Here is a 64,341-nt window from a genome sequence, read left to right as displayed (position 1 = left end):
TTCGTTGTTGCATGCGGGCTTTCTCTAGCTGCAGTGAGCGGGGGCTACTCTTTGTTGTGGTGCACAGGCTTCTCATTGCGGTGGCTTCTCTTGTTGTGGAGCACGGGCTGTAGGCGCGTGGGATTCAGTAGTTGTGGCACGCGGGCTCAGTAGTTGTGGCTCACGGGCACTAGAGCACAGGCTCAGTAGTTGCGGTGCACAGACTTAGTTGCTCCACGGCATGTGGGATCTTCCCGGACCAGGGCTCAAACCCGTGTCCCCTGCGTTGGCAGACGGATTCTTAACCACTGTGCCACCAGGGAAGTCCCTTGATGTTTTCTTGAGAGCATCCACCCGCCAGAATCAGGCTAAGAACCTGAGTATGGTCAGGCTCAGTACACATAGGACTTGGGGAAAGTTGTGGTAGCCCCTTGGGCCCTCCTTTCTCCTGGAAACATCTGGTGGGCAGCGATGCAACATAGAGTGTAGGTGTTGGCCACTGAGAGCCTCAGTCTGGAATATACCTCATTAACTTTTCAAGTAGCATCATGGTGGAGAAAAAGGACCCACAAAAGCCACCTTGTGGGCAGGGCCCCCCCCCCCAACATACTCAGCTCAAATGATCGTTTCCTCAAGATCCATCAGGTCCAGTTATCTCCAGATGGGGCTTCAGTTTAGCGCTACAGAGAACTATTAAGGTGTGGGCATGGCCAGATTAGGCAGGTGGGATCCAAGCAGAAGTGAAGGGGGTACCAGGCAGTCAGTTAGCAATTCCTTTAGCAAGTCTAAAAGTGAGCAGAACCCCAGTGGGTAGCTCACCAAGCCGCCACATCTCTGTTCCTTTGAGGTCCACATACACTGGGCCTGGCATCATCTGGAACTTCTGACTGGAGAAGACATGGCCCAGAACTCCAGTTCTGCAAACAGATGTTTCCTCAGAGAGGCTGCACTGCTGGGAAAGCCTGCTTCTTCCCCTCCCCTGTCTGCCTGCTGCCCAAATAAATCAGGCAGTTTTACCCAGGAAGCCTTCTTAATATTATGAAATATTACATAATATAGAAAAGCACAAAAAAAGAAATGTTCTGTACAATAATAATAAAGCAGTTTTTTACTTAGTAACTTTGAGTTACCTGTGGGATCTAGTTGGAAATTCTGTTCCAGGAGTTCCTTGGCGGTCCAGTGGTTAGGATTCTTTCACTGCTGTGGGCCTGGGTTCAATCCCTGGTTGGGGAACTAAGATCCTGCAAGCCATGAGACCAAAATTTAAAAAAAAATAAATTCTGTTCTGGAACATAGTTAACAGGCCTAGGATTATATTAAATAAGCATTTGCAGGTTGCAGGTCACAGAAACCCAACCCAAACTATGAAGCACAAAGGGAAATGTATTATAAGGACACATGAGCCAAGGACAAGACTATAGCTGGGCATCTGGAGGGAAATGGAACCAGAGACTCAAACAACATCAGAAATCTCTCTCTTTCTCTCCAGTGCTCCTCTCTCTGGTCCGCGTGATGGGAGAGGGAGCACTGAGAGTTCCCAACCCTCACATCTAACAGATTCAGTCACCCAGAGACATTCAGTCTCAGTTCCAAAATTCCAAGGGAAAGAACTCATTGGTCCAGCCTACCTGAGGCATTCAATCAACTCACGGTTAAGTGTGTGTGTGTGGTGGGGGTGACATTATAGGAATGTGACGGCTCTTACTGTAACCATTCAGAAAAGACACTTCCTCAAATAGTGGCGTCAGTCTAACAATCCAACAGGTGTCCACTGCAGGGCAGAAGCTTTTGGACCCCCAGAGGTTGTAGACCATAGCAGTGGGTCTCAACCTTGGCCGCCCATTGAAATCACCTGGAAAACCTTGAAGACTGTTGCCTGGGTCCCTCCCCAGACGTTCTGATTTACTTGGTCTGAGGTGTGGCTTCAGCCTCAGGCTTTTTTTTTTTTTTTGGCTGCGCCGCACAGCACGCAGGATCTTAGTTCCCTGACCAGGGATCGAACCTGTGCACCCGGCAGTGGAAGTGTGAAGTCTTAACCACTGGACCGCCAGGGAAGTCCAAGCCTCAATCTTTTTAAAAAGCTCCCGGGGTGCTTCTAACATACGGCCAAGGTTGAGAACTGGCTAGTGCCGTGCTTTTCAGACACTCATGCGCCCACACGTCACTTGGGTATCCTGATAAGATACAGCTTCTGATCCAGTAGGTCTGGGCGGGGCCTGAGAGTGTGCATTCTGATGCTCTCTCTGGGTGCTGCTGACCGTCTGGGAAGCCAGGTTCTAAAGCAGCACTGCCCAATAGTGCTTTCTGTGATGGCAGGAATGTTCTGTAGCTGCACTGTCCGTACAGTGGCCACTAGCTGCAATGTAATTAGTGGATTAATTAAATGAAATGTAATTAGTGAGACTGAAGAGCTGAATGTTTTACTTGACTGAATTTGAATTTGAAGAACCACACCTAGCTAATGGCTACCGTATTGGACAGAGCAGGTCTAGCGGATTTCATCCACAGGGAGGGCGTATCTGAATCACCTGTGGGATTTCTTAACCAACTCAGTGCTCTCGTGGCTACCATGTTCCTCCTCACCCTCCCCAATTCAGGCCCTAAAACAGTGTAATAGAATGGGCGGGGGTGGGGGGAAGAATAGGGATAAAGAGTGAACCCTGGAGAAGGCCCCACAGGTTATTCTGAAGTACTGTCCTTACTCACTTGGTGAGAAACACTGATGTAGAATGTTCCAGATTATCTATTTCTCTGCTACAAACCTACCCTCGAACTTGGTAGCCTAAGACAGCAATATTTTTTTTTTCTCATGAATCTGCTTTTTGGCCAGGGCTGAGTGGGGATAACTCGGCGTCCGCTGACGTGGCTGGAAGCCTGGGACTGGAGTCATCTGGAAAGGAGCTTGCTTACGGGTCAGAGAGTTGACGTTGGCTGTCAGTTGGGACCCTTGCTGGGACTTTAACCAGGGCACCTACTTGTGTCTTAGGTTTCCTCACACATGGTGACTGGGTTTCAAGGATGAGTAGAGAGTGGGAATGAGCCAAGCCACATGGGAACAGCACTCTCCCTATTTTTTAACCTAGCCGTGGCAGCCATACTGTCACTTCTGCTGAATTCTAGTCATTAGAAGTGAGTCATGGGACTTCCCTGGTGGCGCAGTGGTTAAGAATCTGCCTGCCAATGCAAGGGACATGTGTTCAATCCCTGGTCTGGGAAGATCCCACATGCTGTGGAGCAACTAAGCCCGTGTGCCACAACTAGAGTCTGCGAGCCACAACTATTGAAGCCCTCGTGCCTAGAGCCGGTGCTCCACAACAAGAGAAGCCACCGCAGTGAGAAGCCCGTGCACCGCAATGATGACCCAATGCAGCCAAAAAATAAATACATAAAATTTAAAAAAAAAGAAAAAAGAAGTGAGTCACAACGGCCAGCCCATATTTACGAGGCAGGGGATGAGATTCTACCTCTGACAGGAGGAGTGGAAAGGAATTTGGAGACATGTTTTAAAACCACCACATAAGGACTTCCCTGGTGGTCCAGTGGGTAAGATCCTGCGCTCCCAATGCAGGGGCCCGGGTTCAATCCCTGGTCAGGGAACTAGATCTCAAATGCCGCAACTAAGACCCGGCGCAGCCTAAATAAATAAATAAATATTAAAAAAACCACCACATACGCTTAGGAGTGACGAGCACCAAGGGCAGAGCTCTGCACACAGCAGCCCATGGGCCAGCTGCACAGTGTATGAGAAATAGAGTTTTACAACACAACATTGTAAAACAACTGTATTTCAATTAAAAAATAAAAATAAGACTTCCCTGGCGGTCCAATGGTTAAGACTCCGTGCTGCCACTGCAGGGGGAACGGGTTTGATTCCTGGTTGGGGAACTAAAGATCCCACATGTCGCATGAGGTGGGCCAAAAAAGAAAATAAAGGGTGGGGGGGAAATAAAATGCATATGGAGTTCAAAGAAAATCCTAAAGGAGATTAAAGTGGAAGAGCTTTAAGGAAAAAAAAAAAAAGTTTAACTGGTTCCAAGCACAGCCAGGCTCATCCCAGAACACTTGGATCCAGGAGCACCCTGTCAACCAGAAGACTCCTGCACAAAGGCCTGTTTTCCAGACTCCTGACCAGAGACTTCCCTTTTACACACACTCCTTGAGTAACTTCCTGATTCCTTTTTTCAGAAATTCTTGCATGGTGGAGGGGGAGGAAGCTAGGGGTCAGAATACCTGGGTTTTGCTCCCTACCCTGCAGAAGCCTGTAAAAAAAATGCAGGTTTACTTGGGAGTGAGGAAATTGTAAGGAATCATTTTCCTCTTTATGTTTCAATTTTTTATACTATGATTTAAAGTTTTCATGGTGGTAAAATATATATACCATAAAATTTACCATTTTAACAATTTTTATTTTATTATCTATTTATTTTTTTAATTTTTTGGCCATACTGCGTGGCTTATGGGATCTTAGTTCCCCGATCAGGAATTGAACCTGTGCCGCCTGCAGTGGAAGCACTGAGTCCTAACCACTGGACCCCCGGGGAATTCCCCCATTTTAACAATGTTTAAGTGCACAGTGCAGTAACATTAAGTGCATTCACATTGTTGTGCAACCGTCACCATCTTCCATCTCCAGAACTTTTTCATCTCATCAAACTGAAATTATGTGTGTATATATATACATATATGTTGGCAGTACCATGCGGCAAGCAGGATCTTAGTTCCCCGAACAGGGATTGAACCCGTGCCCCATGCATTGGGAGCGAGGAGCCTTAACTTCTGGGCCGCCAGGGAAGTCCTCAAACTGAAATTCTAGACCCATTAAACACCAGCTCCTGGCAACCACCATTCTACTTTCTGTTTCTTGGAGCCTGACCACTCCAGGGACCTCATATGAGTGGAATCCTACAGTATTTGTCCTTTTGTGTCTGCCTTATTTCACTTGGCATAACGTTTTCAAGGTTCATCCATGTTGTAGCATGTTTCAGAAGTTCCTTCCTTTTTAGGCCTGAATAATATGTATGATATAAATAATATTTTATATATAATATAAACATTTTGTTTATCCATTCATCCATCAATGGACATTTGAGTTCATTTGAGTTCTTTCCACCTTTTGGCTTTTGTGAATAACTCTGCTATAAACATTAGTGTGAAAATATCTGTTTGTGTCTCTGCTTTCAATTCTTTTGCACATATGTAGACATATAATTGCTGGACATATGGTAATTCTATGTTTAATTTCTTGAGGAACCAGTTAGAATTTTTTAAGCCTTTTTGTAAGTGATGAAAAACAGTTAAGAATCAAAACAGCCAGTTTGATACCTTAGGAACAACAACAACAAAAAATCATACCTGGTCTTTCTGGTTTGTTTGTTTGTTTTTTAGTTTATTTAATTTATTTATTTTTGGCTGCATTTGGTCTTTGTTGCTATGTGCAGGCTTCCTCTAGTTGTGGCAAGCGGGGCCTTCTCTTTGTCATTGCGGTGGCTTGTTGCGGAGCACAGGCTCTAGGTGCGCGGGCTCAGTAGCTGTGGCCCGCGGGCTCAGTAGTTGTGGCTCGCGGGCTCTAGAGCGCAGGCTCAGTAGTTGTGGCACACGGGCTTCGTTGCTCCGCGGCATGTGAGATCTTCCCGGACCAGGGCTGGAACCCGTGTCCCCTGCATTGGCAGGTGGATTCTTAACCACTGTGCCACCAGGGAAGCCCTGTGGTTCTGAATAATGTTTACTGTTCTAGAGCTTTAATTTTTTTTTAAAGAAAGACTAATTACAAGAGAACATACATAACAATTTTCAGGTTTTATTTATTTGGAATTTCTTTTAAAAGAAAACTTTTTATCGTCATGAATACATATCACACAAAAATTACCATCTTAACCACTTGTACATATCCAGTTCAGTGGTATTAAGCCCAGGTTTTATTTTAAGGCTTATAATCTCATCAAATTCTAATCTCGGTGGGTGATGCATATTAAGGCCAGAGCCTTGGGACTCTCCTTTCCACCTACTCCTACCCCTGCCACACTTTGTACTCCTTCTGGCCCTTCCCTCCAAACCGCAAGGACAGAGCAATCTGAGTCAGGCTGCCTTTGTGACCTTCTTTGGTAAGACGCTAACATTTCAACATATTTTTTGTAGCCTTTCACATTAAATGGCTGTCATTTTGCAAAACAAAATCTGAGTACGTAGGAAGAGTTCTGTTGTGTACACGTTGTTTGGCAGAGAAGGAATTTATATCTATGCTTCCCCCATCCTCCTATATACATGAGGTGTGTGACTTAGAACACAACACCTCCCTTATTTAGGGCTTACCTGCCATCTGTCAGTGAGTGAGTCGATTCTAGACAGTCTCTGAAAGGCTCCCAGTCCAGGAGCTGATGATTCTCTCAACACCAAGCACCAGGAGAAAGGAGCCGAGATGACAAATGTTCGTGGTCTTGGAGAGAGGCCTCAGAATACTTTCTAGCCTTGGATCCTTCCCAGAGGCCTGACATTTTTGCTACCTGAGCCTCACCTCACAGAGTTTCCAACCAAAATTGGAGCTAAATGGTCTGAGGACAAGAAGATATATGTTTGTGAAGTGCATGGAGAAGGTGGGCAAGCAAGAAGGTGTGTGGGGACAGATAGCAGGAGTGGGTACGGCGGGGCCCAGTGGGCAGGGCAGGGACACAGCAGCCACCTGCGAGCAGGTAGAGCAAGCCACCTTGGTGGTCTGGATGGGCTCTGTCTCTCTCTCTTGGCTTCCAGGTAATTGTTCTAGGGCCTGGGGCCTGACTGTGGGGTGACACTGAGTTCAACAGAACCACTGCCCATTCCGGCCCCACCTCTCACCAGGAAACGCCTCCCCACCGCAGTGACCACATCCCCCCAGGTTGCCTTGGAAACACTCTGTGGGGGCTGGGAGATCCAGGGCACAGTTGCCCAGCAACAGGTGGTGCCCTCCCTTCCGCCCTCATCTGAGGCAGCTGCCCTGCACCCTTGGCTCGCACAGGGAAGAGCGGCTCTGAGGGCGAGCCAGGAGCCCAGAGACTGACTGAGGTGAGGTGAGGAATGCAGGAGGCCCCTGCAGGTGGGGGACCTGGGGGACAGCCAGAGGCAGACAGAGACTGGGCAAAGCCAGAGAGGCGGGGACAGGTACAGAGGTGGCACCTGAGACCTGGCACAACGGCAAACTCAGGGGAGCCTGCAGAGAACAAGACCAACTCCAAGGAGAGTTGTGAGGGCAAAGGAGCAGCCAGGGCGCCGCCAAGGTGGCCGGGAGCGGGGCCCACACGCAGGGGCAGCGCTGGGACGGAGGCTCTCGTTTCCTCACGCAGCACTTCTTCTAAGCAAGGCATGAGCGGGCTGAGGCAGGAGGAAAGAAGCCCTTGGGTTCTTTGAGTTTGAGTTCAGTTTTGTCTGAGTCACCCTGGAGTCTGGGAGGAAAATGCAGCTTCCAGAAGGGGCCTGGGGATTCTGAACAGGAGGGCCTGGCTGCAGACCGAGGTGGGCCCCATCTCTCTGGCCATCTGGCTCCTTCCCGCTGTTTCTCGGTCCTCCGGGCTCCTCTGTCTGCCTGGGTCTGTTTCTCCAGCCAGATGTTGCTGAGCCTGCTCCCCTGGCCCCTCTCTCTCCTGATCGTGCCAACCCTGTCTCATGTGCTTCCTCTCCTGACCCCATCTCTCCAGATGCCTCCGACCCCAGAGCAGCCCTCTGGGCACATGGAGGGGCCCCCTGCATCAGAGGCCTCCTCATGGCCCCCGCTGCCCTGCGGGCCCTGTGTCCCCATCATGCTGGCCCTGGCCGCCCTGGCTGCTGTCTTCCTCCTGACCACGGCCGTGTTGGCCGAACGCCTGTTCCGCCGCTCCCTCCGCCCAGACCCCAGCATCTGCGCACCCACCCTGGTCTGGCGCCCGGGAGGAGAACTATGGATTGAGCCCACGGGCACCCCCCGAGAGCGCTCCGAGGATTGGTATGGCTCCGCGGTCCCCCTGCTGATGGACCGGGCCCCAGACCCACCCACCCAGGGGGGCGCCTTGGAGGCACGAGTGACAGCCCCACCTGCCCCTTCAGCCCCATACTCCCCTCCCAGCTCCTTGGTCCCCCAGACCCCACCAAACGCCCCAACCCGTAGCACCTTCTGGAGGCCCCAGGTCTGGGAGGAGAGGCCCCACACCCCAGGCCTGGTGAGCTGGGCTGAGCCTGAACAGAGGCCAGAGGCCAGTGCGTATCCAGGGAGCCCCCAGGCCCGGAGGCTGCGGCCAGGAAGCCCCAAGCCTGAGTGGGGCCTCCAGCCTCGGGTCACCCTGGAGCAGATCTCAGCTTTCTGGAGGCGTGAAGCCCGGACCAGCGTGAGTTTCTGAATCCCCAGGGCCTGGAGGACTGGCCTCCCAGAGACCCCTGGGGGAGGCCCAACCTCAGAGGGATCCTAAGACCCTGAGGCTCCTGAGAACCTGAGCTGACAGCTGAGGCCCCGGGAAAGAATGCCCCTCCCAGCCCTTTAACTTCTGGGTTTCGGTTCCCCTGGATCTGGGCCTGGGCAACCTGGGTGTGGACAGAGCCTGCGCTGCGCTGCGGGGCAAGCTCAGAGGTGCCTTTGCTTAGCTGCCCGGGGCGGGGGCTTAGAGAACTGGAGTTGCGGCCACCTCTGGGCCAGAAACTGCCAAGATCACATTCCAGATGACGAACTCAAGGTACCAGACAGACAGGGAATAGCATCAACGCCGCGGCTCCCACCCTCCTTCAGTGTGTGCCTAAGATGCCGACATCGGATGCAGAAGAACAGAGTGTGGTGATGACAAGGGTCAGCCGTGCTAGCAGGGGATGACGGGAATTCAGCTTCCCAGAGCCACAGCATCCCTCCAGAAAAACACATACAGAGAGGTCAAGGTCAGGCAAAAGAGCATCTTATTACATATAAACTGTGGCCTTGACCCCCACCTCGCAACAAGAGGCCATCTCTTGCCTGCACCTGGGACCCAGAGTCGCACAAGGCCGGCGGGCAGCATGTCCTCTCGAGGCCGCCGCATCCCAACCCTCTGGATCTTACCCTTCCACGGTGAGGGGAGCCCAAGCCAAGGAGATCTGAGTTCGATCCGGTGTGGAAAGGAACGTTCTCCCAGAACGTGGCCCCTGGCCGTCTTCCCTCCCAGCTTCTTGGAGTGGTCCAGAGAGACAGAGTTGCCCCAAGACAGGCTTACTTATGATGCTCCACCCCACAAAAATGGAGCCCCAATATCTGTATCAGCTGACCTCCCCTCTGGGCGCAGAGCCAGGTGTTGGGGGGAGGCGAAGGAGTTTCCGTTCGCTGGGCTCTGACTTCTCAAACCTCAGTCCTGAATGTTAGGATTTTGCCATGTCAGTTACCACCTGTACTTTGTATTTTTCTTTAAATTGGTTTACCATTTGCTTAATAAATTCATTTTACAAGGAATCTGTTTTGTATCACTTCTGTAAATGGAAAACCAAGTATCACTTGTCAGAAATAGAAGGTAAAACATGGAAATAAATACAGTGTAAACAAAGGTGTATAGTTCTAAGTAGACCTTGTTTCCTGCTGGAGGCATCGACCCAGAGATCTGCTCTGCTTTGTCAAAAGGCTCAGCAGGTATTAGGAAAGTGTTAGACACTCTGGTGCCACCCTGAGACCACCCTTGAGAAGTGCTGTGATGGATGAGAGCCCTGCATGGGGAGCAGCCATCCTGTGCTACTTAATGCTGGCCAGGAACTCCCCCGCCCTGCCACCAAGTTCACCCACACCCCGGAAATGCTGTCAGGCAGAGACCAACACTCTGCTCTTCCTCCTCAGAGGGCCAGAGAGCACCTGGGCCTGGACCTCCCTTCTCACCCCTTGGATGCCAGGAGTTGGACGAGCAGCCAGGGCTTCAGAAGCCCCCTGGCTGAGGGACATCCACCCCCCCACCCCCGGCTGCACTCATCCAGCCTGTGTTCCCAGCATCTTCCCTGAGCCAGGCCCTGAGGAGGAAGGAATCAGACCTGGCCCCCGCCCTCAGGGAGATCTCAGTCTCTCTAGTGGCAGGGGTGGGGGTGGAGGGAGGTGAGATAAGACAGGAAGACATAACCGATACGAGATCAGGGCTGCTGTCCCACCTCTGTCACTCACAAGCCAGGTAACTATGTCACTTCTCGTTGTCACCATCAGCTGACAGGACTGGGTTGTGGGGACTCTGCCCAGGAAGCGTGAACAGTCCCTCAGGGACACAGAACCGAGAAACCACGCTCAGGGCTTAGAGGCCTGCATGCCAAGGGCTCAGCAGAGGCAGGATGGTGGGGAAGGGACACCAGGGACAAGGCCCCAGTTCTCTATCTGGTTCTATCACTCACTCTTGGAGAAAAGTACTTTTTGTATTACTGGGCCTCACATTCTTTCTCTTTACAACAAGAGAGTTGAAAGTTGAACAGATGCTGTCTTGGGACTTTTCTAGCTGTGACATCTAAGGATACAGTAAAATGAAAGATGGATACCTACACCCGTGCATGGGTGAATGTGATCTCCCTGAGGCAAAGTCCAGCTTGCTGTCCCCAAAGTCACCTTTATAGCCCCAGACCCAGAACAGGATCTAAAACACAGCAGGAGCCCAAAGAAAGGAGAATGAATAAGTAGATGGATTCATAGATACATTTGTTTTACCGTTTCTCCTCTTTATTTTAAACATCTCCTCTTCATTTTGAACACCATCTTACTGGAACTTCCCTGGTGGTCCAGTGGTTAAGACTCCATGCTTCCACTGCAGCGGGTGTGGGTTCAATCCCTGGCTGGGGAACTAAGATCCCACATGCCTTGGGGTGTGGCCAAAAATTAAAAAAACAAAACAAAACACACCATCTTATCACTTTCTCATGTTGAGTTCTTCCTTTATGCTTTCTGACGTTTAAAACACACTTCCTGGGGCTTCCCTGGTGGTGCAGTGGTTGAGAATCTGCCAGCTAATGCAGGGGACACGGGTTCAAGCCCTGGTCTGGGAGGATCCCACATGCCGCGGAGTAACTAGGCCCGTGAGCCACAACTACTGAGCCTGCGCGTCTGGAGCCTGTGCTCCGCAACAAGAGAGGCCGCGATAGTGAGAGGCCCGCGCACCGTGATGAAGAGTGGCCCCCGCTTGCCACAACTAGAGAAAGCCCTCGCACAGAAACGAAGACCCAACACCGCAAAAAAATTAATTAATTAATTAATAAACTCCTACCCCCAACATCTGTAAAAAAAAAAACGCACATCCTGGGCTTCCCTGGTGGAGCAGTGGTTAAGAATCTGCCTGCCAATGCAGGGGACATGGGTTCGATCCCTGGTCCGGGAAGATCCCACATGCCGTGGAGCAATGAAGCCTGTGTACCACAACTACTGAGCCTGAGCTCTAGAGCCCGTGAGCAACAACTACTGAGCCCACGTACCACAACTACTGAAGCCTGCATATCTACAATCCGTGCTCTGCAACAAGAGAAGCCACCGCTCACCAGACCTAGAGAAAGCCTGCGCACAGCAACGAAAACCCAACGCAGCCAAAAGTAATAAATAAATAAATTTAAAAAATAAAATAAAATGAAACGCACTTCCTGTATGGTCCTTTACCCAATAATTCTGGAGTTCCAAGTTCTAGGGTGTCTGCTCACTCTCCTTCGTGACAGATGGCTTCCTCTTGTTTTCTAAGTTGGGGCTGTGAACTCAGCTTCAACAGGGCCTTAGTAAGAATCCCGGTGACTAGTTCCAGGGTGTCTCTCCAGCGAGCTTCTGTGTTTGCTCCTGCCAAGGATGCCTCAGGGGAATAACCAACCCTGGACCACATTATTTGTTCATTTTATTTGGGCTTCCGAGACTATGCAAATGGTGTAAATTTGAACCCCAAATTTAAATGAGGGCACACCTTTGGTTATGAATTCTCAGGGGAGACTTTCTATTGCCTCTAGATCTCAGGGTGAGACCCACGAGCTTCTTTTGTGCTTTATGGGCTGATGGAAAGATTTTTTTTTTCCTAATCTGCTTTTCCACTGAGGGTTGCCACCCTTTAAGGGGCTGAGCTGTATATTAGGGTCTCAGTTTTCAACGCCCCAGGTAAGGCCTCCAAAATCTCCGTGGATATAAAACCCAAACCCTTCATTTTGCCAAGATCTACAACTGCCCATGAGCTCCCTTAGCTTTGGTTTTCAATTTACCTCTTCGTGTGTGGCTCCAGGGATTCCCCTTAGTTTCCTGAAACCCAGCTGTGCTTTGTAAAGGATGTTTACTTGATTTTATGTAGCATTTCTAGATGTTTCACAGCAGGGATGTGCTTGTCAGGTTATACCATTCAAAATATCACAAAAAACAGATGATTTCCTCTATAATCAAGTTCAAATCTTTGCAGCCAAACTTCTGGAAAGAGCTGTCTGTCCTAGCAGTCTACATTTTCTCATCTTCCCATCACTCTGCAACCCGCCACAGGCTTCTATACGCTTCCTGCACTCTCTAGAAACTGCTTTACAGGCTTCTATGCACTTCCTGCACTCTCTAGAAACTGCTTTCCCCCAAATCATGACCTACACATTTTAATCAAAGGATACCGCTCAGCCTCCTGTGGGCAGCATTAGACGTTTTGATTCTTTTTGTTTTTTTAACTTTTTGGCCACACCGTGCAGCATGTGGGATCTTAGTTCCCGACCAGGGATTGAACCCATGGCCCTTGCAGTGGAAGCACAGAGTTTTAACCACTGGACCACCAGGGAAGTCCTGATTCCCTTTTTGACATGTGCTCTTCCCTTGGCTTCTGTGACTCCCCGTACATCTGAATTCCCTTCCCTCTGTCTGCCTTCTTCTCTGATTCTTTTGCTCTCTGCCTTCTTCAGCCTTTGCTTTCCCTCGACACAGTCTTCCTGGGCAATCCCACTGACACCCATAGCTTCAGCTCCTGGCCTCCCTGATGATCCCCAGGTCTCTGCCTCTGACTGTGGCAGATATGGTCCTCCTACAGACATCCTGCCATTATTCTAAAGTAATAGTACCAGTGGGAGAGAAAACAAGATGATTAACTAAAAGATTATCTCAGGGAGTTCCCTGGTGGCGTAGTGGTTAAGAGTCCGCCTGCCAATGCAGGGGACATGGGTTCGAGCCCTGGTCTGGGAAGATCCCACATGCTGCGGAGCATCTAAGCCCGTGCTCCACAACTACAGAGCCTGCGCGCTAGAGCCCGTGTGCTACAACTACTGAAGCCCGTGCCCCCGTGCTCTGCAACAAGAGAAGCCACCACAATGAGAACCCCCGTACCGCAATGAAGAGTAGCCCCCGCTCATCACAACTAGACAAAGCTCGCGCACAGCAACGAAGACCCAACGCAGCCAAAAACAAATAAACTTATTTAAAAAAAAAAAAGATTATCTCAGAACCTCTCCACAGTCATCCTTGATTACAGAGTCAGTACTTACCCCAGTATTAAAACACGACACGCCCCCCCCAAAAAAAACAAACAAACAACCACAGGGGTCATGAATTCACATGCATAAATAGGCCAAGTCAGAGATATAGGTGAAGAGTGATGTGGACCAGGGGACAGAGGCGAGAAAAGACTTCACACCTGTCTGTAAGGGCAGCTGCCACTCGGCTCCACCAATCATGTCCAGCCTTCTGATTTTCCAGCAGAAGCTAGAAATTTGGGTTTTTAGGTAAAATCAACCAAAATGTTAAGACCACTTTATATATATGTATATGAATCTATAAACCTATAAAATCCAAAGAAACAAGCCTGTAGGCCACATGTGGCTCAGGAAACACCGGTCGGAGATCTCTTCTGAACAAACGTGAGGGATTTTCCTGGTGATTCAATGTGTAGGATTCCGCGCTCCCAATGCAGGGGGCCTGGGTTCGATCCCTGGTCGGGACATTAGATCCTGCGTGCTGCAACTAAGAGTCCGCATGCTGCAACCATGAGCCCGCACACCGCAAGGAAGATCCTGCGTGCCGCAACTAAGACCTGGCGCAGCCAAAATAAATAAATAAATATTTAAAAAACCCAAAAAACAGAAAAGCAAACTTGAGCAAGTGCCTGGGAAGGCCCCTGAAGTGGGTGTGGAGGGTCCCTCTTTGTGTTGGACTTTGGTGGTTGGAGGTGGGACGTCCTGCTCGCAGATGATCTTAAATCAGGGTTTTCCCCACCTTCACGCTGTTGACATTTGAGCCAGATGATTCTTTGTGTTCCTGTGCATTGTGGGATATTTAGCAGCATTTCCGGCCTGTAGCAACTAGGTGTCAGTTGCATACCGCTAGTTGTGAAGGGATGTTTCCAGGCATTGCCAAATGTCACCTGTGGGGGGGGCAGGGAGGGGGACAAAACCCTCTGATGCTTCTAAGTGAAGCATTTTAATCAATTAACACACCGCCCCACAGAGCTTGCAGCCTGTCCAGGAACAGGGCTGCTGGGGACCTAGAACCACTCGGCTGCCAAGTAGAACAACGTGGGCCTCCGCTTGCTAATTTTCAGTGGCGCCAAAAAAGCATTAAGGTGAAGAGACAAGACAACCAGCCTTGGAGGAAACACATAAATAAGATAATACACCAGGAAACCGGCAGAGGCTTCTAGGAAGGCAGTGCATCATAATGTCTTTTGTAATTGGAAATTCTAATATAATTTGGAAATTGCAAATTTGATTGCCCAAATGAAAAAGTTCCTTCTAAAGGAAGGTGTGGGAGGAAAAAGTTTTTAAACATCTCTCAGGAGGTAGAGGAAAATGACAAAGAAATGGAAAACAGGTAAGCAACATTAAGAGATAAAGGATCAATTCATTCAATATTTACCTAATAGAAGTTCCAGAAAAAGAGAACAGAGAAAACGGAGGGGAGGAGATAATGAAAGATTCTATGCAATGGAGAGAAGCATTTCAGGCAGAAGAAAGAGGTCTGTGAGGTGCCTCACACTGGCACCACCTGAGGAGCATCAAGGAATACGGGTGCCACCAGGACTCCCCTTTGCACCAAGTGGAGGAACAGGGACTGGGTTTACCCTTCTGCCTGAAACAACCTCCACTGCCACCACCAAACCAGACAAAACACACGGAACAACAGTTTTCAAAACACTGAACACCAAGCAATGAAAGACAGTCATGAAAACAACGAAATCCCAGAGGGAAAGGAAAACAAAGGAGGGAGTTCCCTGGGGGCCTAGTGGTTGAAATCCGGCCCCATCACTGCCATGGCCCGGGTCCAATCCCTGGTCAGGGAACTGAGATCCTACAAGGTATGCGGCACAGCCAAAATATAAAAAAGAAAGAGAGAGAGAGAGAGAGAGGGAAGGAGGGAGGGAGGAAGGAAAGGGGACTTGTCCTTTTAAGATTGTCCAGCTTACTGCTTGAGAGAGTTTCCAACCTGCGGGCTCAGAGAAGAGAGAGCCCCAAGATCTGCTGTGGGTCCTTCTCGCGTACTGTTCAGCAAAGAACTGATCAACACACATGTGTGAGAAAACAACCTGAGGCCCAGAGAAGAGCCATGTGAAAGGACTAAGGCAGCAGTGCCCAGGGCCTCACACGAAGCCAGGGCCTCTTCCCACCAGCCAGGCTGGAAAATGTCACAAGGCCATGGGCAGTGCACTCGGGAAAGTCATGGCTTAGTAGTAGAAAATAATCCACTAGACTGAGCACTGCTTTGGATCTGCCTAACGAATCATACAGAAGACTATCCGGTGCTGAGCAAAGTGAAATTCACCACATCCAGCAAGCAAAAATTAACAAGTGAAAACACAGGAGAGCATCAATGATGTGTCAGGAAAGATGTATGGACCTTTTCTGGTTCTGTTTTAATTATCATACACAGAGCATCCCTGAATGGCTGCCTCAGATAGGTCACTGAAACAGTTCTTTTGCATCTTCTATCTTTCCCCTGACGGACTTTTCATCCATTGGAATGAATTAGATTGGAATTTTAAAATGCAAGACTTAGTCTAGCCCTTGAAATCTCCCATGTATTTGGGTAATTACTATACCAATAATACAAACATATGTTAGTGCAGTCCTTTACCTAAAAGGCTGCCAAGTCTCAATGAATTCCCCTTCTGGCTTCTAATATTCTGAGAAAACAAAGCAAATCATGCAAAAAGTAAAAATAAGATATTTTTGGTTCTTGGTGAGATTACAGTTCAGGGGCCTTTATTGTTTGTTTTTTTAATGTGGGAAGCATGACTTTTTATCCAGCCTTTAAGAAACCAGCATTGTTCTTTATCTACTGATGTGGTATTCCAAAAGAGAATCTCTCCCTTGGTTAAAAACAGCCAAATATCAAGAAGCAAGTGACTTATGGGATGGTTCTTTGTTGGTGCTAAGTCTTCGAAAAATTCTAGCTCAAGAGCTGGGAGAAGAAATAGGTGACCCAGTGGCCCACCAAACTAGAGGTATAGGTGAGGATCTCTGCCTCTGATCATTTTCTAAGTGTGCTATACTAGGTCCAGGGATCCAAAGAGCACTACCTACCTGAATAAAGAAAGCCCACATTATCTGGGGTAAATCTGACGTGCACAGCGAGATGTTATTCACAGCTTCACGATCAGATTCTCTTCAGATCTTCGTAGTCTGGTCTTACAAGCTGAGTTACTTAGGGCCTCAGAAAGCAGGTCTTAAAAGCAGTTACTTACTAACTGCCAAAATGTTCTGTTCCTCAGGAAGTGATTAGAACAAAGTACCGAGGTACTGAAACATTTATGGAGTTTTACCTACCGTATTGTCTTGGAGGGCTAGCGATAAAATTAATATACGTGTCCACACCGCATAATAGCACAGTGGGATTTTTCAAAGGTCCAAAGTTGAATGTTTTTCAGATATAGTGTGGTTTGCTAATAATGTCTTGCCGTTTTTAAATGCTTTCAGCTTTCACTGGCCTTGGCTCACTAAGGCTCGTGCCCATTGAGTTCACTGACTCTGCCAACCCGGTCTGACCTCTTGTCTTCCCTGACCCTCTAGACTGAGTACCCCAGTAGGTGGGTGGGTGGAGGGGTGGGAAGGGGGATGGGTAGATGCAAGGCGGGGGTGGATGGGCAGGAGGATAGGAGGAAGAGGGGTGGGCAGGTGGGTAAATGTTAGCAGGAGGGTGAGGGTGGGGGGGTGGATGGGTTGGTGAGTGAATGAGTCTTGGTCGTCTCCGGAGTACACAGGGCCTTGAAGTCACTGAGATACCTTGGGCGGTTGGGTGGGGATCCGATGAGGAGATGAAGCTGGAAAAGTGGGTGGAAGATGAGACTGCTGCACACCCCTCCTCAGCTTTCCTTCTTGAGCAGATGCTATACAGCATTCATAGCCTCCTTGGCTAATATCTTTGGAACCTGGAAGGAAGATGGAATCAGAAGATGGAATTGGAAGGTGGTGTGACTGAAGTGTCCTCTGGTGGCCATAGGGGATTTGACAGTATTCTTAGCTATTTTTTTCATTGTCTGTTCTCCCCTCCCCCACTCCACACCCCCAGGCTCCCACAGAGCCCGGCTAGAATATAAACTCCATGAGGACAGGGCTTCTTCACTGTTTACTCATTGTTGTCTATCCAGTGTCTAGAATAGTGCCTGGCACGTAGTAGACATTCAACAAATACTTATTTTTGAATCCTGCTTCACCATTTTATTGATCTATGACCCTGAGCAGCATTCTTAACTTCCTAAAGCCTCAGTTTCCTCATGAGTCAAATGGAGACGCTAACATCCCTGCCCCCACCAGCATTAACTGAGAAAGAGACCCACGCGCGCTGAGCAGGAGCCCTCAGTCACATGTGTGTTCCCTTCTCACCCACCAGCTGGCGGTGATGATGCGTTACATGCTGACCTGATTTGCACCTGATTCGAGGGGCACATTTGCTCTAATGGGCATGGGCTTTATACTGCATGTGGGGCAGCCTGGGGAAATCGTCCAAGCCTAGTCCTAGGCAGGTCAGGCAAGAAGGCAGTGTAGCCAGATAGACACCAGGTGAAATGGGAGATTCCTCTCCTGCCACTCACCCCGTCTCCCCACCCTCACAGCCACACCCAACTCTTCCACTGCGCTGAACCCATCAGGCTCCATCTGCCCTCTGAGCTTTTGCAGATGCTGTTTCCCTTGCCTACCTTCCCTTCTTGCCAACCCATTGCCGTGACCCCCATTCAAGCCCTCTGAGTGGCCACATCAGCCTCCTCTTGGTCTGCCTGCAGCCACCCCGGCCCCCGCAAATAGATCTTCCCGCAAATATGCTTATCTCACTTTCCAGCTTCAATCTGACTGTTCTCGGGACAGAGTCCAAGTCCTCTGACCTACCATTTTGTGGTCTGGACCCAGCCCAGCATATAGTCATCTCGCCTCTCCTGATCCCAACTTCAAATCTTACACCAAACAATCCTAGCCATTTCCCACTCCTGAACCTTTGCCCACACAGTCTCCTCTGCCTAGAAATCCATCCCCTCCAAGGAGGGCATGGATTGCTTTTGCCTGCCCAGGATCCATTTTCTTTTCCACTGGTGAGGGAATCCCCACCCAGGGCTCGAATCTGGGATCTTCCTGTGGGGCTGGTTCACTTCTGTGATCGAGGGTGAGCTGGAGACTCAGCCTGGGAGCTTGCTTTTTCCTTTTTTAATTGGGATGCTGTGGGTGCAGCCTGCATTCTCCAGTTGGCTACATGGGCCCCTATGTCTTATTCTAGCCTCCCCCGTCTGTCACATCTGCTTGAGTCCTAGAGGCATTTGAGTTTGAGACTCCTGGTACACATCTCCCTTCTGCCTCTACTAGGCTCTGATTCCCTCCTAGATCCCCAAGGTTTTGCCTTTCAGTTCCCTGCTCTTCCTGGGTCCCCACTTCCCTGTCCTGTCCTGACACCCAGAAGTGCCCCTAGTTCTCTGAAGTTTCAGTTAATTCCCCTTCAGATCTGAGGAGCTGGGACTCAGAGATCTAAATTCCCTGGAGCAGGGAAGGCTGCCTAGCTGAGCGTGTCCATGTTTTCCTTGGAAAAAGGACAGGAGGGCCCCGAGGTGGAGGCGTGTATTACAGAGCACAGGTACAGCCCAGGTGGCATCTCTGGGCTGTGTCCTGTGAGAATGGCCCCTTCAGTTCAGGACATCACCAAACGCAGTGTCCACTTCTGCCCAGCGTTTCTTGGGGGTTTTGTTTGTTTTGTTTTTGGCTGCACCAGGGAGTGAACCCAGGCCCTCAGCAGTGAAAGCACGGAGTCCAGGGTGCTCCTCCGCGTATGTTTGGTGCTTGAAGGGTGAAGGTCTTGGTCGGTCTGGAGCTTTCACATCTGAGTAGCTCATCTGCCCCTGGCCCATCGCTGGTCTCCAAGGTTGAGAAAGGAGCAAAGGGGTAGAATAGCTCCCTCAGGGCAGACTGGCACCCCCAGACTCCCCCTGAAGAAGGAACCTCTGTGAATGAGACCCATTTTTCTCTCCTCCTGGCAAAGGGCAGAGGAGAGAGTAGGTTCTGGGAGGGGAGAGGCAGCTCCAGACTGGAGCCCTTCCAGGAGGAGTCACCTTGGGGACCACCTTCACCCTTGGGAGCCCTCATGCTCTGGTTCCTCCCAGATCCACCCAGAAGGGTTAGAGAGAGGCGAACCCTAGGCTTGGGGTGAGGGTAGGAGGGGCCACACAAGTGGGCAAGACCACAGGGGTGTATGTGTGTGTATGCATATTTGGGGGACTGGATTTAGACCCACTGCTTAGACTTCTGAGTCCTGACTCAACATGGAAGGAAGTTTGACGTCTGAACACGGACTCCCACCACCCTCCCTTACTCCCTAACTGACCTTGGCTCTGGCCCCAGCTGCTCTGTACCTCTCCCAACTAATGATATACCCATGGAACCAAATCCTAAAGGGCCTTCAGCACCCAATGGGGGTCTCATTTTGGGAGGGATGCGTGATGGAGTCCGTTTGGGAGCCCAGGAGTGAGGAATCAGCAGGTTTCTCACCTCCAACCAAAAAGGTGGTAATAGCAGCCACAGGCAAGAGGTGAAATACTGAGTAACCAGTACAACATGGGCATCGACCAAGTGTAATGTTCCAGCTGAGCATCAAAACGGGTATCACATATCCTCACATATAAGATGCCATTGATTGTAAAACACACATACTATTATTACTCAAAAAGAAAATTGTCAAACCAGTGCTTTCTTATCACTTACAATTTCTATTTTATACTTGTTGAAGGAGTTCTTTTCCACATAGATCGTTATCATGTTCGATCTACAAGCCACAGGCACAGGCCACACGGCTACGCGACAACCAATGCCTGGCTGACAGTGACCATTAGCCACCCTTGACTACACCATTTGTTCCCACACACCAAATATGACTTCAGTGTGTGTGGGGGAAAAAGTGCTTCTTAGAACAGGTGAATGATGGTAATTTCTTTTCTTTTTAATAACTTTATTTATTTTATTTATTTATTTTTGGCTACTTTGGTTCTTTCTTGCTGTGCGCGGCTTTCTCTAGTTGCGGCGAGCGGGGGCTACTCTTTGTTGTGGTGCGCGGGCTTCTAATTGCGGTGGCTTCTATTGTTGTGGAGCACGGGCTCTAGGCCCGCGGGCTTCAGTAGTTGTGGCACGTGGGCTCAGTAGTTGTGGCTCGCAGGCTCTAGAGCACAGGCTCAGTAGTTGTGGCGCACAGGCTTAGTTGCCCCGTGGCATGTGGGACCAGGACTCAAACCTGTGTCCCCTGCATTGGCAGGTGGATTCTTAACCACTGTGCCACCAGGGAAGCCCAATAATGGTAATTTCTAACATTTACTAAGCACTTACTCTGCATTAATTATCATCCAAAGAAATCCATAAGGTTGGCTAGACCCATTTTACAGATTAGGAAACTGAGGTGAGCAGAGGTGAAGTCAGTCCTTTGAGGTCCCACAAGCAGTACATGACAGAGTGGGACTTTAGCCCAGGCTAACTTGAGAGTGTTCTGTTGGCCACTGGACTTAAAGAAGTGAAATCGTGAGAGTTGCATGAAACCGTGTTATCCCACTGCCAGTGTAGCCTTCTTGGCTTTAGAAGCGGCGGGCGTAGGGCACTGGAGTGGCCCCTTCGGCAAACAGCTTGAGGGAGAAATCGAGGGCCGGGGCAGCCTGGGTCAGCATCCCCAAAGAGATGACATCGATATGGGGCCCACAGAACTGAGGAAGGCTGTCCAGCGTGATGCCCCCGCTCGCCTCCACGCCCACGTTCGGGAACCGGGCCTTCAGCGCCGCGGCCGTGGGGTGCAGCTCCTGTGGGACACAAGCCAGCGAGAGGTGAAAGCCCCCGCCCCAGCCCCTTCCTCTTCCCAGGAAGCAGACGCTGCCTCACCTCAGGCCTGAAGTTGTCCAGCAAGACGAGGTCTGCTCCTGCCTCGGCCGCCTCCGCAGCCTCCTGCAGGCTGCTGCACTCGACCTCCACCTTCAGGGAGAAGTCAGCCGCCTGCCGGGCCCCCCTCACCGCCTGTCAGGTGGCAGGGGTGAGAGTGAGAACGGGTGGCAGCCAGCCCTGGGCAAGTGAGCTGGGACTGGCATTCGAGAGGCTCCAGATGGATAACGAGCTTGGGGTTAATGAGGAAACCAGGCATCGAAATGGCTTCTCGCATATTAGGTGAAACCACGTGAAATTACCACTTTTGTGGGTTAAGAAAATGGCCAAATCCAGCACTATTTGGCATTTGGACCTGAGTTCAATTGACTCAGAACATTAAGACTGGAAAGGGTCTTCAAGAACATTTTCATAGACGGGAAACAGGTCCAGGGAGCTAGAGTGACCTGCCCAACACTGGGTTCCCAATAGTTCGTCCTTTTCCCTTGAATATCATACCGACCAGCAGAAGAACGCTGGTGAAGAAGCAAGTCCAACCGTTCATTTTACAGATGGAACCACTGAGGGGTCAAGGAGTCTTGCATGTCCCAACTCCCAGGCCATCACTATTTGCCAGGGAGTGGTTGGGGGTCCCTGGTAGAGGGAAGGGCAATGCTGGCGGGGTGGCTGGAGCAGGGCCAGGGCAGGGGCTCAGCTGGACAGACAGACACCTTTTCCACACCACCAGCTGCCACAACGTGGTTGTCCTTCACCATCACCAGCCCTCCCAAGTCGTAGCGGTGGGAGGCGGCCCCGCCCACTAGGAGCCCATACTTCTCCACCAGCCGGAAGCCTGGCGTCGTCTTCCTCGTGCCTGCCACGTGCCCGGCCCAGCCGGTCCCCCTGGCGGTCTCCACAGCAGCAGCGGCAGCGCTGGCAACTCCACTGCAGCGGGCCAGCATATTAAGGGCCACCCGCTCCCCCAGCAGCAGGTAGTGGGCAGGGCCCCGGACCTCGGCCACCTTGGCCACAGGCACCAGTTTTGATCCCTCGGGGAGGAACCAGGAGACCTGGCAGTTGACTTGGGCAAAGATGGCATCAAAGAAGGGCCTCCCAGCCAGCACTCCGGGGGACTTGGCCCACAGCACCGCCTGTGAGGAGGCTGCCCCCGTGACCAAGGCCATGTGGTTGAGGCCTGGGCAGTCCTCTCGAAGCCAGCTTTCTGCCAAGGCGGCTAGAGTGGCAGGGGGCAGCAGGAGTGCCAGGCCTAGGAGGGAAAAAAAGAGAGCAGTGTTACATTTTGGCTGCCTTTCTGGTAGTCAGGGGTGATTGTCAAAATACCTAACAACAGGCTGAATTGGGCACTAGCCAATCAGGGTGAAGACCTGGGGGTTCCAGGAGAGGGGCTGAGGCACTGGGTGGGCCTTGTGAGCTGAACAAGGTTGTCAGTTGACCAAATAAAAATATAGGACACCTAGTTAAATTTAAATTTCTGACAAACATCAAAGCTTTTTTAGTATAAATATATTCTAGGCTATATTTAGAACATATTTATTCTTAAAATTATCTGTCAGTTATCTGAAATTCAAATTTAACCGAGTGCCCTGTAATTTATCTGGTAAACCTAGTGTTAGACCAACAGCTATTCACCAGTGGAAGAGAAATGCAGCCACCTAAAAGCCACTCTGGGCTTCCCTGATGGCGCAGTGGTTAAGAATCTGCCTGCCAATGCAGGAGACACGGGTTCAAGCCCTGGTCTGGGAAGATCCCCCATGCTGTGGGGCAACTAAGCCCGTGCGCCACAACTACTGAGCCTGAGCTCTAGAGCCCACGAGCCATAACTACTGAGCGCATGCGCCACAACTACTGAACCTGCACGCCTAGAGCGCATGCTCCACAACAGAAGAAGCCACTGCAATGAGAAGCCTGCGCACTACAACGAAGAGTAGCCCCCGCTCGCCACATCTAGAGAAAGCCCGCGCACAGCAAGGAAGACCCGACGCAGACAATACATACATACATATATACATAAATAAATAAAATTTATTTTAAAACGAATAAAAAATAAATTTAAAAAGCCACTCTTGACTTTCCGTCTGCCTTGCATAGAAGGATCGGTTATTTACTAGCTGAAGCCCCCAGGAGAATATAAGCTGTGTGTCTTTCCCATCCCTGCCTTCTCTATAGCACCAAGAATTTTAAAGCTGGAAGTTCAGCTTTTTACAGATGTGGAGACTGAGGACCAGAGAAGAAAGGCAAGTCAGCTGAGGTCGCACAGCATATTGACAGCAGAGTGAGACTGGCCAGGCCTTGTGGCCATGGCCATCTGTTCCTCCACCTTTGCCCCCTAGCTTGAAAACCTCTCCTTCACCTGATGTTTAAAAAAACTGTCACCTCTCTAGAGATGGGGTTGTATAAGGAGGAAAGAGCACGGGGAAATTCGGTTTGAGCCCCTGCTCTGCGAGACAGAGCTTCAGGAGTGTGGGTGAGCCCTTTGCCTGTAAAATAAGTGTTAAGGACGAGGTGGTCTCTGAGGTCCTTCCCGCCGGCGTGCCACGTTGATGGGCCGCTGCCTCTGTTGAAATGAATGGGGTGACCGCAGAGGCCGAGCTCAGGCGCAGTGCAACATCGCCATCTGTCGGCCAAGAGAAGACCTGCAGTCTCGTGGGCGGTGCCATAGGTGGGCTTCGCTGCCCGGGGGAGGGGTAGACAATTCGATAGCATGTGAAGGGGTATTATTTAGTTTAGTTTTGTTTCCCCCACTTTTGCTCCAAGCTGAAGTTAAGGCCAGACATTCTGGCTTGCTCTACTCGCAGAAGGAGGGCCCTTCTTGTCCAGCCCTTATTCCCCAAAGACAAGAGCCTGTCCCCCACCAGCAGCCACAGACCTCAGTTATCGCACCTGACCCTCCTCCCCAAAGTTCCCGCCCACAGCTGCCCCACGTGGCTTTCATTCTCACTCAGAGCCAGCTGTGGGCCAGATGCTAAGAACAAAGTCGGTGATAGGGAGAAAAATAGAGTACCTGCCTCCACCGTTAGCGGTCCCGCCAGGCAAAAGGCCAGTGAACGAACAGCAGAGATGGATGCAAAGGCCCCCACTCCATTCAGACCAGGTGCCGTGATGTTTGCTTTTTTTTTTTTTAATTTTTATTGGAGTATATTTGATTCACATGTTGTGTGAGTTTCAGGTGTACAGCAAAGTGAATCAGTTATACATATATCCACTCTTTTTTTTTTTTTAGATTCACTGTTTGCTTTTAAAGTGAATTTGAATCCTTGGACTGGTGAGTATTGGATAAACAAACTGTGATGCATGTTTACAATGGAATTCTACTCGGCAATAAAAAAAAAAGGAACCAACTACTGATATACCCAACAGGCACACATCTCAAATGTATTATTCTATGAAGGCAGATTCAAAAGGTGACATGCTATTTGTGTCCATCTATATGACTATATTCTGGAAAAGGAAAAAAAAAAAGATAGCAACAGAGAACAGGCCAGTGGCTGCCTGGGGAGGGGGGAGCGGAGGGGCTGGCCGCAAAGGGGGCAGCACCAAGTTTTGGGATGTGATTGAACTAGTCTAGATCTTGTCTGTGATGGTGGCTATAACACTGATGCATTTGTCAAGACTCATAGAGCTTTACACAGAAAAGGATGAATTTTACTGTCTGTGGTTATACCTCATTAAACCTGACTTTAAAATCAAACCATAAAAAAAGGAAATTTAAGCGCATCACTGTCCTGCTTAAAGCCTCACTTTCATTGTATTAGCGCCAGCTCTCTTGACTTCTTTCCATTTTTCGTTGATTCTTTGGACAAATCCTTGTTGAGCACCTGCTCTGTGCCAGGTCTTCATTGCTAGGTGACAGAGAGAGCAGCTCTTTCTCTTAGCTTTCAGGCCTTCGCTTATGCTGTTCCAAGGCTGAGCCTTCTGCTAGAAGTCCCTTTCCTCACCCTCACCCCAAACTGCCCCTTCACCTCTCACTCAACTTCAGACCTTCTCTTAGATATCACTTCCTCAGCCGGGTGCTCTCACAGACCTCCTAAATCAGGTCACATGCTCACCCAGCTCCTTGTTCATCCCCCAATGTCATCCTCCGCTGGTGTTTTCTGTCTGGGGCCAAAATGTCCACTGAGTTGTCTGCTGTATCCCAAGTGCCTAGCACGCTGACCCAGAAAAGACAAATGTGCTGCTTGTATAGGTCAACGGTCAAATATTGGCAATTTCATATTGTTTAGTTTAATACTAAGTGTTTGATGATAGTTCTCTGAGCAGAGAGGACGCACTGTGGAATCACAGCCCAGACTCCGGGGCCACTCGGCCTGGGTTCCAATACTGCCTCTGTCACTTTTAGCTAAGTAATCTTGGGCAAGAGACTCAACCTATCGGGGGCCTTCGTTGTCCCAACTGTAACGGGGATAACACTGATCACGTCATAGGCTTCTTATGAAAATTAAGGGAGTTAATATTTGCAAAGCCTTCAGGAACATTGTAGGTGTGTTTGCTGGTGAGATGACTGAAGTATTTACCAAGAGTCGTGGGAGCAAAGAGGAAGAAATGACTAAATGTCCCTGGGGAAGGGGGAAGTTTTAGTGGCCTTGAAGGATGAGTAATGTTTGCCAGGCAGGGGTGGGGGCGTGGGGAGGAGGGAGGGCAAGAGATTTCGGACTGAAACAGCACGTGTTCAAGGTTCAAAAGCAAGAAAATAGAGCGAGGAGGTAACGGGGTGCTGAGTAGGATTCATGGGAGAAATGTCTCGGGCCTGAGGCCAGAGTGAAAAAGGGACTAAACCAATTACCTGAGGAATGTGGACACAGCCCGGGAGCCATCACAGAATTTTAAATGAGGGAATGATATGATTATGATTTTGTTCTAGAAAGGTCACTTCAGCCACCAAATGGAGATGGGCTGGGAGACAAAAGGAGGCTGGGGCGGTTGGTCAGACAGAAACTGATGAAGGCTCGAATTGGGGCAGTAACCAAAGGAAGAGCAAGCCGGGGCAAATGGGAGAGTTTTTTCTAAGGTAGAATCTACTGGAATTGGCAGCTAATACGACGTAGAAGCCTGGGGTTTCCATCCTGGGTAGCTGAAAACTGACATAAGGAATTGTTCAGGGTAGGCTGGGGAGGAGGAGGGGTTCGGCAGCAATTAGCAACCCGCACAGGCTGCGCCCCTGTGATGGCCAGTCGACGGCACCTCAGCTCCCTGACGCTCTCTCGTTTGGAACTCACCACAGAGGCTCATTCCCATTTTACAGGTACACAAACTGGATCTCCGGGGGGGTCAGAGCGTATGACAGAGCGGCAGAGCTGGGGAAAAAGAATGACTTTGGGGGAATTTCCCAGAGGTCCAGTGGTTAGGACGCCACGCTTCCACTGCCAGGGGCGCGGGTTCGATCCCTGGTCGGGGAACTAAGATCCTGCAAGCCACGCAGTGTGGCCAATAAATAAATAAATAAACAGAACGCCTTTGGTCTCGCAGATGTTAAGGTCGAGATGCCATCAGGAAACGTGGATGGCTGTGCACAGAGGACAGGTAGAAGAATGTTCTGGGGTTCAGAGGAGATTTGGGGGTGAGGAATGGAGAAATTGGGGCCACCAGCGTGTGCAGATGGTCACTGAGTGGGTAAGATCACCAGGGCAGGGTGAAAGAGGAGGGCTGTGGGAAACGCCAGGATTCGAATGTCACACAGAGGCGTGGCTGTCAAAAACAGAAGTCCCACCAGGAGGGAGTGGATGTCTGGAAGGAGAAGAGGGTTGCAAGTAGGGTGTGAGCAGAAGCAAAGCAGAAGAAAGGCTGAGAGAAAAAAAAGAAGAAGAAGAAGAAAGAAGGCTGCAAGTGAGCATCGCACTTAGCCCCTGGGAGGGCTTTGCCAGGGCAGTCTTAATGCCTTGTGGTAGGGGCAGAAACCACATTGTCATGGTCAAGGAACAGACAGGAGGTGAGGAAGTGGGGGAGGGGTATGGACAGCTCCTCTCCGCAGAAGTCGAGAAAGCAGGGGCCCCCCGCCTGGGCTGCACGTTGGAATCACCTGCGGAGCGTTTTGAACTCTGCTGCTTGGGTGCATTCCGGATCAACTGAATCAGAATCTTTCCGGGGTGGTTCCCATGCATCCAGGTTTTGGAAATGCTCCACCTGGGATTCAGATGCACAGAAAGGTTAACAACCGATGCTCACACAAGACCGTATGTTGTATCCCTCCGTTTATAAGAAACATCCAGAAAAGGCAAATTAAGAGAGACAGACATCAGAATAGTGGTGGTCTGGGGCTGGAAATTAAATGACGTGGGATCTTACTGGGGTGATGGAAATGGTCTATGATGATGGTGGCATAAACTCAGTAAATTTACTAAAAAGCTTTGAATTGTCCACTTGAACAAACGAACAAGAACCAATCCTCTGCCAAAAGGCAGGAAACTATTTTGCAACCCTAGTAACCCAGTGAATCCAGGTATTGGATCAAAAGCCAACATCAGAAGAAAGACAACCAGATACTAGGCGCTCCTGATGGAACATCCCCCGACCTATGCAATACTCTTGCCAAAACAGCTGAACCGGAGTCAGATCAGACTTCTAGACGCAGCCACCAATTACAAGAAAACCAGAAGACAGAGGAACATGTTAAACTATACCACGAGGATACAACCATAGGAAACTCTCCAGAAGATAACCTAATTTCTTCAACACATACATTGCAAGGAAAACAAAAGATTAAAAGAGTCGAAAATGCATACTAACCAGAGGCAGAGCTGGGGAAAAACTAATGTATGGATCTTATTTGGATACTACTTCAAACAAACAAATTGAAACCAAATTAGAACTTTTATGAAACAACTGAAAATCTGAATGCCGACTGGGTATTTGGTAACATTAAGGAAATTTTTTTTGAAGTGGGTTATGGTTGGGATAAAAAGAAAAGTCCTGGGCCTTTCCTGGTGGCGCGGTGGTTAAGAATCCGCTTGCCGATGCAGGGGACATGGATTCGAGCCCTGGCCCGGGAAGATTCCACATGCCGCGGAGCAACTAAGCCTGTGCGCCACAACTACTGAGCCTGTGCTCTAGAGCCCACGAGCCACAACTACGGAGCCCACGTGCCACAACTACTGGAGCCCGAGCGCCTAACACCCGTGCTACACAACAAAGAGAAGCCACCACAATGAGAAGCCCGCGTACTGCAACGACCTGTAGCCCCCGCTCGCGGCAACTAGAGAAAGCCCGCGCGCAACAACGAAGACCCAACTCAGCCAAAAATGAAATAAATAAAAATTAAATTAAAATTTTTTAAAAAGACCCAATGCAGCCAATAATTAATTAATTTTTTAAAGTCCTTATCTTTTAAAAATAATAAAAAATATTAAAATACTGAGATGTTTATGTATGAAGAGACTTGACAGCTGGTTTTACTTTAAGGTAATCTTGGAAGGTAGAAATTAGAAAGGGTGTGGGGACATCCCTGACAGTCCAGTGGTTAAGAATCCATGCTTCCACTTCAGGGGGCACAGGTTCGATCCCTGGTTGAGGAACTAAGATCCCGCATGCCATGTGGCGCAGCCAAAAAGAAAAGAAAAGAAAAGAAAAAGGTATGGATGGGACTGACTTGGCCAAAACTTGGTGGTTGTTGAAGCTGGATGATGGGTACGTGAGGATTCATCATACTTTTCTGTCTATTTTTGTGTATGTTTGAAATTCTCTATAATATAAAAGTAAAATAAATAGGTAAATAAGAAAAGGAGAGAGAGGGCCCTCACTTAAGATAGGGTGAAGGAAAGTTTTTTGTTTTGTTTTTTTCAGCCACACCACATGCCATGCGGGATCTTAGTTCCTTGAAAAGGGATCGAACCCACGCCCCCTGCATTGGAAACATGGAGTCTTAACCACTGGACCACCAGGGAAGTCCCAAGGAAGGTTTTTTTAGGCTGAATAGAGCAGTGATTCTCCACCTTGACTACACAATGGAATTATCTGGAGAGCCTTGCCAAATGCAATGTCTGGGTCCCACCCACAGAGATTCTGATATAACTGGTCTGGAATGTGGTAATTTAATTCTAATTTGTCGCAGAGTTGAGAGCTTCTGAACCGCAGGAAGAGAACAATAGCTACCATACACTGGTGCCTACCAGATGCCGGGCACTTGCTATATATACAATGTCACAAATCCTACCTGTCCTTCTTCATGGTAAAGGCCATTTGTAGGCAGAGAACCTAGGCTCAGAAATGCAAAGGGAAATTACCTAAAGAGCAGAGCTAGAAAATGGGAATTCTCTGGCCGTCCAGTGGTCAGGACTCTGTGCTTTCCCTGCAGGAGGCACGGGTTCGATCCCTGGTTGGGGAACTGAGATCCCACAGGCCATGCAGCGAGGCAAACAAACAAACAAACAAACCATTCAAAACATTAAAGAAAAAGAGAAAAGAAAATGATTGACGTGGACCCTGGTCTTCCCTGTCCACACACAGAAGGTGGTTTTAGAACCACACAGCCTTCACCCACGGGTTACTCTCTTGCCCACTTAGGCAAGATCAGCTGTTCTGATCGCCTACTGTAAATGCAGAATGTTCGTGAAAAATAAATACATCTGGTTTTCTTTAGGCCCCAACTCTCTCGTGCATTTCCAACAAAAGGGATTCCTGTGGGTAGCTTTGAAAATAAGGGCTCTCCTAAGTAGCCACTGTCGCGAAAGGAACTGCAGAGAGGAGTGGGGCTGTTTTTACAGCTGCCTGAGGAGAAGTGACTGCACAGAGGAAACAGCTGTAACGCCCTGTCCCCTTTTTATTCTTGCCGTTGTTACATGTAAATATTCTCTCAAGATGCCTGGACTTCAGAGATTACAGTGTTACCCTGTGGGGTATAACCTTGATCTCTCAAGGCAATCTTTTCTTAATGGGTTATTCCAGAATTTTATTAAAATTGGTGCCTCTGTTCTTGAGGGGATCCAAAGCATCTGGGGAAATTTCCTGCATTTGTCTCTTTACAAATAATGTAAAATGATATAGATATAGATAAACTGACTCTGGCAGAATATTTGAAGATTTTTTCCCCCACTGGCACTTGTGCCATTCTTGTCTGGATTGTTGACTGACTTTTACTGTGTTTCTATATTGCCCTAACTGGCCAGTGGCTCTGTACCGGGAGAGACTGGGCCAGAATCAGAACTTCCATCCCTGCATCTTTCCTTCAGTCATTTAATAAACACTCATTCTTGCCTTTGATGGACGGGCAAAAAGTCAGGGTCTGCAAATGGACTAAAACAAATTATCACAAGTTTTTGTTCTTAATTTGATGTGTAACCATGTGGCCTGTGCTTGCAGCAACAGTGATGTTATACGAGGCTGACAAAGTGTTCCAGCTAAAACCAAGTAATGATTGTTTTCCCCAATTTACAGGAAAAAAAATTAAATAGATAGACATCAGTTTTAAAGGTTTTGCCTTTATAAGTTTTTCTTAAAACTCTGGTGCTGGGCTTCCCTGGTGGCGCAGTGGTTGAGAGTCCGCCTGCCGATGCCAGAGACACGGGTTCGTGCCCCGGTCCGGGAAGATCCCACATGCCACGGAGCGGCTAGGCCCGTGAGCCATGGCCGCTGAGCCTGCGCGTCCGGAGCCTGTGCTCTGCAACGGCAGAGGCCACAACAGTGAGAGGCCCGCGTACCGCAAAAAAAAAAACAAACAAAAAAACAACTCTTGTGCCTGCTACCACTTGTCTATAATAAAATCTGGAGTGACATCGTGTGTAATAATAATAACAGCTAACACTTTTATGGTCCTTCCCAAGCACTGTTCCCAGCATATTCTATATATTAACACATTTAATCCTCACAACAACCCTCATAAGGTAGGTACCATTATTATCTCCATTTTACAGATAAGGAAACTGAGGCACTGAAGAAGCAAGTAATTTGCCCAAAGTTCACACAGCTGGGAAGTATGGAGGCAGGATCATAAGTCTAGGCGGGCTGGCCCCAGAGTCCCCTCATGTACCCAACCTCACCACACTGAGCACAAAATTATACTTTATATTATTATATATTTATTATGTCACTATTCACAGAGCTCTGCAAGCCACACCCAAGAATCCAGGGCTCTGTCCTTGGTGTAGTAGGAAGAGCTTGGGTTGGGGGTTCAGAAACGCCTGGTTTGAATCCCAGCTCCATCACCTACATGCTGGGTGACCCTAGGCAATTTCCTAACCTCTCTGAGAGTCAGTTTCATGAGGAAGTCACAGGGCTACAACGAGGAGGGAATGGGCGATTCACGTCAAGTGCCTGAGCCAATGCCCAGCCAGATGCCTTTGAACCCAGGTGTCTGACTCCCGGCAATTTTGTTCTCCCATCTATTTATTTGTTGATCCATTTGGCAAACACCAGAGGGAGACAGAGGCTGGTTAGCACCCCAGCTTCCAGATAAATGTTCTTTCCTTTTCCCCTTCTCTCCCTAGAGAGGAGAAATGACCTCCAAATAGAGCCAGATGCGATTGCCCGTCACACAAGTGGTAAAATGACATATAGGGTTTCAGAGCAAGGAGAGATGACCTGTCGTTAAGATACAAGAGCAGTAAGAGAAGACCCAGGAAGGTTGGCTCTGAGAATAGGCTGGCATTGGACAGGTGAGAGGAAGGCCCCCCCAAGCAGAGAGAATGGGAGAGAGAAAAGGCCCAGCAGTGCGAGGCCTGGGGTATATGTCGGTGAAGTTGCACGTGGAAGGTAGCGAGAGAGAGGGCTGAGTGGTAGGACGGGGCCAGACTGAGCAGGCCCTGAATGATAGGAAACAGTTAGGTTCTCATTCAATAAGCAGTGGAAAATCCGTAAGATTTTTGATCAGCAGTCACTTGATCAAAAATGCACTTGTGAGTTTAAATGTTTAAGTTGTGCCTAGCATTTTTGAAAGATGTAAGTTGCAAGGCTGTTGCAACAGCCTGGACCAGGAAGCAGTGAGTCCCGGTCAAATGTAAGGGCAGGGCATCTGTTAGGGGACCGCTCCCTGCACACCATGCCTCCAGACCTGGCCCCGCCCCCTCACACCTCGCCCCCGGCCTGCCATCTGCTTCTGCCCCAACTCTGTCCTCGCCCCTCATTTGCCCCATGTCCCCAGCCTTTGCCTCACCCCCTGACTCGACTCCTCCCTCCTGGTTTAATTCCCGCAGGTCAGTGATCCCACAGCCGACACTTCTGGCCTGGCCCAGAGTTAAACATCAGTGTCATCACGTGCGTGAAGGCTGCCAGGCAGAGGAAGGCTCCGTCAGAGGGAGGTGGGAACAGAAAGACGTGGAGGTAAATCCACAGGATGCAGCAACTGTCTGGATCTTGGGGTTCAAGGGAGAGTGACCCTGAGGTTTCCAGTCCGAGTAGGAGGCTGGTGAGGCAGGAATAGAAACGGAACTGGTGTAGGGGAGGACTTTGATTTTGACACGCCAGGGACATGTCCCCAAAATGGAACTGGAACCTGGGGCAGGCTCAGGACTGCAGAGGCAGACTGGAGTGATGGATGTGACTCCAGCATAACTGCTGAGTGATTTCTGTGCCAGGTGCTTGACATGTATGATCTCATTTCATCCTCACCACAACCCAAGGGAAGACACTGCTTTCACTTCATCAATGAGGAAACCGAGGCACAGCGAGGCTAAGCATCTTGTCTGAGGTCACACAACTAGCAGGTGGCAGGGATGGGACTTGAACCCAGGCTCCGACTCTGAGATCATTTCTAAACCAAGAAGTAGTCTGGACCCCCAAAAGCTGGTTCCACGGCCAAGCCAGAGGGGCTGGGTATGGGGTCAGCAGAAGCCCTAGACCAGGGGAGGAAGGTCAGAGCTGGGGAAGGAGAAGCCCAGGGAGGGGAATGTGAAACTGCAGGGAGCCCTCCATGCTCATGTCGTTTCCCGCCCGCCCGCATTCCCAACCTGGTGAGCAGGGAACTATTATTGTCATTTTGCAGATACTGCAATACAAGGAAGTGAGGCTCTGAGACATCAAGTGACTTGCTCAAGAACACACTGTCTGTTCCTGGTGGAGCTGGGATTCAAACAGGAGGCTTTTGACTCCAGAGCCTGGGGTGTATCATCCTGCATCCAGCCTCCTTCACAATGTCACTCCCCACATGCACAGGAATCACAGGGATCGCAGGACTCAGGCTCCCTTCCCCCACCCCGAGGCAGATGGGACAGGACTTTGCCTCACTCCTCCAGAGCTGCTAGTGAGGGGCAAAGTCCAGAGCTGCTCCAGGTCCAGCCTCCCACTGCCCGGCCCCTTCAGTCCCCAGGAGACGTGGCCTACTCCAGGCCACCCCTGAACTTCCTGGGGCTCAAGCCCCTTTCTTCCCCAGAGCTCACTTGGGAACCTATTGTAGAAGGATAAAGAAGAGTGAGAAGAGGTCTTTGCAGGGCAGAAAGGAGTGCTTGGGTTCAGAGAGGTTGGAGGGAGATGGGGGAGGGGTAAGAGAGTAGTTAGAGACCAGCGAAGACTTGGGGAAGGTGGGGGATGAGGACGGAGATAAGATGGGATGGGTGATGGGCAGGAGAGGGGCAGGTGGTGATGTAGGGATACAGGGGAGAGAGATCTGGGAGGCTTCTTTACCTTCAGGGTCCATGACAGCCTGGAGCGGGCCGACTGGTGTGTCCACAGCTCCGTCTAGTGTTTGGAGAGGCCGGAGACTGGGGGAGGGGGTGGGGCGGGAGGGGGAGAGGGAGGGGCCGGTCTGACCATCCCTGACCGGCCCTGCCCTGGTTCTCTGGGGCTCCCTCTGGCCTCCAGGACACTCAGTCATATAACTCAGAAGTCCTCTCCTCTCTGAGCCTCGGCCCTGTTCTCTCCACTCACCCAGCCTCCTTGACCCTGCCCCAGGGTGTGCTCCCTGTGATGGCTGGAGAGAGTTTTTGACGGTGCACTGGGGAAATCCTACTTCCCTTCTTTTTGATCTCAAATACTTCTTTACCTTTTTCTGCGCCTCCATTTCCTTAGCTGTAAAATGGGATAATACCAACCTCATGGCTTCAACTGAGAATCAAGTGAAAAAACTCTGCGGGTGACACAGAGTAGAAACTCAACAAAAAGCCACATTCCTTTTCTTCCTTCTTCCCAAGGTACTTTAAGGGCCCTGAGCAGATCAGAGCCGGGCTTCTGAACAAGAAAACCAGGAAACTGCCAATTATTGTACTGTGACTTCAGGCAAGTTCCTGTCCCAGAAGTGCTGGGGACTCCAGTTCTTCATCAGAACCACTTGCTAAAGTCTCTGGGACCACTGATGGCCAGACACTGGCCTCTTCCCAGCCTTCTCCCATTTCTGCCTCTGCAGCATGTGACCCTGCCAGGACTTGGACTTGGGTGAGGCAAGCAAGGGTCCTGGGGCACAAAACTGAAGAAGGCCTCACTCTCAAGCTCCATTTTACACCTTACTGCCTTGCTTGCCTCACTCTAGTCCAGGTCAGCTCCTGACAGCCCTTCTCCAAACTATTTCTCCCTTTTTCCCCCCCAGACGTCATTTTCTCCCGGTTTCTCTCTTAAAGGCTCTTTTCTGTTTCCTGCAGGTCCTTCTTCCTACAGGCAGCCCTCAAACTGTGGTGTTCCCTCAGTGTGGTGGGACTGTTCCTCTTTTCCTCTTGGGCACAAGCTAAACTACATTTCCCAGCCTCCTTTGCATGGAGGCCACCATATGACTGAATTCTGTCCAATGGAATGTGAGCAAAAGTGATGCGTGTCGCTCTAGTCTTCCCATGATCCTCCCTGGGAATGACAGAGCCACAAGATGGAAGGAGTCTGGGTCCCTGAATGACCTCATGGAAGGTTACCCTCCAAATGCCAACATTAAATTGTTACATAAGCAAGGAAAAAGCTTCTCTTGAGTTCTCCCCCTGAGAATTGGGGGTTGTTTGTTACAGCACTTAGCCTGCCCTGACTAACACATGAAGCTTCTCTCCACAGCTCTCTCCTTTTCTCATTCTATACAGTTTATGCGTTTATCCACCAATGCCGTTATTTAAATTGCTATCTAACATCAGATAACTCCTTAATCTATATCTCCAGCTCTGACTTCCCTTGCAACTTCCAGGCCTCTACTTCTAACACCCCTCATGGGGAGTTCCCTGGTTGTCGAGTGGCTAGGATTCAGTGTTTTCACTGCTGTGGCCCAGATTCAATCCCTGGTCGGGGAACTAAGATGCTGCAAAGTGCGTGGCGTGGCCAAAATATAAATAAATAAATAAATAAATAAATACTCATGGTTTCCCCCCAAACTGCTCACCTCTTTGCATTTCCACATAGTGATGTCAGCATCTCCTCCATTTTCCAAGACAGAAACTTTAAGAGTCTAACCTCATTCTTCCCCCATCACCTCAACAGTCAATTAGTCTCTGAATAAATATATTTCAAACCTGACCTCTTCTTTCACCTTAGGCCAGACTCCCACTCTATCTAACTTGAACTAGACTAATGCTCCCGTCTCAGGTCCCACTGCCTCAGGCCATGCTCCTGGATGCCAGTTTCATTCAAAGGACAGATATGACCTTGCCATGGTTTACTTGAAAACCACTGTTTGCTCATTCATTAATCCGTTCACCTCTCCATTCAGTAAACACATATTAGGTAGACATGCCAGGCTCTGGCCTCTGGAGCCACAAAGATGACAGGTGGACTTGAAGGGGCTACAACCTAATGAATGGGGACACCTTCACACGATTACAGTCCAGTTGTTTGTACTGTCACGCAAGCTGCTGTAAGAGTGGAGGAGAAATACACTATCTGTTTGGGATGGAGGCAGCAAGGGCGGCTTCGCAAAGGCAGTGACATTTGAACTACTTCTTGATGGTTGAGAGGAGTTTGGCGGGAAGTCAAGATGTGTGTGTGGTGGGACAGGACGGGGGTGCGCAGGCTTCTGGAAGAGCGTGCGCAAACGCAGAAGTGAGCATGTGGCCCTTTCCATGGCCGGCAGCTTTGGGGATCCGGGGCATGGTCCAGCTAGGCTGTCCTGAAGTCACTAGCTGGGCAGGCAGATGCTAAGCACCCCAAGGGGCTAAGGCACACAGGCACCCATTGGCAGCTCCTTGCTGGGGACACGTAGATGGTCTCCAAAATACCCTGGGTTTTCTGATGGCTAATGGCTCGACCCCCAACCTCCCCAGAACAGGAGCAGAAATACAGATGCAGAGGAAAATGAGGCGTAAATGTCCATTTTCAGAAATGAAATGTCCATAGAACCGTGCTCGGAGGCCCTTTTCCTGTCTGCAAAAGTGAATTACATTAATAGACTTCTCAAGACCGTCCCCATCCAAATCCTTCTTCCATCTGGAGTTTGCAATGGATGACAAAGCTGTATTTGTAACCGTGATTTTAATGTGTACTTTTGAAAATAAAATAGAAACATGCATTTTAAAATATAAGATGAAGAATAATACACTGTATATGGTTGTGTGTGAGAGAAAATCCTGGGTTTTTTTTGTTTTGTTTTGTTTTGTTTGCGGTACGCGGGCCTCTCACTGCTGTGGCCTCTCCCATTGCGGAACACAGGCTCCGGACGCGCAGGCTCAGTGGCCATGGCTCACGGGCCCAGCCGCTCCACAGCATGTGGGATCTTCCCGGACCGGGGCACGAACCCGCGTCCCCTGCACCGGCAGGCGGACTTTCAACCACTGCGCCACCAGGGAAGCCTGAGAATCCTGTTATTTAAGAAACTAGAATGTGCTGGTAGTTTCGCAAAAGAAGAAAAATGTTATTTTACTGTCAGGACAAAATTAGTATTTTCAATATTTTATTATTTATTTATTTTGGCCGGGGTGAGGGGGGGTGTGCAGGTTCGATCCCTGGTCGGGGAACTAAGACCCCTTGTGCCTGTGTGGCACGTCCAAGAAAGAAATAGAAAAGGCGCCCAGGTTTGCGTGGTGAAGGCTGGATTTCCACCCCAGCTAGCCCAGGCATGGGTGGCAGAACTCCAGGCGGATCTGTGGCCACTTTCCGCCGCTTCTCTCCTCATCCCTCTTCCACGCCCCCATGAACTGACCCACCTGGGGGCCCTTCCCCAGCCTCTGGTGTCCCCTCCAATCCAAACCACCTGGCAGTCACGCTCTCATGGAGTCCCGTGGCCTCTCCTTTTGTAGGTCAATGTGTCTGCTCTCATCCACTGCTCCTCTGACTCAACAACTTCCTCTTTGCAAATTTCCTCTTTGCCCTGGGGAAATACCAACGGCCTCTGGTCCATGCGGTGCCCTGGGTTCTGGCCTGGGCTGGTCTCAGAGACAGCACAGTTGGGTCTTGTCCCCTCCTCTCCATCCCAGAGCCACAGGGATGCCCCTGGTTCTGGAGGCCTGTCACAGCTCACTCTCTCACTGACCCTCCTTGTAGAATGGAAGAGGGGATACAGACAAACACATTAAACTTGTAACAGCATCAGCATGACCTGGGACTCTCGTGTGTGCACTGGGGAGCGGGGGGATGGGGGGTGGGGGGAGTGGTGGGGGGCTTTGAGGAAGGGACATAGCGGCTGAGCTGAAGAACCACACTTGGTCACACATGCAGTCTTTCTGTCAGGCCCTGCCACAGACGGAATTAAATCTTCCACCTCCACCCCATCGGAGCAAAGACGAGGGTGCCTATGTTCTCAGCACCTCCTGAGGGCGGCATCTCCTCAGCCTCTGCAGCCCTTCCTGCCCCCTCCCTCACCCAGCTGTACTCGCCACTGCCCTTCACAAGCGTCACCAAGTCCTCGCCTCTTGCACACAAAGTACATGCATGAGTGGACCCACGCAGGTGCCGAGGCTTCTAAGAACTACATCTGCACAGAAGCTCTTCTCACCTCTGCTCTTGGGAGGAGAAACAGCTGAAGCCTCTGGCTGCCTCGATCCAGAGTTGGGGGAGAATGTGGTGGCTGGGACCGTGAGCCAGCCTAGGGTCCAGGGGCCGTCTCAGACGCACCTGAGACCACTGCTGGGTGACACCACCCAGCCCATGCTCCAGGCTGGCCTAGCACAGAGCACTGGGGCCTGGAGTTAAAGGCAGTTCATGGGCTCAGCCGGTGGGACTGTCCTAATCCATGGGGCCAAATGTACTTTCCAGAGTAATCCTAAGGTGGGGGTTTGCTGGGTTGCCATTTCCTCTTCTTCCCAGACTCTGGTATTCCTGGGGAATCCTCTGAGAAATCGTAAGTTTGGCCTTTATGGAGACTCAACAGCTGGTTTCAAGGACAGAAATGTGGAGAAAATGTGATGGGGAGAAGCAGGGGTTGATGAGGAGAGTTCGTTCATTCAATCTACAAGGGTTCAGTGGGTGTCAGCCCTGACCTGCGTGCTGGGTGTGGGTGCTGCGTGGGCTGCTGGCTAGAAGAGCTGAATGAGGATTCAGGGTGAAGATGCTGGGTGAAAATCCAAAGGGTGCTGGGTGAAAATGCTGGGTGATGATGAGGCTGGATGTGATGACAGGAGGGAAGGTGATGAAAGCGGGAACGATTCTGAGCTCCAGTCTTATTATTCTCAAACGTTAAGGGGCCTCCACATCTCTCTCTTCTGGCCCATCAGAAGTAGAGGTCTCCGCAGCCTCATCCTTGCTGCCCACCAGTGGCTCTTCCTCCCCCGTTAGGCTGGGGGCTGGCCCAGGCTTTAGCTCCTCCAGCGCCATGGAGCCCTGGCAAGACTTCCGTCTACCAAAGAAAGTGGTAAGTGTGGGCCGCTGGCCAGACCCCTCCCCCTGGGGGACCCCAGAGTCATTGTTACCCCCGGACGCTCCCTCTGTTATTGTCGCGGCCTCCTCATGGGACACCTGGGCTACCCCAGCCCAGGCATTTGCCACCCCGTTGTGTTTTCCACTCCTGCTTAGTGTCAGTACTCCTGTCTTCCGCTTCTGCCGCTGGTGCCACAGCAGGAGTAATGCCATGAGGAAAATGACCACCAGCAGGGCCACAAGCACAGCTACCAGCAAGGTGCCATTTGTCTCCCAACCTGAATTTGGGGAGGACCTACTGCTTATGTTTGTGGAGGACGTTGGGCTGGATATTTTTACTCCAAAGGTGGAGGAGCCACTGGTCCCCAGGGGGGTCTTCAGAGACGTAGTTGCCATGGTGACAGGAAGTCCACTGGTCTCCTTGGAGGTCTTTAGAGAGCTAGTTTCCATGATGACAGGGGGTCCGCTGGTCACATTGGAGGCCTTCAGAGAGCTAATTGCTGTGGTGATAGGGGGTCCACTGGTCCCATCAGAGGTCTCCAGAGAGCTAGTAGCTGTGGTGACAGGGGGTCCACTGGTCCCACTGGAGGTCTCCAGAGGGCTAGTTGCCATGGTTTCACCAGTCGTAGTATGGAATCCTGCAGATTTCACTACTGGGACAGCAGGTATACTGGTTGCATTAGAGATTTCCAGGGGCATTGATAATGTTTGGGCCGAATCTTTCTGGGAGATTATTGACTCATTTACAGGAGGGCCCCTGCTGGCAGCAATGGAAGTCCCAGGAGAGGAAACCTCATTGGCTGTATAGGGAGTTGAGGAAGGCGGGAAGATCTTGTGCTCAGTGCTGTCATCTGTCTTAGGGACCTCGGTTGTTGCAAAATTAGATGTCGTTGAGTTGAATTTTGTGGTCTCATAGATATCTGAGACCAAAGAAGCAGAGGATGCTGTGGATTCCAACTCCTGCAAAGTAATTGTGCCGTCCGGAGACTCTGAGCTCCTGTTTTGGGCCCAGACGCTCCCAAAGAGGAGGAGAAGCAGGATCATTTCCAAAGCAATAGGCATGAGCAGGAGTTGGGACCTGAGGGTGGGGAAGTTGAAGAAATAGAATACATAAGGAGCTGGGGGTGGGGGGCAGGACCTAGCCAGGCCCTCCCTCCTGCCCACTTCCCTGCCAAATGCCGGGCCCAACTCTGCGGTTCAACGGCTTTTTCCACCCTTGCTTTTACTAGTATCAGAAGTAACAAGACGCTGGCAGCTCCCCCATCGAATCTACCCCATAGGCCCCCTTGGGCGTTGGCAGCCCCGGCTCCAGCAACAGCCACCCCCTCCTGGCCTGCGCTGACCCCATTCAGCCCCAATGGCTCCTCGTCCTCTTTTCCCATTATCTATCAAGGTCTTCTCAAGCCAGAGGCACATTCCCAGGTCCACTGAAGCCCCTGCCCCACCAGGTCACACCACTTACCAGCTCAGTGGATAAGGGCACAGGGCTGGGACCAGGCTGCTCCAACTCCTGAAGCTGGGGCAAGACTGGTGGAGGGGCCTCAAGGGGAAAGGAAGTGGCCCTGGCTCCACCCACCCCAGCATCCTGCCCCACCCGCCCTGCTCCTACATTGCCGTGTGATGAGAGAGGCATCACTCACTCTTTCAGGGTCTGAGATGATGACAGGGGCTCTGGGGTCTCAGCTGAAGCAGGTGGGGATGGTGGGCGGGGTCTGGAATGGGGATTCCCGGGTCTCCTCTGGAAAATGGGATGGCAAGCCGTGAAGCTGGGAGAGGGATATGTGTCAGAGCAGGGGTGGTGGAAATGCATGCTTGAGAACCAGGGGGTGCGGAGGAGGAGATGGGAGGGGAAGGTGGTTTCCTTTGCCTTTGTGGTCCCCGAGCTGTTAGGCCAGCACCCAAGGCTAACACTTCTTCTGCCCCAAGAGCTCCCAGGAAGTACCAGGGCAAGAGGAAGCCCTCGACTCTGGCTGGGGCAGTGGAAGGCTTTGCAGGCTGTGTGAAATCCCTGATGGGCTCTTGACTTCTCAAGAAGCTTGCGGGGGTAGGTCACTACAATGGCCCCCAGTCGTGGACTGCCTGACTAAGTCAAGGTGGTTATTAAGCACTGTATATGCTATGAACTTATTTTTGCAGGAGACTAATAAAAATGTGGGAATCTACATGGAAGGCTGTCTGAAAAGATATTCATTGAGGTATTAACAAGTTTCACTGGGTAGGTATGAGTAGAGAATTCTTTACTTTCTTCTTTGGGTGTTTGATGTTTTCTTACTTCCTTTAATTTGTAAGCTTTGACTCTCAGTATGTGTATGGTTTTTTGCCTTTCTTTAAAAAAAGATCAAAACTGATTTTTATGTTGTAAAAGTAATAATGATAGATGACTGAAACAGGCCAATGTCAGGGCCTGGGATTGTACCCCACTCACAAGCTAACGAGTTAGTCTGACAAAGACGTGAGACTCCTGGATCACAGACATAGGAATCCACTACTCATTGCTCAGCAAACTCATTGCTCAGCAGGAGCGCCGTCTGCTTCAGTTTCACTTGCCCCCCTGAGCCCCACAGGGGTGACCACAGAGAGGCTTGCCCCGCAGCTGAGGAACACTGAGCTTGGAGAATTTCCTTCTTTTCGAGTAGATGGTAAGCAAGCTTGCTCTTTGTCCTGAAGGGAGACATTACTTCATCCCTCAGCGTTACTCACTGCAAACCAACCTTGAGAAACGGCCTGGATGTAGAGCGGCCAGGACCTTGTATTGCGGGCATATCAGCAAGAGTGTGCAGGGAAGCTCGGGGCTGGGGTGGATTGCCTCTCCCACCAGGCAGCAGTGTATAAAGTGAAAAAGCTCCGTACCGACACCACCAGATAAACCCTGGTCACAGGGTATATATGCATATACACATGTATTTTTTATAGTATTAGATTTTATTATACATAATGTTCCTTGCTTTTCTTTTTTTTACTGAACAAAAGGAAGGAAGGAAGGGAGGGAGGAAGGAAGGAAAACATTTCATTGTCAGACATTAGGTTGTTTCAACATTTTGCTGTTGCAAACAGAAAAGTAGGAATAATTGGCTGCAAAGTAATTGGAGGTTAAAAAAATTTTTTTAATTAAGAAGAAAATCAACAAAAATATTTGTAAGACTTCATATAGGACTTCCTTGGTGGCGCAGTGGTTACGAATCCACCTGTCAGTGCAGGGGACGTGGGTTTGAGCCCTGGTCCGGGAAGATCCCACATGCTGCGGAGCAACAAAGCCCGTGCGCCGCAACTACTGAAGCCAGCACACCTAGAGCCCGTGCTCCGCAACAAGAGGAGCCACTGCAATGAGAAGCCTGCGCACCGCAACGAAGAGTAGCCCTCGCTCACCACAACTAGAGAAAGCCTGCGTGCAACAATGAAAACCCAACACAGCCGAAAGTAAATAAATTAAATAAATAAAAAGACTGTATATAGATTCCCAATTTCTCAATCTTTAAAAAAAATCACTGAAGCAAAACACATTGTTGACAAAATTTTCATTTCAACCAAATTGCTGCTGAAAAAGTTGTACGTTCCCCGGGCTCAATGTCAGGCTCCAGTTCTGGGGAGAGTGGAGAGGATGTGGATGGGTCCAGGCTCTAGCCCAGAGTGCTCAAGAAAACAGTCTGACCAGCACAGAGCATAGACCCTGGGGTGCAGGGAGAGATGATGAAAATGTGAACAAGGGGTGGTCACTGCCCTCAAGACATCCCAGAAGAACAATACTTAGAAAACTCTATAGTAGCAGTTGGCCAAGTACAGAAAAAAAGATTCTCTGTGCATGATTCCAGCCATTCCTCATGGCAAGCCCATTTTACAGGTGAGGAAGTCAAGGTACAGAGAGGTTAAGTCATGTGCCCTAGGCATTTAGAATGGGCCAGGCTGGCGTGCCCAGCACATTGCATTCACATAGCACTCACTCTTCACAACAACCCTGTGAGATTCATATCATTACCCTAACTTTACAGGTGAAGAAACTGAGAAAAAACAGTTAAGAGACTCGCTGAGGCTCAGACAGCCAGCAAGTGCTAGAGATGAGCTTCAAAACCATGTTGGTCTAAGGGATCGGGGCCAAGGATAAGGATCTCCCAGGTAGAACCACAAGCTGATACTTAATAACTATGATACATTTAGAGACATGCTTGTGTATAAATAATGCAAATAATAGAATACTTGCTTCAATAGGGGCAAGATTCAGCCTGAGGGAGGGTCTAAGAAGACTCCAAAGAAGAAATGTCTTAAAAAGCTGAAGGGTATCTGGTCGCTTCTCTTTCTCTTATAGCCTACATCCAATCTGTAAATTCTGTTCTTTCTACCTTCAAAATGGGGCCATGCTTGACAGCCAAATATTGGCTTCTAAAAACCACTCTCCTTGGAAAGGAACCAAGGCTCTTGGGAAAATGGCTGATTCCAGGGCTGGAGCAGGGAAAGAACAAGATGAACCTGAAGAGGTATCATGTTCCCTGATTTCACACTATACTACAAAACTACAGTAATCAAAACAGTATGGGGCTTCCCTGGTGGTGCAGTGGTTGAGAGTCCACCTGCCAATGCAGGGGACACGGGTTCGTGCCCCGGTCCGGGAAGATCCCACATGCTGTGGAGTGGCTGGGCCCGTGAGCCATGGCCGCTGAGCCTGCGTGTCCGGAGCCCCCAAACTAGAAAGCTTCTGCAGAAAGGAAACCATCAACAAAATGAAAAGGCAACCTACAGAATGGGAGAAAATATTTGCAAATCATATCTGATAAGGAATTAACATCCAAACTATATAAAGAGCTCATACAACTCAATAACAACAACAAAAAATCTGATTTAAAATAGGCAGAGGACCCAAATATACATTTTTTTCAAAGAAGACATACAGATGGTCAAGAGACACATGAAAAGAGGTTCAACATCACTAATCAAATCAAAACTGCAATGAGGGGACTTCCCTGGTGGCTCAGTGGTTAAGAGTCCACCTGCCAATGCAGGGGACACGGGTTTGACCCCTGGTCCGGGAAAATCCCACATGCCGCAGAGCAACTAAGCCCATCCACCACAACTACTGAGCCTGCGCTCAAGAGCCCATGAGCCACAACTACTGAGCCCACGTGCTACAACTACTGAAGCCCATGTGCCTAGAGCCCGTGCTCCGCAACAAGAGAAGCCACAGCGATGAGAAGACTGCGCACCTTAACGAAGATTAGCCCCCACTTGCTGCAGCTAGAGAAAGCCTGCGTGCAGCAACGAAGACCTAACACAGCCAAAAACAAAAAAGAAAAGAAAGAAAAGATATGTGCACCCCTATATTCATTGCAGCATTATTTACAATAGCCAAGATATGTAAGTAACCTAAGTGTCATACAATGGAATATTACTCAGCCACAAAAAAAGAATGAAATCTTGCCATTGTGGCAACATGGATGGACCTAGTGGGTGTTACATTTAGTGAAATAAGTCAGACAGAGAAAGACAAATAACACATTATTTCACTTATATGTGGAATCTAAAAAACAAAACAAATGAACAAACATAACAAAGCAGAAACAGTCTCAGAGATAGAACAAATTGGTAGTTGCCAGAGGGGTGGCGGGTGCGTGAAATAGGTGAGGGACATTAAGAGGTACAAACTTCCAGTACAAAAATCAAAGAGTCATGGGGGAGTATAGTCAATAACATTGTAATAACTTTGTATTGTAACTAGACTTATCATGTTGATAAATTCTGTATTGTATAGAAATATAAAATCACTATGTTATGCATCTGGGACTAACAGTGTTGTAGGTCAATTATACTTCAATAAATAAATAAGCAGGGGGAAGAAAAGAAGAGCCTGGAACATCTCGTTGCATCAGAAAAGTAAGGCAGTGCTCAAAGAATGATGGAAACATGTCAAAGGACAAAGAATCAGCTTGAAGGAGCTCCTGATGGCCAAGGCCGGGACACTTTGAGCAGCAGAATGAATAACGGCTGTGATCAACTAAAGCATTGAATAAAAAAAGAACCCATGAGTTCATACTGATTCTGAAAATGTTAGAGAGAGACACAGCGTGAAGGAGGAAGGGAGGGGGTGGAAGGAAGGAAAGGGTGTAGGGAAAGTTCTTCTATAATTGGAAACCTAACATATAATCGTAGAGGAATGTAGAGTTTAAAAATGACCAATTTAGGGCTTCCCTGGTGGCGCAGTGGTTGAGAGTCCGCCTGCCGATGCAGGGGACACCGGTTCGTGCCCCGGTCCGGGAAGATCCCACATGCCGCGGAGCGGCTGGGCCCGTGAGCCACAACTACTGAGCCTGCGCCGCTGGAGCCTGTGCTCCGCAACGGGAGAAACCGCGACGGTGAGAGGCCTGCGCACCGCGATGAGGAGTGGCCCCTGCTCGCCGCAACTGGAGAAAGCCCTCGCACAGAAACGAAGACCCAACACAGCCAAAATAAATAAATGAATAAATAAATTTATTTTAAAAAAATGCAATATGGGGGGCTTCCTTGGTGGCGCAGTGGTTAAGAATCCTCCTGTCAATGCAGGGGAGCCGGGTTCAAGCCCTGGTCCGGGAAGATCCCACATGCCGCGGAGCAACTAAACCCGTTCGCCACAACTACTGAGCCTGCGCTCTAGAGCCCATGCGCCACAACTACTGAAGCCCACGCGCCTAGAGCCTGTGCTCTGCAAAAAGAGAAGCCACCGCAATGAGAAGACTGCGCACTGCAAGGAAGAGTAGCCCCCCCTCGCCGCAACTAGAGAAAGCCCGCGCACAGTAACGAAGACCCAATGCAGCCAAAAAATAAATAAATTTTAAAAAGACTTGACCTTAAAAATATATGAATAAATAATAAATAAATAGATAAATAAATGCAATATGGGATCCTGGATTGTATCCTGGATTGGAAAAAAAGATGCTGTAAAGGACACCATGGGGATAACTGGCAAAATTTGAATAGACTGTAGAGTAGATAATAGTGTTGAATTAACATTAACTTTCTTGATTTTGATAAGTATGTTATGATTATATTCCTAGTTTGCAGGAAATACATGTTTGAAGAATGTAGGAATGATGGTGCATAATGCAGCAAGTTCCTCTTAAATGTTTCACACACACAATAATAACAACAAAAAATTTAAAACTTGGAAGAGAAAACGCATGTGTGGCAAAATAATATGAAGTGAGGGGGCTCCCACGTTGATGAACACACAGATGCAGGAGAGATGGGGGGGCGGGGAGCGTGGAAGCTCCGCCCCTCTTCCCCAGACCTTGCCTTATACATCTCTTCCATCTCACTGTTCCTGCGTTATATACTTTTATAACAAACCAGTAATCTAATATATCTTAACGTTTTCCTGAGCCCCATTTCCCTCTACTTATTTAGCACCTGACCTGATATTTGAGAAGCACTCAACTTTGAAATGAAAAAGCAAGAATGCATATCTTGCAAATCTCCAATCTCTCCTCAGGTGCTCATAAAAGAAGAGAAAAAAAGGTTTCTAGTTAGTGGTCTTTAACAAAAACGCTGAATGGGGTCATATATTTCCCCAAAGTCAGGAACAAAGGGGACCCAGACACTTCTGAGAACTACAGAGTTTTAAAGATGTATCCAGACGCCGTACTGAAAATGTAATTCCATCACCTGTCTATTATGTGCTCGGGCATCTAACTAAAGGGCATGTTTTAAAAAAACAAATGGTGAAGCCATGTGAAGTGTCTATGGGTATTAACTGTATTGTTCTTGTGACTTTTCTGTGTTTGAAAATTTTCAAAATAAAGGAACATACTGGGAATTCCCTGGCGGTCCAGTGGTTAGGACTCTGCACTTTCACTGTCAAGGGCGCAGGTTCCATCCCTGGTCAGGGAACTGAGATCCCACAAGCTGTGAGGCGGGGCCAAAAAAAAAAAACATGTTAAAAAATAAAAAGATCCGGAATCTGACTACTGTTCCCCACCTTCGCTGCTGTCCCCCTGCCCTAAGCCTTGTCTTTCCTCACCTACTTCGGGCTCTTAGCCACAAAGCGGCCAGTGGGACCCAGATCAAACATCTGATCCCATCCGTCCCCTGCTCTGAACCCTGAGACAGCTTCCACCCCACTCAGAGCCCAAGTGCTCAAAATGGACCACAAGACCACACCCAGTCTGACCCACCCTCCCCTCCTGTCCTCATTCCCTCTGCTCCTGCCACCGAGGCCTCCATCTCATCCCTGGAGAATCTGAGCCCTGGGGGCTTTGTGCCGTCTGTAGCTGTGCCTGGAAGGCTCTTCACCCAGATAGCTAAACGGCTCATCTTCTTAGTATGGCTTTGCCTGGCTATTTAAAATTGTACCCCTTCCCCCTGGCCTGCACTACCCAGCTCCCACCTCTGCTTTCTCTCTATGGTACTTCTCATTTCCTTGCTTATTTTGTTTTGTCTTTCTACCCCCACTGGAGCGTAAGCCCCGCGAGAGCATGGGTGTGTGTCTGTTGGCTGCTGTACCACTGAAAGTGCTTGGTAAACAGTCGGCACTCAGTGATGTATATTGGCTGACGTGGAGTTCTCTGGCTGCGAGTAGGAAGAGGGCGCCGGGTGACGAACTGTGACCTTGAAGGCAAGGACCAGAAAGGGACCAGGTAGGGGTGGGGCACTGCGAGCACTGGGTGTGCCTGAAACTGTGAAGGCTTCACCCAGACCACAGACCTCCAGGAAGGAGGTCATCAGAGGTCTGCAGGTGCAACAGTGGGGCAACGAACTCATGTTCCATGAACATGTTTCTTCCCTCCCTAGGGTCTGGACTTTCAGCTCTGACCTCCTGCAGGTCTCTGAGGGGCAGACCTTCCTGCCCCTGTGTGGCCTTGGGTCAGTCATGTCATCTCTTTGCCTTAGTTTCTTCATCTGTAAATAAGAATGATAATACTATTTTTCAAAGTTCTTGGGAGGATTAAGTTAGATAGTGTGAAGGGGGCGGGGGTGGAATCCCTTAGTAAGAGCCAAATAAACAATAGCTGATGTTAAAAGAGGTGCGTTGTGTTGTCCCATCTGATTCTCCAAGGCCTGGGGCCTTTTCTCCCATCCACAACCCTCTCTAGGAACAGGACTGACAAGTCAGGCAGCCATTGGCCACCCCCAACCCCGGGGAATTTCATTCTGGTCAGAGAGGTGTTTATGTACTAATCTATGGTTGAACATAATGGTTTCTTAATTTTTATCTAAGTATCGCATATTACAAGCACAGAGTGTTTATCATGAATGGTAATACTCCTCCCCTTTCCCTCCCAAGTCATGGTCCTGGAAAGGAACCATTTTTTAATCCCTTTAATTTGTTTTAGTCTCAGCTCTTCTGGTGGGTCCATATCCCTCAACGATATGCTAATTCTGCTATTTTTTTATGTATCCATCCTGCTTGCCATTAAGCTACTGGTTTCTAGCTCCAATAGGAGAACATTTGACCCACTGGCCCTGTCCCACTTCCCGGGTCAGCTACCTCCCTCTTTTTAGGCTCTTTGTAACCGTAACTAAAGTTGTTTTTGTTGCTGTAAGTATAATAACTCTCCGTGGTCATTTTCAGTATCAGCTGTCATGTGGCGGCACAGTGGTTAAGGGAGGGAACTCTGGGGCCAGACTTCCTGGGGCCAGACCCAGGCTCAGCCACTGACTGAGTGTGTGACCCTGGGCAACAAATGTCACCTTCCTGTGCCTCAGGTTCCTGATCTGTGAGAAGGGTTAGCCTCGTCCTGAGGATTCAGTGAGCTAGGACACGGGGTGCTCTGGGAACAGTGCCAGCGACCTGTTAAACAACACAATTCAACTGAGGATCTAATTGGCTTTATTAAACGACTCATTAATTGGGTAGCATCCCACCTAGCAAGTAGAAAGGCTCTCTGAGGGGCTGTACAAATGGAAGGCTTTTATAGGCAGAAGTGGGGTGGGATGAGGAGGTGATCAGCAAAAGAAAAGGATTATTTTAGGCGAGGACATCTTCCCTTAGAGGCAGCGGTCAGGAAAGGTAAGGGTCTTTTCAAGGAAATTACCTCACTAGTGTTTATCAAGAAGTTCCAGACTGGGCTTCCCTGGTGGTGCAGTAGTTAAGAATCCGCCTGCCAATGCGGGGCACATGGGTCCGAGACCTGGTCCCGGGAAGATCCCACATGCTGCGGAACAGCTAAGCCCGTGCGCCACAACTACTGAAGCCCACACACCTAGAGCCCATGCTCCTCAACAAGAGAAACCACCGCAATAAGCCTGCGCACCGCAACAAAGAGTAGCCCCCACTCTCCACAACTAGAGAAAGCCCGCGTGCAGCAACGAAGACCCAACGCAGCCAAAAATAAATAAATAAAATAAATTGAAAAAAAAAAAAGAAGCTCCAGACTGATTAATTTAAAATTCCATGCCTGGGAGCAGCTGAAACTGCAATTAGGTTAGGTATTAAGTTTTGGTTTTGGTGACTCAGCTTAACACAAGTGACTCCATTTGGGCCTGTTGCCTCATTTTTTTTTTTTAAGTACTCAAATATTGTTTTTTTTTTTTTTGGCTGCATTGGGTCTTCGTTGCTGTATGTGGGTTTTCTCTAATTGAGGCAAGCAGGGGCTACTCTTCATCACAGTGCGTGGGCTTCTCACTGCGGTAGATTCTCTTGCTGTGGAGCCTGGATTGTAGGCACGTGGCTTCAGTAGTTGTGGTGCAAGGGCTCAGTAGTTGTGGCGCACGGGCTCAGTTGCTCCGCGGCATGTGGGATCTTCCCAGACCAGGGCTCGAACCCGTGTCCCCTGCGCTGGCAGGCGGACCCTCAACTACTGCACCACCAGGGAAGTCCCTACGTTTACTTTTATAATGCTTAAAGTAGCTAATACTTGCATTCTCTTCTTTGCATTGTCTAGAGCTTCACTGTCCAATACAGCAGCCACTAACCATGTGGAACTATTTTAATTTAAACTCATTAAAATTCATTAAGATTTAAAATTCAGTGGATAAAATAGATGTGGTATATGTATACAATGGAATCTTACTCAGCCATAAAAAAAATGAAATAATACCATTTGCAGCAACATGGATAGACCTAGAGATTATCATCCTGAGTGAAATAAGTCAGACAGAGAAAGACAAATATCATATGATATCACTTTTATGTGGAATCTAAAAAAATGATACAAATAAACTTATTTACAAAACAGAAATAGACTCACAGACATAGAAAACAAACTTATGGTTACCAAAAAGGAAGGAGATGGGGGAGGGATAAATTAGGAGTTTGGGATTAACAGATACACACTGATACATATAAAATAGATAAACAGGGCTTCCCTGGTGGCGCAGTGGTTAAGAATCTGCCTGCCAATGCAGGGCACATGGGTTCAAGCCCTGGTCTGGGAAGATTCCACGTGCTGCGGAGCAACTAAGCCTGTGTGCCACAACTACTGAGCCTGTGCTCTAAAGCCTGTGAGCCACAACTACTGAGCCCGCGTGCCACAATTACTGAAGCCCGTGCGCCTAGAGCCCGTGCTCCACAACAAGTGAAACCACTGCAATGAGAAGCCTGTACACCACAACGAAGAGTAGTCCCTGCTCGCCGCAACTAGAGAAAGCCCGCGTGCAGCAACAAAGACCCAACGCAGCCAAAAATAAATAAATAATAATTTATTTTAAAAAATCAGTTGTGTTTATATGCACTAATAACAAACTATCAGAACAAGAAATTAAGAAAACGATCTTATTTACAACTGCATCGAAAAGAGTAAAATACCTAGGAATAAATTTAACCAAGGAAGTGAAATATCTGTACACTGAAAACTGTAAAACATTCATGAAAGAAACTGAAGAAGACAAAAATGGAAAGATATTTCATGCTTGTGGATTGGAAGAATTAATATTGTTAAAATGTCCATACCATCCAAAATAATCTACATTATATGTAACCCATATCAAAATTCCAGTGGCATCTTTCACAGAAACAGAACAAAGAATTCTAAAATTTGCATGGAACCACAAAAGACCCCAAGAGCCAATGCAGTCTTGAGAAAGAAGAATAAAGCTGGAGGCATCACACTTCCTGATTTAAAACTATATTACAAAGGTAAAATAATCAAAACAGTATAGCATTGCCATAAAAAAAGACACATAGATCAATGGAACAGAATAGAGAGCCCAGAAATAAATCCACAAAATATGGTCAATTAATTTACTACAACAAAGCTAAGAATGTACAGTGGGGAAAGGAAAGTCTCTTCAATAAATGGTGTTAAGAAAACTGGACAGCCATATGCAAAATAATTAACCTGCACCCCTCTCTTACACCATACACAAAAAAATAATACAAAATGGATCAAGGCTTGAAGGTAAGTCCTGAAACCATAAAACTCCTAGAAGAAAACATAGGCAATAAGCTCCTTGACATTGGTCTTGACAATGACTTTTTGGACTTGACACCAAAAACAAACATAAATAAGTGGGACTACATCAAACTAGAAAGCTTCTGCACAAAGGAAACCATCAACAAAATGAAAAGGCAACCTACAGAATGGGAGAAAATATTTGCAAATCATATATCTGATAAGGGTTTAATATCCAAAACATATAAATAATTCATACAACCACATTGTAAAACCAAAAAAAATCTGATTTAAAAATGGGTGGGGGGACTTCCCTGGTGGTGCAGTGGTTTAGAATCCGCCTGCCAATGCAGGGGACACGGGTTCGAGCCCTGGTCTGGGAAGATCCCACAGGCCGCAGAGCAACTAAGTCCATGCGCCATAACTACTGAGCCTGTGCTCTAGAGCCCGCGAGCCACAGCTACTGAGCCTGTATGCCACAACTACTGAAGCCCGGGCGCCTAGAGCCCATGCTCCACAAGAGAAGCCACCGCGATGAGAAGCTCACACACCACAACGAAGAGTAGCCCCCGCTCGCCTCAACTAGAGAAAGCCCTCATGCAGCAATGAAGAACCAATGCAACCAAAAATAAATACATTAATTAATTAATTAAAAAAAATAGGTGGGGAATTCCCTGGCAGTCCAATGGTTAGGGCTCCATGCTCCCACTGCAGGGGGCACTGGTTCAATCCACGGTTGGGGAACTAAGATCCTACAAGCCATGGAGTGTGGCCAAAAAAAAATTTTAAATAAGGAATTCCCTGGTGGTCCAGTGGCTAAGACTTCATGCTCCCAGTGCAGCGGGGCCCGGGTTCGATCCCTTGTCAGGGAACTAGATCCCATATGCTGCAACTAAGCGTTCACATGCCTCAACTAAAGATCCTTCATGCTGCAACTAAGACACAGCACAGGCAAATAAATAAATATTTTAAAAATTAAAAAATAATAAATAATAAAATAAAAACGGGCAGAGGATCTGAATATACTTTTTCCCAAAGAAGACATACAGATGGTCAACAGACACGTGAGAAGATGCTCAACGTCACTAATCATGAGGGAAATGCAAATCGAAACCACAATGAGATATCACCTCATACCTGTTAGAATAGCTATTATCATAAAACAAGAACTAAGTGTTGACAAAGATGTGGAGAAAATGGAACGCTTGCGCACCATTGATGGAAATATAAACTGTTGCAGCTAGTATAGAAAACAGTATGGAGGTTCCTCAAACAATTAAAAATAGAACTACCATATGATCCAGCAATTCCACTGCTGGGTATTTACCCAAAGGAAATGAAAACACTAACTCAAAAAGTTACATTGTAAAAAAAAAAAAAAAAAAAAATTACATTGTACCCTCATGTTCATTGCAATATTATTTATAATAGCCAAGACACTGACGCAACCTAAGTGTCATATACATATATATATAGAGAGAGAGAGAGAGAGAGAGAGAGAGAGAGGAAGAGAGATGTATATACTTCTATACAGGAACATTATTAAGCCATTAAAAAAGAAGGAAATCTTGCCATTTGTGACAACATAGATGGACCTTGAGGGCATTATGCTAAGCGAAACATAGAGAAACACAAATACTGGATGATCTCACTTATATGTGGAATCTTAAAAATAAAAAACAAACAAAAAACCTCATAGATACAGAGAACAGATTGGTGGTTGCCAGAGGCGGGGGTGTCAGGGGTGGGTGAAATGGGTGAAGAGGGTCAAAGATACAAACTTCCAGTATTAAATTAATAAGTCCTGGGAATATAATATACAGCGTGATGACTATAGTTCATAATATTGTATTGCCTTTTTAAAAGTTGCTGAGTAAATCTTAAAATTTCTTATCACAAGAGACAAAACTACGTGTGGTGATGGATGTTAACTAGACTTAGTGTGGTGATGATTTTGCAATATATACAAATATCAAATCATTATGTTGCACACCTCAAGCTAATATCATGTTATAAGACAACATATCTCAATTAAAATTTTAAAAAACTGGTGAAGTTAACAAAAGTGAAAGGAAAAAATCCAAGCCTAAGAAAGAGCAAATAGAGTAACCCACTTTACATTTGACTATGAGCTTCCTGGGGCTGGCCCTTAAAGGGACAATTTACATGATGAGTTTTCCTAGTCAAAGAGGAAGAAACACAGTAGTTCCTCAGGGGAGTCAGTGTTTTCCTGACACTCACTTATAAAGTTAAGGGTTAGGGATCCAGGATGATGGGCGATGAGAGGGAAGTGGCCAGCTGCTGACTATCATCTGAGGTAGAACCAATGGGATTTCTTAACACATTGGATATGGGGGTGTGAGAGAGGGGATCTGACAGCACCAAGGTTTCTGGCCTGACTAACTGTAAGAACCAAACTGTCGTTTTCTGATATGGAAAGGCTGGGGATGGAGCAGGTTTGGGGGAGAAGATATAGTATTGATCAAACATGCTAAGTCTGATATGCCTATTAGACACCCAAGTGGAGGTTTCAAGTAAGCAATTCTCTAGGAGCAAGTGAGGAACTCCCAGAAGAGACCCACATTGAAGGTGTAAATTTGGGGGCCATCAGCATCTGGTTGGTGTTTAAAGCTGTGAGTCTGGATGAGCTCACCTCAAGAGTGAGTGTTGATTAACAGAAGAGGACCAGAGCTGACATGTGAGATTGGTGTTACTGCAGTTACAGAGAGGGCCATGGTGGCTCAGAGAGTTTAAGTGACTTGCCCAAGATCACACGGCTAGTAAGGGGGTAGAATCTGCATTCAAACCCAGGTCCCAGTTCGAATCTTTCAACACTCCTTTAGAGTCGTCTATATAAGCTTCTTTTGATCTAATTTGAGCCAGGGCTATAATTTAGAACACTTAGAGGATTTAACTGGTGTTCATTCAGGTTCCAAAGCCCTCGGTTGTTTCTCAGCTGAGCTTTGAAAACAGCTAGAGAATCAGGAGTCCAGGGATGGGCCTGGAGGTCTGATGGGATTCCCACACACGGAGACAGGGCAGATCTGTGTGCTTTGCAAAGCCAGAGGTGATAGGACTCAAAATACTCGATTATGAAAGTTGGAGATATTGAATATTAAGACATGATTTCGGATCTATCCCAGCCCCAGAACAATTAGTGGAGCACTCAGTATTACAGCCCTGCAGCCTTCCTCCAGTCTGGAAGAATGTCACCAGTAGTTGTCACCAACTACTTGCCCTCATCCCAATCCTAAGTTAAAGGTAATGGTGCTCATCTCTCCAGGACTGTTATAAGGTTAAACAAGAAAATATCAGTGAGGTCACTCAGCTTACGGCAAGCCCTGGCTCAGAGTTTAATTTATTTTTCATCTCATGCCTCAGCCATTAAGAATATGGAAGCCATATGACTTCCAAGGGTTCCCTCCTGCCCCTACCCCAGGAATTTATTCAGTTTGACTTGTCCCACCTAGGACAGAGTTCCACCCTGGGGTTCAGAGGTGGTCCTTTGGGGCTTGTCACCCTGGGCTGGTTGACAGCTGCCCTCCCCAGATCCCTTCTCTGCCCTGCTCTCTGCCCTGGAGGCTCCCTTGCCCTCTGGCTCCCACTTGGGTTCAGCTAAAGGTAGGACAGCCTGGAGATCAGAGGGAGAGTGAAGAGAGTCAAGACATTTCTTCCCTGCTCCGGATCACGCCTCTGGCAGTGGCTTTATCTCCCTACCCATGTCTATAGCATCTGTGAGCTGGCCTCCTGTGATATTGTGATTTGCAATAAGAAATATACATTTGAACTTTGTCCCCGTTTCTGGCATGGAGCTCCCCAAACCACACACACACACACACACACACACACACACACACACACACACACTGGAATTGATGATCAGAATTTTACCTCCTCCTCTATGTCTCCAGCTTTCACTGGGGTTCAGCGACACTATTTCTTCCTCTTCTCCTTTAGTCCTTGGGGGCAACATTCTTTGTAGGTTCCTTTCTTTGGCAGCGTTGGGTCTTTGTTGCTGCACACGGGCTTTCTCTGGTTGTGGCGAGCGGGGGCTACTCTTCGTTTTGGTGCTCGGGCTTCTCATTGCGGTGGCTTCTCTTGTGGAGCACGGGCTCTAGGCGTGGGCTTCAGTAGTTGTAGCACGTGGGCTCAGTAGTTGTGGCTCGCGGGCTCTAGAGCGCAGGCTCAGTATTTGTGGCTCATGGGCTTAGTTGCTCCATGGCATGTGGGATCTTCCCGGACCAGGGCTCGAACCTGTGTCCCCTGCATTGGCAGGTGGATTCTTAACCACTGCACCACCAGGGAAGTCCTCTTTGTAGCTTCCTTTAACCATACACGTATCTCTACCAGGAGTCCCTATATTAAAGCCTCTGGAATTGTGCTGTCCAATATAATAACCACTGGCTACATGTAGGTATTTGAATTTAAATTACAATAATTAAATTAAACACAATTTAAAATGCAGTTCCTCCATTGCACTAGACACATTTCAAGTGTTCAGTAGCCAGTGTGGATAGTGGCTACCATTTTGAACAGTGCAGATATAGAAATCTGATCATGACAGATGATTCTATTGGACAGCACTGCTCTAGAACCAGCTGAGTTAGACTCTGTTTCCTGTTGGGCTGGACTGGTACCTACCTTCCCCCACATCCGTCAGAACCAAGGCACTTCTTTTTTTTTTTTGATGTGGACCATTTTTTTTTAATTAATTAATTTATTTATATTTATTTTTGACTGTGTTGGGTCTTCGTTTCTGTGCAAGGGCTTTATCCAGTTGCGGTGAGCGCGGGCCACTCTTCATCGCGATGCGCGGGCCTCTCACTGTCGTGGCCTCTCTTGTTGTGGAGCACAGGCTCCAGACGCGCAGGCTCAGTAGTTGTGGCTCACGGGCTTAGTTGCTCCGCGGCATGTGGGATCTTCCCAGACCAGGGCTCGAACCCGTGTCCCCTGCATTGGCAGGCAGATTCTTAACCACTGCGCCACCAGGGAAGCCCCGAAGGCACTTTTATCTGGTTTATATATTTGGGAATCCAGTTTAAACGGTCATTTGATTTCAACTATTCTAACAGATATTCAAGACATAATGTTTAGGGACTTACGTGGTGGTTCAGTGGTTTAGACTCCACACTTCCACTGCAGGGGGCATGGGTTCGATCCCTGGTCAGGGAACTAAGGTCCCACATGCTGCATGGCACGACCAAATAAATAAATAAATTCTTTTTTTTTTTTTTTGGCATATGTACTTTCTTTTAAAATTTAATTTATTAACTTATTTATTTTTGGCTCTGTTGGGTCTTCATTGCTGCACGCGGGCTTTCTCTAGTTGTGGTGAGCAGAAGCTACTCTTTGCTGCGGTGCGCGGCCTTTTCATTGTGGTGGATTCTCTTGCTGCAGAGCATGGGCTCTAGGCGTGCGGGCTCAGTAGTTGTGGCGCATGGGCTCAGTTGCTCTGCGGCATGTGGGATCCTCCCGGACCAGGGCTCGAACCCATGTCCCCTGCACTGGCAGGCAGATTCTTAACCACTGCACCATCTGGGAAGTCCAATAAATGAATTCCTAAAAAAAAAAGAAGACATAATGTTTAACCCTCGTACACTGAGGGCGGGAACATGCAACAGTGCAGCCACCTTGGAAAAATTTGGCAGTTCCTTTACATACTAAACGTTTATAACCATATGACCCAACAATCCCACTTTGGGGTATATACCCAAGAGAACTGAAAACATAAAAACCTATACGTATGCAAAAACTTGTTCACAATGTGCATTATTTCTAATTGCCAAAAAGTGGAAACAACCTACATGTCCATCAACTAACGCATGGATAAACAAAATCCCAATTCTCAATTTTTCATGGTCCCTTGGACCCCCAGGTCTCAGTTTCCTCCCTTGGGCTGTTATCTATCTGCTGAGACTGTTGGGTTATAAGCCGGCCTGGCCTCCATCTCAGACCACTCTTCAAAACCCTTTTCAATGAATATTTATTGAGCACCTACTGTGTGCCAGGCATGGCACTCAGTGCTGGAGGTACACGGGCTCTGCAGGGTTTCTGGCTTTCATGGAACTTACTGCAGCCATTGACAAGAGTTACGAAGGGGAAGCACAGACCTATGAGACCACATAACAGAAGCCCCTACTCAAACCTGAGGATCAAGGAAGGCGTCCTGGAGGAAGTGATACATTCACTGTACCTGAAGGATGAATAGTAGAAGTGAACCAGACAGAGAGAAGAGGGTAGAGAACTCCAAGAAGAGGTAAGAGCTTTAGCAAAGGCCTGGAGGCAATAAGGAGCCTGTGGTGTAGAAGCTGCTGGAAACAACTCACTGTGACTGGCATGTGGGGCGGGGGATGTGCTGTGAGCAGTAAACACAGGCCTGAGGGCCTTGTTAGGACAGGCGATAACAAACCTGCCAAGCTTCCTACTCTGTGGCAGGCCTGGGATCCACAGGCAGCCTTGACAGTAATGGCCCCCCAGGCAGTGTCACGCTGGTGCCCTGCCATTTACTGCTCATGTTAGAACTTGCAAACACCAGTGTCTTCCTGAGATTCCCCACAAAAGTTGAGTCGGCACACACTGGTGCAGCTCTCCAATTGTTAAGATACTGGAATAGTTCTGTACCTCTACGTAAAGAGCCACTGGGCCAGGACTTCCCTGGTGGTCCAGTGGTTGAGACTCCATGCTTCCACTGCAGGAGGGCGCGGGTTTGATCCCTGGCTGGGGAAATAAGATCCTGCATGCTGCACGGCGTGGCCAAAAAAGAAAAATTAAAAAAGAGCCAGTGGCCCAAGAAATCCCTCCAGTAACCCCCACACCAGGCACTCTGGCTACTCCTTCAGGAAACTCCAGAAGGGCCCACATTCCTGCTACTGATAGGTCTGCACACCTGAAGAGCAATAGTACACCCTGCCCCCGTGTTATCATGAGGACTAATGTATGTACAATTAAGCCTAGTGCCTAAATGCACATTATTAGTACTTAATGAATGTAGGCTATTATTATTATCACCAAGACAACTTCAGAGCAAAGTCTGCTCCCCAGAAGACAAACCTCCTGTGGGTTTCAGGTAGATGTTACATGTCCTGCCTCCTCATGAATCCCAGAATAGTTGGTGGCAGAAGGACCGCAGGGAGCCTGTAACTGAGCAGGACCCTATGGGGTCTTCCCAGGACAGCTCCCTGCCCCTTGCCCATCCTGTGCCTGCCTTTTTCCTATAGAAAAACTTTAGCCTTCTGGCCTTCCCCAAGCTCCAAAGAATAAACTTAGAGAAATGAGAAAATGCAGAAACAAAGAAAAATAGTCAAGCAAGACAAAATAATAATAGTTTAGGCATTAAACAAAGTCAAGGACCTTTAGTTCCTCCTCAAGGGCTATAGATAATATTTTGAGCTCTTTTGCAGATACCAGGTGGAAGAAGTTAATTGTATGTTGCCCCAAGAACTTTGACCCCAGACAGGTTGGAAGCAGAAGGTTGATGATGTTGACTCCTGGTTACCTCACCATCAACAAATCAGAAAAATGTCCACGAACTGATCATGCACCTGCAACCCTCTCCTCAGCATGTAGCCCCTTCCTCATTTCCCTATATAATCTCCAAGCAAAACTTGGGGAATGGGGAGTGGTTCTTTGGGACATGAGTCCACCTTCTCCCCAGGATTGTTGGCTTCCTCAATAAAGCTATCTTTCCTTTTACGCAACACTTGTCTCTAAGTATTGGACTCTTGAGCAATGAGCGGCCTTACCTGAATTCAGTAAAAAGCCCGTGGTCATGACATTCAAGGCCTGGGTCCTTCCACCACCCTGCTCCCCCATGCCTGCCTCTCACCCACATTGCATGGGTGCTCATGAACACAGAGAATGGGCCCTCCTGCTGACTTCCATGGAGAACTTTGGAGACATTTGTAGAAAACCAGAAGCTGCTGTTTACTGCCTCTTCTGCCACTGATACTGGGGCGTAAGGTGGGGCTGGGCTGGGGTGCAGCATGGTGTAATAAGAGAGCCTGACTGGGGCTCTGACCACAATGGAGTAGTGGGGACTGGATATACCTACCTATCTTAAACAAGTAAAAAGCCACCCAAAATCTAGGATTTTCAGACACTGGACAACAGGCAGTGCAGGATGGTGAGCTCTGTGCCCTAGTTTATTCTTCTCTGGGAGAGAATTCCCAGAAAGCACAGGAAGAGAGAACCCAAATAGACTCCAGCAGTCTCCCTGAGTTGAGGAGGAGACATTGAGAATTTGCGGAGGCCATGGCCATCAGAATTCACAGGGCAGAGTAATGGAGGAGGGAACTGTACCAAGAGGGAACTCTGGACCCTGGCAGAGGGTTGCCATGAGACTTCAGCTGAGTACTGAGCAGGGGAGAAAATCCCCAGGGCTCATGCGGAGTGGGAGTAGCTGCTGGTCCCACTGGGGAGAGTGAAAAGACCTCCAAACACATGGGCATCTGGTAGAGGATTCAGAAGGGCATTGCCTCAGCATGGGGGCCAAATTAACCCTAGACTAAACGCTATTCTGGTCCTAACAAATTGTAAAAGCAAGTCTTGAAAGAATCAAACTGTTTCCAAGGCATTAAGACTCCCCGGAACTGCTTGGCCAAGTAACATAACTGTTTACCACAACAAAGTTCAAAATATTTAAAGGAGGAGATTTCCGGGAATTCCCGGTGGTCCAGTGGTTAGGACTCCGCGCTTCTACTGCAGGGGGCACGGGTTCGTTCAGGGAACTAAGATCCCGCATGCTGTGTGGCACAGCTACCCCTGCCCCAAAATAAGGAGGAGGAGATTTCCACCTATGGTTGAGTGAGGAGGTCAGCAAATCCTCTCTCCAAAAGTAACTGTAAATCTGGGCAAACTAGACAAAACAGCTACTTCAGGGCTCTGAGATCGACCAAAGGCATACCCCAATCCAAGAAGCAAATTGGGTTGAAAACTGTTCAACTCTGAGTTAGAACAGTGAGAGTCTGTGGTGTTCTTGCTTGGGGTTGCTCCATCGTGCCCCCTTCCCAGCTTGATAGGTTCTGCCAAGGTGGGGCAGGTCTTGAGGACCAGCGGCTTCACTGCTGAAGGGGACTCGTTGGATTTAGAGACCCAGACGATGCCCATGCCAAGCGACGTTGCCGATATAAGTAGCTAACTGTGTGGCGTGCAAGTGAAGAGCCTGACGCTGTGGCTGTGGACGAGGCAAGCATGCTCCTAGCTGAGGCTGTGTGCATTGCCGCAGAGGGCAAAGGGCCCGCTCCACCCTTACATGCTTGGCTAACCCTGGGGCTCCATGTACAGAGAAGACTCAGAAGGGCTCAGTGGAAAGTAAGGCTCGGGCCAACTTGAAAACAACGGGAACTTTGTGCTCTCCTACCCACACACAGATCCATTGGCAGAGGCAGAATTCTCACTGACGCAAAGTAACTGAGTACAACCTCCATCCAATAATTGGCTGACCATTAAGCTACACTGACACAGAGGTCTACCTAGGAACCCAAACTTTAAAATTTAAAAAAAAAAAAGGATTTTTTAAAACATGGTAGGGACTTCCCTGGTAGTGCAGTGGCTAAGAATCCGCCTGCCAATGCAGGGGACACAGGTTTGAGCCCTGGTCCAGGAAGATCCCACATGCTGTGGAGCAACTAAGCCCATGTGCCACAACTACTGAAGCCCACGTGCCTAGAGCCTGTGCTCTGCAACAAGAGAAGCCACTGCAATGAAAAGCCCGCGTGCCACAATGAAGACCCAACGCAGCCAAAAATAAATTTAATTAATTAATTAATTAAATAAATAAAAACAGGGTAGAAAGGTCAGTGACCACACACCATGAAGGAGGCAGATTTCACAGATTTTGCCAAGGCCAATTATTAAACAAACAAACATACCATGACAGCAATAACCTTTAGGGGGCATCAGAATCCAGTCTAAACTCAGGGGAAAAAAGTAATCAGTAGACGTTGTCTCTGAATGCCCCCAGATGTTGTATTTAATAGACCAAGGCTTTGAAGTAGCTATTATAAATATGTTCAAAGAACTAAACAAAGAAGTGTGACAGCAAAACAAAGATTCAAAGAAAAGTGTAACAACAATGAATCAAAAATAGATCATCTTGATAAGGGGGTGGAAATCATGTATTTTTTTTTTACAGAAAAGTTCTGATACACGCTACAACATGGATGAACCTTCAAAATAGTATGTTAAGTGAAATAAACTGGACACAAAAGGACAAATATTGTATGATTCCACTTATATGAGGTACCTAGAATAGGCAAATTCATAGACACAGAAAAAATAGAGATTATCAGGGACTGGAGGGAGAGAGGAATGGGAGTTTTTTAGTTAGGGTACAGAGTGTCTGTTGGAATGATGAAAAACTTCTGGAAATGGACATCAAGGTGCCGAAGAAACTCAACAAGAATAAGAAACTGGTCAAGAAGCTGGCCAAAAAGTATGATGCGTTTCTGGCTCAGAGTCTCTGATCAAGCGGATCCCATGAATCCTGGGCCCAGGCCTGAATAAGTCTGGCAAGTTCCCTTCCTAACTGACCCACAATGAGAACATGGTGGCCAAAGTTGATGAAGTGAAGTCCATGATCAAGTTCCAGATAAAGAAGGTACTGTGTCTGGCCGTGGCTGTTGGCCACATGAAGGTGAAAGATGATGAGCTTGTGTACAACATACAATCAGCTGTCAACTTCCTGGTGTCATTGCTCAAGAAAACTTGGCAGAACAGCCGGGCTTTGTACATTAAGAGCACCACGGGCAAGACCCAGCGCCTGTACTAAGGTGCAGCTCAATAAACCATACGCCCATCATTTAAAAAAAAAAAAAGGAATTCTGGAGTTGAGAGTAACAATGATAACTGAAGTGAAATATTCACTAAAGGGACTCAGCAACAGATTTAAGATGACAGATGATAGAATCAGTGAACTTGAAGATGGGTCAGTAGAAACTATTCAATCTGAAGAACATAGAGGGAAAAGGCAAATAAAAATGAGTCGTGGGACTTCCCTGGCGGTCCCGTGCGTAGGACTCTGTGTTCCCGATGCAGGGGGCCCTGGTTTTATCCCTGGTCGGGGAACTAGATCCCACCTGCATGCCACAACTAAGAAGTCCGCATGCCGCAACTAAAGATCCTGTGCACCACAATGAAGATCTGGAGCAGACAAAATAAATAAATTATATATATATATATATATATATATAGTGTGTGTGTGTGTGTGTGTGTGTGTGTGTGTGGCACGTGAGCCTCTCACTGCTGTGGCCTCTCCCACAATGGAGCACAGGCTCTGGATGCGCAGGCCCAGCGGCCATGGCCCACAGGCCCAGCCGCTCTGCGGCACGTGGGATTCCCCCCGGACCGGGGCACGAACCCGTGCCCCCTGTATCCACAGGCAGACTCCCAACCACTGCACCACCAGGGAAGCCCAATAAATATATTTTTTAAAAAATAAGTCTTTGCTCAGTTATCTGTGGAACAACAGGTGTCCCAACATAAGCGCAGTAGGAGTCCCAACAGGAAAGGAAAAAGAGAAAAGGGAAGAAAAAAATATTTGAAGAAACAATGGCAGAGATTCCCAGTTGGTGAACATATCTACATACTGGGAGGGTGGCACATCCAGTTTCACGGGGACAGAATCTCCTGTGCTCAGGACCCTTCCAGACCCTGCCCTATGTACTTCTTCATCTGGGTGTTCATCTATATCCTCTATAGTATTCTGTATAATAAACCGGTAAACAAAAACCTAGACACAAAGCAATGAAGTGACTTATCTTCCACTAATAAGTAGCAAAGCTGGAATTCAAACCCAGGACCATCTGACTAAGAAACCAAAATCTTAATCACTTTGCTCATGGAATATATCTTCATAGAAACTAGTAACATTAAGTACTTTACCAGGGAAAAGGGAAAAAAAAGACACGATAGCCAAAAACTTCCCAAATGTGGTGAAAAAATAATCTACACATCTGAGAAACTCAATGAATACCATGTAGGATACATACAAAAAGATCCATGGTCAGACACATTATAGCCAAACTGTTGGAAGACAACAAGAAAAATCATAAAAGCAGCAAATACAAAAGACTCATCATGTGTAGGGAAGCATCAATACTGATATACGCCGACTTTGCATCTGAAACAATGGAGATCAGAAGGTAGTAGAATGACTTATGCAAAGTGCAACAAACAATTCAAAAATGAAATTAAGAAAGCAATTCCAGGGAATTCCCTGGTGGTCCGGTGGTTAGGACTTTACACTCTCACTGCCGAGGGCCTGGGTTCAATCTCTGGTCAGGTAACTAAGATCCCACAAGAGGCACAGCAAAAAAAGAGAAAAGAAAAAGAAAGAAAGAAAGCAATTCCATACATGACTTTGTGCCAGTAAATTCAACCACATAGATGAAATGGAAACATTCCTTAAAAATAATAAACTACCAAAGCTCACTCAAGAATAGAAAACTTGGGGACTGCCCTGGTGATCCAGTGGGTAAGACTCTGTGCTCCCATTGCAGGGGGCCTGGGTTCGATCCCTCGTCAGGGAACTAGATCCCACATGCATGCTGCAACTAAGAGTTTGCATGCCGCAACTAAGGTCCGGCGCAGCCTAAATAAATAAATACATATAAAAAAAAAAGAAAACTTGAATTAGACTTACATAATTAATGAAACAATTTGTAGTTAAACCTTCCTATGAAATCAATTTGAGCACTGTGCCTAAAATAAAAGCTTTATCTTCAAAACTTCACAGACTGGGCTTCCCTGGTGGCGCGGTGGCTGAGAGTCCGCCTGCCAATGTAGGGGACACGGGTTCGTGCCCTGGTCCGGGAAGATCCCACATGCCGCGGAGCGGCTGGGCCCGTGAGCCATGGCCGCTGAGCCTGCGCGTCTGGAGCCTGTGCTCCGCAACGGGAGAGGCCACAACAGTGAGAGGCCCGCGTACCGCAAAACAACACCACCAACAACAAAAACTAGCACAGACCTCTAGGCATTGAAAGGCAGAGTTTTTTCTTTTTCATTCCCAGAAATACTCTTTCATCATACAAAATTTATTGGTTTGGAGGGTTTTGGGGTGTGGTTTTGCTGTTGTTGTTTTTGTTTTTGTCTCTACATGAGCCAACTTTCAAAATATTTGGAAGCATAAAGGATTCACCCTCAGGTTTCCAGCATTTCTCTCCTGGTGACATTGTAAAGTCAGTTGAATTCCTTCACATTCCCCATAAACTGAAGGTAATGAATGGAAATATTCAGGAAA

The 64,341-nt window shown here is 48.3% G+C and overlaps 3 protein-coding genes and 1 pseudogene across 6 annotated transcripts; 2 read left to right on the top strand and 2 right to left on the bottom strand.

Moving 5' to 3' along the window:
* Positions 1-6,957: 6,957 nt before the first annotated feature.
* LOC309833055 (transmembrane protein C16orf54) lies at positions 6,958-8,318 on the top strand (the record flags this gene model as incomplete). 2 transcript variants are annotated; one of them, XM_082671178.1, is made up of 2 exons in its annotated part: positions 6,958-7,014; positions 7,644-8,318. In XM_082671178.1, exon 2 carries the CDS (start codon positions 7,644-7,646, stop codon positions 8,316-8,318), a length of 675 nt encoding a protein of 224 aa, XP_082527304.1. In that variant the 5' UTR covers positions 6,958-7,014. The 2 variants fall into 2 exon arrangements, with proteins under 2 accessions (XP_082527304.1, XP_082527303.1); XM_082671177.1 differs by having other exon boundaries at positions 6,978-7,019.
* An 11,764-nt stretch (positions 8,319-20,082) lies between these two features.
* QPRT (quinolinate phosphoribosyltransferase) lies at positions 20,083-33,808 on the bottom strand. Of its 2 annotated transcripts, XM_082670782.1 has the most exons (5): positions 33,748-33,794; positions 27,218-27,321; positions 21,915-22,450; positions 21,208-21,339; positions 20,083-21,128 (listed from the first exon to the last, which is right to left on the bottom strand). In XM_082670782.1, the coding sequence occupies exons 2-5, from the start codon at positions 27,297-27,299 to the stop codon at positions 20,910-20,912; spliced, it is 969 nt and encodes a 322-aa protein (XP_082526908.1). In that variant the 5' UTR covers positions 27,300-27,321; positions 33,748-33,794; the 3' UTR covers positions 20,083-20,909. The 2 variants fall into 2 exon arrangements, with proteins under 2 accessions (XP_082526908.1, XP_082526909.1); XM_082670783.1 differs by lacking the exon at positions 27,218-27,321 and having other exon boundaries at positions 33,748-33,808.
* A 4,826-nt stretch (positions 33,809-38,634) lies between these two features.
* On the bottom strand, positions 38,635-40,398 carry SPN (sialophorin; the record flags this gene model as incomplete). The annotated part of the gene is made up of 2 exons (XM_082670271.1): positions 38,635-39,892; positions 40,277-40,398. 2 exons carry the CDS (start codon positions 40,396-40,398, stop codon positions 38,635-38,637), a joined length of 1,380 nt encoding a protein of 459 aa, XP_082526397.1.
* Positions 40,399-61,471: 21,073 nt separating this feature from the next.
* Positions 61,472-61,872, top strand: LOC309833368 (large ribosomal subunit protein uL1-like; annotated as a pseudogene). Its single transcript has one exon. The product of its transcript is annotated as a large ribosomal subunit protein uL1-like (transcript).
* The last annotated feature ends 2,469 nt before the right edge of the window (positions 61,873-64,341 follow it).

Source organism: Grampus griseus (genome assembly GCF_964374135.1).
Source record: "Grampus griseus genome assembly, chromosome: 14".
Classification (NCBI taxonomy): domain Eukaryota; kingdom Metazoa; phylum Chordata; class Mammalia; order Artiodactyla; family Delphinidae; genus Grampus; species Grampus griseus.
Note: the sequence above shows the minus strand (reverse complement) of the source record. Positions and strands in the feature narration are given on the sequence as shown.

Coding starts and splice junctions, on each gene's coding strand:
- QPRT (XM_082670782.1), bottom strand. CDS start 27,299: ATGCATGGGAACCACCCCGGAAAGATTCTGATTCAGTTGATCCGGAAT. Junction 22,451..27,217: donor GAGTTCAAAACGCTCCGCAG/GTGATTCCAACG, acceptor TTTCCCTCCTAG/GCCTGGCACTCCTGCTGCCC. Junction 21,129..21,207: donor TGGACAACTTCAGGCCTGAG/GTGAGGCAGCGT, acceptor TGTGTCCCACAG/GAGCTGCACCCCACGGCCGC.